We start from the raw sequence: 61,231 nt of genomic DNA, 5'->3' as shown, positions 1-61,231 counted from the left end.
CTAAGCAATGGAAAAACAAAATTAATACTATTTTTGCGGAAAATAATGTATGTGACATAGGAGTCACTAAGTCGCGTTTTTAGCAAGGTTTTTAGCGTGGAAGAAAATTAACCCTCGACGACACATTTCCCGTATTTTACTTCTTAATTTATATAAGACGTTTTATTCCACACAGGAGCAGGAAAAGGCTTTAAATGAATTCTAACAAGGCAAAAACAATGTCTAAATGGTTCCTTTTTAAGATCGTCCATTGGATTAGCCCACCCAACAGCGAAAAGCTGAGGTATTCTGTTTGACAATCCATATGGAGACAGTTATAAATAGGGCAGAGCGTTATGAAATCGAATAGTCTGCTAGGATGTTTGCACAACTACTGGACATTTGAAACGGAAAATTTAGCCCCGAGCGCAATATAGAATCAATTCGAACCTCCCTAGGTTCGCTATCAACTTGAAATCGCTGCTAGCAATGCGACAAAAAAACGATGGAAAATCATTACCACCTGCCGTACAGCCAAAGCAATGTGCAGCACGTGAAAGGAGACACTTCTAGCGATGCCGCTGGATCTGAACCGCACGGATTGTATGATGCTTACAGGCCTTCACATTAAGAATTATAATTTACGACTAAGGAAAATTATTTTACTCAAAAGTAGTTACCAAAGTCAATCTTAAAATGGATCATTTTAAATCTTTGTAAAAATAAGGAAAAGTTGATTCAGTTGTTGTCCGAACAGAAGGAAGTAACCGAATGAGAAAACATGCGAGTTGTCCCCGTATTTATAGGGTTTCTCAAACAAATTTCTCCATGGCAACTTGATGAAAATAAAAAATTTAGCCATTATGCAACACTGACCAAGTTATCGATAACGATAATCGATTATAGTCAAATACTCATACAAAAGAACGACTTTTTAATTTTAAATATTACTAAAAGAAATAAAAGAATTTTTTTTAGCATCAAAATGTATTTTGTATTAAATTAAATTACTTAAAAACATGAATTTAAGTATTTAAAATCTTGGCTTGTTCAATGTTACAAGTAAATAAAACTTATTGAAATAATTTAATTATTAAATTAGTTAAAAACATGGTATTTGGGTAATAGGCATTGATTGTAAACAAAACATTTTTTTTTAATTTTAAAATTATTGACATACATTATTAATTATGAAGAAGGAAGATTATTTACGTATTTTGGAATCCAATCTTCCTGATTTTGTAGATAAAAGTGCGTAATGTCGGAATGCGGAATGTCTCGAAAATCAAAATTTTCAGAAGATGCAGTGGCCGGCTCAAAGCCCCGATCTAAATCCGATCGAAAATCTATGGGCTCTGCTAAAGAAGCAACTGTCGCGCTACGATACTCCGCCAAGGACAATGGACGAGCTTTGGAGTCGAGTCCAAGCGGAATGGAGCACTCTATCGCACGGATTAATAGAAAACTTGGTGGAGAGTATGCCCAGGCGCATTAAAAGTGTCATTACAACCAAAGGCCTTTGGACTTAATATTAAAAAAATACCTTAATGTATAAGTTTTGTTATACGAACAAAAGTGGATACATGCTCATTTTTAAGTTTTTTATGGATAATTCAAGCTAAGGAGGGGATAATCAATACAGTTTTTTGGTTTTCGTTTTATATATGTAGGTATTATTAATGAATTTTTGTTAAAAATTTGTAATCGATTAATGCATTTTTGTGGGTTTTGCAGTCATTCAAAGTCACAATATCAAAACATGTATCCACATGTGCTCGCCACTGTAGTACAAATTTGACAATGTACAAATTTTCCTTGGCTACTTAACTTTTATGACTGTCAGCTATCGATAACTACAATCGATTATATTCGAGGGTCCATTGCTGTCATTCAGATTTACGATAAATATCATGCTAAATGCCTCACAGTAGCCCGGCAATTGGAATTTATTAGACTTTTTACTTTGATATCTGAACGACTGAAGCAAAAAAAAACTTGCAAGAGCGTACACACTTGGACACGGCCGTAAGATACAAAAACACTCTTCGAACTAATTTGATGTAAAAAAATATACAAATTTCAATTTCATCACCAAATTTACAGCCTCAGATATGTGCTTAAGTTTATAATATCCGCATGGTGTAAATCATAGGAACATTACTCTCAAGTGCACCAAACAAAATGTTGTCCACAAAGCAACGCAATGTCATGTTAAACCCTTACGATGTGCATAAAAAGTTATGACAACCTCCAAAAAAAAAAAAAAAAAAAAGGGAGACGATAATGTTAAAGATATACATATGTATGTATGTACATACATACATGTACATATGTATGTATGTATGCGGAAGAGAAAGACAAGTTCGCAGTTCATAAACCGACGAATGAACAACAACAAAAGCAAATTGGTGCCAACCCCAAAGCAACAGTGCCGGATGGAGCAGGCAAATGACCCTGCGTTCCTTATGCCATTCATTTTATGACCAGCGATAGGAGTCACCAGTAAAAACCACCAAACTTATTGCCGCTTATCGCAATGCTCGCTTTTTAAGGCCCTTTTACCAAGAAATTGGTTCCACCACTGTCATCTGTAGTTCGTTGCTTCATCATTTGCACATTACAAACAAAAATTTAGCCTAAAGTGTAACGTAAGAGAACGTGACCATAATTTAACCAGTGACATGTTTTGTCCTCGAACTTGGTTAACGCTTGTCAGATCTGATTCCCATTCAAAATATTATAAAACCGCCGCAACAATCGGATCTTCGCCTTGCCGTACAGCAAATACAAACTACAGTTCCGTTTGCAAAGTGAGTTCTATCTTTCCTTAAAAATAACTTCCACTCCATAGATAAATCAATGTCGAAACTAAGGCGCTCGAATCGGGATTGGAATCTCATAGCAACTTATTATCTTGCATTCCAACTGATTCGATTCCTTTTGTTTCGTTTGAATGTTGTGCGACTGAGTTCCTTACATTCTTTTTCTTTTTTTTTTTTTGACTTATTTATTACAGGCGTTTGGCTCGCAGTTCGGCCTTAATCCTGTATTTAAGCTTGGTCTGGAATTGATTAAGTGCACATACATATGTATGTACATAGGTCTAATTGAAAACAGCTAATTCACGGGGGATGGAGTATACGGTTCCAGTGTTCTCTTCGAATATGAATGGAGTCTTTTTTATGTTCTCCTTATTTTATCATTGTTGTTTGGGGCGTTGCAGTAACTTGTGATGGTGCCTCTCTACCATTTTGCTGGCGATCGAAGCAATGTAGGGAATGTCCAGATCGCTGTGTAATGTGCTTCCTTTTACGAACCAGGGTGCGTTTGACTTGGCAGGGTTTTTTTTTTGCTGTGCTGATGCTGTCCCCCAAATTTGTATGCAATAGCTTCATGTTGGTACAATTACTGCCTTATACAGGGCCGATTTGCATCTCAGTTAAGTTTGTTCATTCTGTAGTTGTGCTTCTTTACTAAGGTAGATATGTGGAGTTTCCAAGTTAGTCTTCTATCAAGGTTCATTCCCAGATACATATGTCGCTTGCCTAAATACATATTTAAATATATAGATTAAAATCTAATTAGAACTTCTAATGGTTTTCAGCAGCTTCACATCTTTCGAATCTTTTGTGGTTCTGGATAAAAATGATTTCACAATTTATTATATTTATAGGCTTGAAAACTAAACCATCGTGTGTATACCCTTTGTTTGCATGTTTTTTATTACTCTATCCATATAATAGATCAGATTTTGATCCAGTTTATGAGTATCAAAACTCATTGGAAATTTTGTGTAATTGTTTCTGAGATGAGTTGTGAAATTTCAGAATAGTAAATCTCTACGAGACGATTGTGTTGACAGATGGTCACATAATTGGTATAACTCTACTTTTTACCCTTTCGAATAGCATGGAATTCCTGCCTCAGCTCAATGCGGACTTTAGTCAACTGCATTTGTTTACAGTATTCAGAAATATTTGTAAACACTGAGTGTTTCTTGTTATTTATACCCTGTTATTTAAGAGTGAGAGTTGATCAATTCTTTTTATTTCCCAGATTTTTCTTTAATTGTCAACACTATTTACTGTGTACTTTCGACCCACCCAAGGCCTACACTCTAGAGTCTAGACAAAAAAAAAATTGTTGGACTCTAATACTGTCTATTCTAGGATATTTAAAGGGCGATTCTACAATTCAGTATATAGTATGTATGTAGATACATACATATATCAGATTCAAGCGCCAATCCGTTGCTGGAAGCCAAACAGTCTTAGCTGTGCTCTGGATGCAAGACGATTCCAAAACAAAAAATCGTGGAGTCAGTTTAATTTTTTTTGATTTTGTTAGTGTGGAAAAAATGATTAGTGGAAATAAACGTCAAAACGTTGGCTTTGATTTTGAGAAGCTTTGCAAGACATTCACTCAAATATGTCCTGATTTTTTGTGACATGGATTCACAGACGACCGTGAAATCGCAAAGTCTGGATTTTGCCAATAAAATCCTTTTCGAGGTTGGACCTCGAATGCGAAATGTGAGAAAGAACGGCTCGAATCAAATGTGGCGCTTGATATTCAACGGAGGACAGAGTATATATGTCTATACCTATACCTTTAGACGACCAATCAATCGAGAGCCCTGCATAAGGGATAACAAACTCTATCTGACTCTGAAACAAGCCGGATTATTGGCCGTACGTAAGTTGTGCTGCCTCCTACCTGATGTACACAATCCGCGTGATAAATTCCTCTTGACACCCCTGTCATTGGCTGTCTTTGCACCTGAAAGCATTCCAAAAATAGCCGTGGCATTGGGTAAACTGCTGGGAACATCAGTGAATAGCGGACTGGTCGCCAAGGCTGTGATCAGTAGCTGTCAGACCGATGGCTTCTACTTGCCTCATAGTCAGTGTCACATTGCTCTGGTGGCCATTGATACAACCGTCCAACTGGCCAAGGATCGTAAAAAGTTACGCTCATATACCATGCATCGATATACAAAATGTGGCAAGCCCTATGATGAGGCCCAATATCATGTCTATGCCCAATATTCCAAAATGCCTGCAAGAACTGATGACCTAATGCCCCCAACCAGGCAGTCCTTGCCGCCAAAGAAGCAGAGTGTAAGTGAAGTACTAAGGAGTATTGTGAAATCTACGGAGGATCCATTGAGTGGCGAAACCTTGGACGTGAAATTTGTTGCTCTTAAAAATGTTGATGACGGAGGCGATTGCGAACAGCAGAGTGATCCCATTGATCTACTCATTGAGGGTACCAATCTGTGTGCCATAACCACGAAATTGCTTGCTAAGAAGGCTTAGAAAATTACAAAAACTTTATGTATTTGGGCCACATTAAAATCAATGTTTTACAATGTTTAAGTATTTAATATTATGGATACTCTGATCTTCAATGTAAATATATTAAAATTGTGGCCAATTTTCACTTCAGCAAGTTTACACTTAAAAGTCATTTTTATTTCGCCAGAATATATGTACATAAGTAAGTACATATAGTGTTCCAGCTTTGTCACTTGCAGCTTATAAAATACTCACACATTGTACACATGGGTGGGTGTTGGTGTGCATATACATACATACATACATACATGATGATATAAAAAGGAAAAAAGATGAGGAAAAAAATCGAGACAGTAGCTAAAGAAAGGCTTCTTTTCACCTGCGAATTTAATGAGCTACCGCGGCACGTGATTATTAAGCGAACGAGCGTACGTGCAGAATTTATGTGGCAAACTTTTTACTTGGCCCTGGGTGTTGATGGTGCTGACAATTCCCCATGTACACACACACACCCTTGAACACACCCGCATACATCAGCACCAAGAAGCAAAGCACCTGGTCGCCATTACATACATACATAGTTCACCTGTATATCCTATGTATTTAAATTTTACCCATTATTCAGGTTAGAACAAAAATGCATTAAGATAATTTCCATTTTATGTACTTCAAATGTCATTAGTCATTATGAAGGAGCAAGGATATGTGAAACATTTCGTATTACAGATTACAGGATACTTTTAATTCGTATATTTCACACATTCATATCTGCATGTACCTATCCTATTTATTTATTTTTTTTTTTGTTTTTTGGGTGGGGGTAAAGGTGGGGTTGGTGGTTCTTTGGTTTTTCTTTTTGTCGCTACTGTTGTTGTTGTTGTTGTTCTTTTGTTTTCAGGCGAAACATAAACAATTTTCGCGCATCTGAAAGGTGCACATGAAAAGGAAAAACTCGTAAGTTGGTGGCAAACATCTTTTGGTTTTTACAACTTTGTCCTCTACGCTTTTCTTCTTTTTCACCCAAGAAAATACATATTCACACATCTACATACATATGTACATACATATACAAATGTATATTTTCTTTAAAATTTTAACAACTGCCACAAATCAAAATTTAATCGAATGAATGTATTTTTTTGTGTTTCTTGTAAATTCTTTTGAATTGCGCTTCAACACTTAATGAGTTTTCTATTAGCACCTAAATGCAGGATGTTAATTTGTTTTAGTTATTCTTTTTTCCATCTCTTTAAAGTGGTTAAAGTGTGCTGCCACTTTTAAGTAGAGTAATTAGCCAGTAATTTAGAATCTCAATGAATTTAGAAATGTCTTTTCACGAACCAATTGAACAAATATGTACTAAAAGCGAAAAGTTCCAATCCCAGGAGTCATTTAAGCCAGCAACAGAGCTTAAAAAGGGCCCCAAGTACAGTCGACTCTCGTTAATTCGAATGTCGAAGGACTCTTAAAAAACTTAAAGAATTAAATGGTTCGAAATTATTAAGAGAAAAAAGACTTTTTAAGGATATGCCTCGCATGCTTTGTTATCACTTGGAGAAAAGTCCATAAGACATCTAGTAGACTAGCTACATATCTTAAGTGATACCGCTGCCAAAGGTTCTAATGGATCGTCTTCATCTTTGTTTGTATTCCTAAGACAACAACATCTTCAGAAAAACAAAATCTGCTGATGTCAACTACTGGCACCATTAATGGTTCTTCATCTTGCATACATATTTCATACAATTTTTAATGTGTATGTGATTTTTAGGGGAATGCCGAACTTCAAAGCTCTTACTAACACAGTATTGCGTCGTAGCGATGATTTGTATACCCTTGAAAAAAGAGTATATTAATTTTGGTCAGAAGTGTGCAACGCTTAGAAGAAAGCATCTCCGATCATATAAAGTATATACATTCTTGATCGCAAAACAAGTTCATATAGCCATGTCCGTCTGTCCATCCGCCTGGATCAGGGCGAACTCCTCCTAGGCCGTTTAAGCCACAAAGCTGATATTTTGTGTGTAAGCCTGTATATACTGCGCAGGTCTTGGATTCAGCCGGATCGAACACCTATATCATATTTGTCAGTTTAATGAAGCTGTTAATAACTGTTTCACATTTCACCAAGAACGGAAAACTAGGATTATAAATGGTTTTCCACTTTCACGAAGAGTAAGAGAAAAAACTTACTAGGCTAGACATACTTTGGCTCTAACTAAGTGACTAACTTTGAATTAAGTTCTAATCGAATGCTTTTTGTGCAAGAATAGTTCAACTATTAAACAAATGAAACAACAGTCCGATTGGCCAAGTAGAGAGGTAGATCGAGTTATATGGAAGACAAGGTTCTCGTGGTTCCGTCAAGAGACCACCGAATGAAGAGTATACAACGAGGGTTCCAGCATTACGATTTGGCCGATCTTTTCCTATTAAGAAGTTGGTCTGATTCGTTATCAAGAAGATTAAAGATTTGGACTTAAGTTTTTTCTTAAAGGTATGCTTGAAACTATAAACTGTTGGAGAAGAATTTTGAATTCAGAATCAGTTTATAAATAACATTGAATATTTTGAATTTATGAGAGAAATCTTTACGCCCTCCTATTTTTCAATGTTAATGTACTTTGCATTTTAAATTTGCCTTTACATTTATCACAAAACATATGTACAGATATACATATATATGTATATAGTAAGATGATAAATACATACACACATACAAATGTATGTAAGTGTCGAATATGTAGCATTGAGAACAAATTTAATTAACTGGAAAACTGTTTGGTCCTTGCAATTGTTGTCATGTACCACCGAATTTCATCATCGTCAAGGAAAATAAATAAAAATTCGGTTTCATTTTATTGCGATGACACGGACGGAGAGTGAGAAAGAGAGAGAGATATATGTATTTCTACCAGAACTACTAGTATATCTCATTTGCATATGCGTGGGTGGATTTCCTTTTTTTTTTTTTTTTTGCGCTTCCTTTTCTCTTCTCTTGACTTGTGTGAGCAATTTACATACGAAATGTATCTCCATCCAGATATTGATATATCGAAAGCTGAAAATGCACAATATACAAGTGTAAGCAGAAATGGCAAGGACAACAAAAGGCATACGCAGCCACAACAACATCCACAAAAGAACCCAAAGAAAACTCACACACAATAGAAAGCTCAAAAAGATAGATGAACGTAGGGAGATAGAGCGAGAAAGACAGACAGACAAACAGACAGACAGACAGAATGGACAAGTATGACCAACTGACAAGTGACACTTTTTCAAATTGAATTTTCCCACATAGACCAAACGATATACGAGGGTCATTCGAGAAGCTGCCAGAGACCTTTTGATTAACAACTTTTCACTTACTCTATAGGAAAGACGAGCATCAACATATGGCGGCCTAAGGTAGCCTTCACCTTCTATAAGTCTGTCTGGGATCACATTAGCTTCTTTGATAATTTAGTTAGCTAGGGAAAGTGTTTTAACCTTGTTAACTGGCTTCAAAGTTTTCTGCTATCTACTGAACGGCCCTCGTTGACCAACAGGAAAGTATGTAGTACTAGTAGTACTTCAAATATTTTGTGATGATATGACACTGTCCATTTGACTGAGTTGGCCAAGTCAAGTCTCTGCTTATCAGTTGTCATTCATATATCCAATATATCGATTCGTAAGCAGAAATTAAACAGCATAAATAAAATTGAAATTTCTAATTCGTTTTTGTTAGTTTCTCGAAATTCTTCGATAATGAAACCTGACTACACTGACATCTTCAGCCCCCTTGTCATAGCCGTCATGTTGGCCTATAATAGACCAGTGACTCTAGAGGAAATTGTCGAGGGTGTTATGGACATAACTAACTATTTGCGCGATCCTGACATTTTGAGCTCTGTGAAGGCTACTGGCGACTCGAAACATATTCAAACATTGTCCAACCGGAAGAAGCGACAATTGCGCTAATTCAGTTAGTATAGTTAACAAAATTTGAAATTTTGAAAAAGTTTGCATCATAAAATAATTAAAAATTCTTGTAGAACTTGATCAAAACTTGAAAATTCCGCTTTGTTTTCCAGCCCTGTTTTTGCCTTTTTATTTGTTTACTTTAAGATAAACAAGTATTCGTACATAGACATATGTATATATATGTACATATATGTATAGGGAGAGTAGTTTGTGGAATTGTTTCAATTCCCTTTTTCAGTTCACCATCAGTCGTCGTCGGATCGTGTGGCCTCTGTGTAAGCATTATACATATATAAAAGTACTCTTAGTGCATTTTGTTGTGATCTTGGGATTAAAAATCGCCGAGTTCATAAATATCATATTTATGAATATATAATAAGATTTATACATACAAATGTACATATATCGAGAGTGCGAAACAAAAGTAAGCTGATTATCGAGCTAACTCAACAAAACAGAGAGTGCAATGATATAAATAGATATACATATGTACATATGTATGTACATACATATATACAAACACTTAATGTACAATGCTAATAATGCATTGCAATAACAATCAAAAATCAACGTCTATATACATACAAATATGACAAATATACGGGTTACACAGTCCGAACCAGAGACCTGAGTTCACTTTTCTTATACATACATACATACATATGTACATATATTCGATTAAATTAGATTAGTTTATTGTTTTCGAACTGCTGAAAGATATTCGGATTCAGCTCAGAATTTATTAGAAAAGTGTTCTCTCTGGTCTTTGGTCTCTGAGCCTGAGTTTGGTCGGCCTGTGTCATTATAAATTAATAATAATTCACATATTAATGACCATTTCGAAAATATAAATAAAGTGCGTGAAAATTTTTGTTATGAAACTAAATTGAGAAAACTTAATAGAAATAATATCATTGTAAGCAAATTTTAAGTGAAATTCTGTTGTCATAGCGGATAGAGGCTCGAATTCGAACCCTAATCACAGCAAGATAAACAATATTCTAAACAAGGGCGTAGCCAGGTGCTGGCAGGGAAGAAAAACAAAACAAAGAACAAATTATTCGTTAACCACAATCGTTTCCATTATCCCCGACGGAACTACTTTTCAGTATGGCTTCGTCGGAGAGGGGGGAAAAGCCACCTACGTCGGGCTTCGAACTCGAGAACAACAGAATTGTAGATTTAGTAGGTCTGATCCACCGACTAGGTAGGTACAGGCAGGGGAGGGCAGCTTAGTCCGAATGATGATTTCGAATACTATTGCAGCACTTTAATATACATACATACTCAATTCATTTCATTTTCATTTTTAATTTAATCGTTTTTTTCAGTTTTCAAAGTGTCCTTGTTTATGATTTAAGAAAGTGAATATGGCTAAGGCGTCTTCAGAGGAAAAATTTGATTTTGAAAAGCTATTGCTAACATTTGGCGAAGTGTGTCCAGACTTTGCCGCAGAGCCCAACTATATGAATGCCACAATTAGTCGTCGATTTGCCGAACAAGTGATCTTTGAATTTAGCAAGGATGCCAAAAAGGCAAAGAAGGAGAAAAGAGATGAGACCTGGACCTTGAAAATAAAGAGTATAAAGAATCCGGTTAAGATTACAGTAACCGCATTCAATACCACGTCACCACCAAAAGAACAGCCATCTCTTTTGAATAATTGCCTTGAATTGAACTTCAAGCAGGCCAGTCTCTTGGCGGTTCACAAATACTGTCAACTGGTGCCACATCAGGTGAAACGAGATCAGATTGTCCTTACGCCTCTGGCCGGAAAAGTTTTCAATAAAAACGATTTGCCACTGCTGGCAGAAGCTTTGAATGAGCCACTCGATAAACTGATCATGTCCATTATCAGTAGTAGCCAAACCGATGGCTATTATCTGGCCCATAGTCGCTGCCACATTGCCCTGGTGGTGCTGATGCAGACCATTTCCGACCTGAAGATGCGGTGTTCACTTCTTAAGAAAACCATTAAAATGTATAAGTTTCATGGCAAGGACTTGGATATATGTAAATTCAAGACACTCAGCGAGTTCCTCGCTAACTTAGCCGCAAAAGCCAAGCCAACTATCGATGAGGAAGTGGATCAGCTTCTATCACAAATTTTGTCCATGCAATTGCCCAATATAAACAAATGAGCCCAGACAAACGATGAAAATGAAATGCAGGAAATTAATATTGAAAATTGAAAAATCAACAAGAAATCAATTTCTACTTTAAAGTTATTGTTTACTTAAAAGTTTTTTTTTTTTGTTTTGAAGTGCAAAAAAAATGAATTCTCGATGTTGAATTGAGTTTTTGAGACTTCTTTTGAAACAATTTTTGAGCTTGCATTAAGCAGAATACTTAACAAAACAGAAAATTAAAAAAAAAAAAACAAAAATTGTAAGTTAACTTGCAATTCATGCTTGAAGCATACCAAAATTTTTATACGCCCCAAAAAAAAAAGGGATATCCATTCATTGTAAAGTAATTATTATAATATATAATAAAATACATCTATATTATCCTATCAGTGTTCAATTGGTCAAAATTAATTGCAAATTGTAAATGAAATATGTTAACATTCAAAACAAAAAAAAAGAAAAGAAAAAAATAATACAAATTTCATGCTGATGTAAATGGTCTGTCTGTATTAATCGGGTAGCTATCGGCCCACCTCCGATTATACTTGAATCTATATTAAATTACTTCAATTTTGAATTCAGTTTTGGCTTTCGTTTGTACATAATACTCTGTTCCAGCTTTAAACGCTTGTACTCCGTATGAGTGCAAAGACTGACAGATTGCATAAAATATTCCTTTGTTTGAAAGATTTTGTCATCAAGCTGATGTTCCTTAATGTCCTCCTGCTCAGTTTTTTTAGCACTCTTGACCTTTTGCTGCTGACAACGAGCTCTTTTAAGAGCCGCATGCAGGTTGAGGCGACTCTCCTTCATCACATTTGGGGCTAATGGTGCCGGCAGTGGAGCGGGCAATGGAGCCAGCGTCTTCTTTTGGCCGACCCAGGTGTAGCGGTCTTTACTGGTTGGGACTTGACCAACTGCGGAGCACCATTTAAAATTATAAACTTGTTAAGCAACTCCTTCTCGGTGGGACGTTCTGTGACATAATACGGTTTGATAGACAAATGGGGGGCCACCACCAGTGGCACAATGCATCCACTTATAAGTTCTTTTATTAAGGTCTCATTCGGCTGGAGACTTTGCTCGGTAAAGGCCGAACAGAAGCGATCAACGTCATTTCGTAGACGAAGAACCAAATACTGGCATTCGGCGTTTAAGTGATATAAATCGTCTTCCAACTCCAAAAGATAAGTATTCTTTATCGACTGTACCTGCGATTCGGGGAGAGAGAAGTGATTATAATTTATTTGAAGAACTAGAGAGTAGCATTGACTTACGGCATCGTTCTCCTGGTCAAAGACTCTCACAATGGTCTGCAAAGGAAGAGTAACCTTTTATTGAACTATGTACCTTATAATCATATGAATATCCATTAACCTACCTGATGGGCCATCAAAATGGTCCTCATGGAACGCTGGCAATATACAATGTCATTTACCAGCTTTATTGGTAACTTGTAGAATTTCCGTACATAATTGTCGAAAAAGCCTTGAGCACTTGACAACGAGTTAGCCTGACGCATTTTGACAAGAAATGCGGTGATAATTTCATCGCGTTCTTTTGGAGAAAAGTCATTGAAATCGATGGCCTCCATTTCGAGAGTGAGAGTGAAAGCAAATACACCAAGCAACAGTCAAAAAAAAAAAACAAATTTATGCCGGGCTTCTTGATTGCAAAAATTAAACAACAAACAAGCAAGAGATGGCAACGCTTTCAAAATATGGCAACATCACCAATTAGTGATCAAAGAAAGAACAAAAATACCAAAACACACACCACATAGAGAGGAGAAGCCAAAATTCGATCACATCATAACCGCCGTTCGGTTTAAATGCTATATTTAAAAATTTAATATCTGCGAACATGTCAATGGCAGTTCTCAATTTAAATGGGATAATTGTAAATATGATTGATGGACGATAAAATGTTAGCCCGAGCGTGTGAATAAAATAATTACCACACTGTTATTCGCATATGGTTCAATAAAATCCATTTTAATTATGTTTTCGAACCAAAAGGAAATTATATTGAACTCTTGCGGTGGGCATGTACCTTGTTAATGTTAAATAATTTGTTTGAACAATAATTACAATTCAGGTGAAAGCGAAACAGTAGGCAAAAGTTGATTATTTATAAAGCGCTCAGCTTGTTTCACTTTGTGCTTGCCATTAATTTTCAAAATTCATTAAATAAGTTAAAATTGTTACTTTCAAACCAGTGCAGTAAAACTCTTAGAAAATGTTACCTATAAACTTATATATGTACATATGTATGTGCTTCCTTCAACAGCCATAAAATGAAATTTATTGGAAAATACAAAAATTCCAAAGGTTTCCAAAATAGATGAGCAATTTGTTGGACCAAAATAAAAATAAAAAACAACGATGACTATGAAGGAGTGCATAAAAAATTCAAGCCCGCAGCTAAACAATTGAGCGGAAAGTTGCCGAACCGGCCGCAAAGTGATTTAATCAATGCAAATGATGGGGACTTTTCTCCTTTTTTTTCATTTTCTCTGTCGTTTTCTTGTTGTTGCTGTTGGTTTTTGGGCATCAACATTAAATGTTAATGGAAATTTTCTTTTTTCCGTTCTTCTTTTTTTTATTTTGGTTGGGCCCGTTGTGCCTTCTTGGCTTCAAATGTTCGCTTGTGTTCACGTGCGTTGGTGTGTAAATGATAAATGAAGGGACAGAGGGACAGCGACACTACCAGCACGTGGAACTACACCACTAACGGCCCATTAGGTGCTATTGTGCTTTTGCTTTCGCCTGTGCTTTGTTTCCCTTCCTTATTTGCTCTTTTTCTTTTTGCAGGACTAAAAAATGTGCGGCTAGTTATTCCCTATGCACTCAGAGAATTCTCTTTTCAAATCCAATGGTCATAACTAATAACTGACACTGAGTAAGGTGGCAACGCTGTGCCGTCCATTATCAGAGTGCAGAAACAGCTGTTTTCTGCCTATTTTTTTTTTTTTTTTTTTTTTTTTGTTTTTGCTGTCGGCTTTGATTTACTTTGTTTTTGGGTCCGATTATTTAACGAAATAATGATTTTATTAAATAGAAGCTCATCTATAAGACACTTACTGCGCCATTGCCATCGCCAGGGTGAGAATGGAGATAGGCCATAAAATCAAAAATTTATGATTTTCCCTTGACAGTAATTGCAGCCAGAAACAAGGATAATCTAACGGATTTTCATGGCAAATGGCCAGAGAAGGAACAGCAGAATTTCATTAAGGACATGCGCGTCATCACGGATTTTATAAGCGAGGCAGAGGAGCAACAGTTGCACGAGGAGATTGAACCATACATGAGTCGATTGCGCTATGAGTTTGATCATTGGGATGATGTTAGTACCACAGACCTGACCAGTCGATATGGCGTAACAAATCGAAATTGTTGAGCATCACCCATGACATCCGGTTTCGTCATTTCAGGCTATCCATGGTTTCCGTGAGACAGAGCGTAAGAAATGGTATCCACACAATCGCGATGTACTCGAACGTGTACGTGAAATAGCCTTCCAAGGCTCCATAATGCCCTACGTACATATCTTGGACTTAGCTCCCGATGGCGTCATCAAACCCCATGTGGATAGCACTCGTGTAAGTCATTGTCATCGGCTGGGTTCAATTCCGTGTCTCACTTGCTAGTTCCTTTTTGTACCATTTACTTTGCCTGCAGTATTGTGGCACTACCATTGCAGGAATTAGTTTATTAAGCGACAGTGTCATGCGTTTGGTGCGCACGGATGCCCAAAAGTATGAACAAGGTGAGAGCCTGAACAAAGCTGCCGAATCCAATGAAAATGCAGCAACAGCAGCCGCTGAGACTGAGGCTTATCGCCATCAACCGGCTGCCTTGAAAGATGACAACTTTTATGCGGATCTGCTGTTGCCACGTCGTTCGCTCTATATAATGAGTCACACGGCCCGCTACAATTTCACGCACGAAATATTGGCCAAGGAGGAATCCAAATTTCTAAATGCCCCCATAGAGAAGACACGTCGTATTTCCATTATATGCCGCAATGAGCCATAACCCATTTAGGTCAAAGTCATATTGCCAAAAACATATTAACTCTGCTTTCTGTTTATTTGCCAATTCGGCGCAATCTTTATCTAGTCCAATTCCATACGAAATAGCTATAAACTATTCGTAATCCTTACTTTTAAGCACATAGAATGTAGTTAGCTTCTGGCTCAAAGGATTCTTTGTTATGTAAATAAAATCTTTACTTGTTTTCGATTGAAAATAATCATATTCTAAACAAATTGCGTAACTTCCTAGTATCAAATACCCAATATTCAAATCACATTCAGCAGAAGGACTTTGGCATTGTAGTTGCTACTCAGGAATACTACTTAAATTGGATTTCTATGAAATTGAATTTATCAAAATTTATTTGTAACTTTTCCTTTAGACGATGCGAACAAAAGTATCTTATAGCAGCTGCTCAGTTCAGTAAATGCAGTTGTTGTAATTGGCTAGACAGCTCAAGTGGCAAATGAAACGCTTTAATTTAATTTGCTCTGATTTTTAACAATAGTTAAAGAAACTAGCCCCTAAGCTATGTACTTGCAAACCCACACACACACTCACACAGGGAGAGAGCAAAGGAAAGAAAGTGTAAGGAAAGAAAAACGAAAGCCAAAAGCATCTTTGATTAAAAGTTAAGAGCTTGGAAAACAACTTAACACCAACTAACGGTATTCGCATTCGCATTCGTTTCCTTCTACCAGCTTGTGTGGCACCTTTTGTCTGTCTGTCTATTGAATTGTTTGTTTATTAGAGAGTTCTCTTCTCGCTTTTTACATATATTTATTTGCACAATCCAAACACAATTGAGGCTTGTGTTTTTTTCTCTCTTTTCTTTTAAGCGCCCTATAATAAAGATTCTGACGATTTGCAAATAATGCCATAAATTTTATAATAGTCGTAATCAAAAAGTGTCAAATTTTGTGTTGAATTTTGAAGTCACAAAGGACCAAAAGGACATCATATATGTTGTTCCTAACATCTGGTCCACTGTTAAACCTCTCACCATTGCCACGGACCGTAAAAAAGCTCGCTCTCTTATCCTGTTAGAATGCATTCCACAAAATTTTAAGAGAGCATTGATGTTAAATTCTGTAACTAACATTGGTCCGACAATAAACCGACTAAGTTTAAGTTAAGATATTCAAATTGGCAAATAAATCGCCGAATTTGTTAATATTCCTTTGCCTTGCATGTAAATTTAACTTTGACCAAAGGAAAGAAAGAAAGAGAGAGACAGACAGAGATTGGAACTTTTTTGTGGGAATTATACGTCGAAATTATTGGAGAAAAAGTCTTAAATATTGTCTTGTTGTCTGGACAGACTTCTGGAATTATGCATTGATATAGTTTCTAGCATCTTATATATCATAATTGAAAAATAAGCTAGAAAAAGCCATTAAAGATTTATTTTTGAAACCTTCGAGAAATAGAATTCTTTAAACTTTAAAAAACAAAAAATCTTACTTGGAATATGACAAAGTTTGTATTCTCTTAAAGTCTGCAGTCTTCTGAACTAAATTTTACGCGTCTCTCTCTCTCCTCTCACATTATGGACCTAATAACTTTAATAGCCAAAAATATTTTTAAAAAATACTTAATTAGAGAAAGAAATACGAAAGTCACCCACATAAGTAGGTCTTAAAAGTATTTTTGATGTATTGGATACTCTAGAAAACATGTCAAATACAAAGTTTGGATGAAACAGACAGACGGATAATGATCCGTTATGGAATAACATAGTCAATCTCAAAGGGGAAACACACAAGAATTGATATAATGTGTGGGAATCAGAAAAAGGACTTTATATTTTCAACATGAATTCATAAATTTATAAAATTTCGACGTGGTGAAGTAGAAAAAACGGCCAAGGGATGCCAAGAAGATCACATTACATCCTTAAGTTACTTGGGAGCTCAAACGTCATAAATTCGTTTACCTTAACACAGGTAAAACGAAACTTCAAAATAGTAACTTAAATAGATATTCATACATACGTATATAGACATTGGAAAAAGTCTTTTAAAAACAATCATGGCCAACTCTCACTTAAAACGGAATTGAATTCAGAGAGCCTGCTACTGCAACATGATTAGTGTTTTAAGGATAATAAAGAAATCCAATTTTCTTCTAGTATTTCGAACTCAATATCTCTATCCCGCTCTCTCTCTCTCTCTATCACACTTGTAGACGGGCGGTGATGGGGTCAAAAAAGGAAAAAAACAAAAATGAAAAGAAATTTCTTAAGCTTTTGGCCAAAAGGGAAAACAGAGAAATAACTCTCTTTAAGTGCACAACAATTGCAGTTGTAAAGCGAAAAGAAAGGCAAGGATGATACAGAGGGGATCGGTGGGTGGGCGGGATAATGGGAACTAACACCAACTCAAACTAAAAGTCCTGCAGTAACTCGAAATGAGAGCAAGAAATGAAGAAATATGTATCCCCATCTAGCACCTGAGTGCTAGGTGCTCGTCTGTGCAGCAGGTGAGTCGATAAAATGGCCATCAACGTGTTCTTCAACTCCTCAGGAATAAAGTGAACACACACACACACATACAAACAGCCAAAAAAAAAAAAAAGTAGAACCCTCCAATGTAAAGAGAGGGAGGAAAGGACTCTACGAAATACGCAAGCAAAAGCGGAGTGCCAAAAGTGAAGTCCGCTAACAAAATGGCAGCTGGGAAACTTTGTACAAATTATCAACTAAGCAACAACAATAATCTCTCTTACACTCCATCCTCTTTCTCTCTCTCTCTTTCTCTCTGTCGAGCGCCAGCCATTGGGGCAACGACCATAGTACCCCCCTCATCCCCATCTGCCTCGACACCCAAAGGAACGACAAAATCCTGAGGAAAGTAACTTTTATTTGGTCCTGCTTTATTTTCAGTTATTGCTATTATTATTTTTATTATTATTATTTGCATGGAACCCTTCTCCTCTTTCTCTCTGTTCTGCAACCACTCATAACAATTTTAACCTTTTTTTCTGTTGTTGTTGTTGTGGGCGGAGTGAAATTTGAAAGTTTTGAGATTTTTGTGGGTTTTATTCAAAAAAACAAAACCCTTTAAAAAGGGTACCCTAATTTTGCCAGGAAGTATGCAACACAAAAGAGAAAACATGACGAGAAGACATCAGAAATCGGTTGACTATAACATGGCTTAAAATTGGTAGAAATTCTACTTTTTTGGCAAAAGTTTTTTTCCCCAAGGGTATTAAAATTTCGCCATGACCCTCAATTAGTTTTTTCCTTTTTTTTGTTTCAAGTATTTCAACAGTTTTTAGACTTAAACCACTTATTGTCACGTTGACCTCATTTTGGTATTGAATTCTTGTTTTTTTTTTTTTTTGCCGAATATAACAAAATATTTTTTTCAAAATAAAAAGCTGAGTTTTCGAAACAAACAAAGGATCTCAAAGTGTAGGAACTTCTAAAAATGGATAACAAAGAGAGAAAAAAAGTTACACAGGTTTACTTGCCGAAAGGGTTCGATTTCAATGGGCCCCAATAAGGTGAAGATGAAATTTAGAATCGTTTTGACTTTTAGGGGGTAAAAATGTTTATATGCATAACTCGACTATTTTTGTATGATTTTGATCAAATTTGGTATTTTGCTGGATATTAGTACTAAATTCAAGTGTGCCAAATTTAATTGCACGAGGTAGAAAATTACTGGAAATAATCTATTTTTTTGAAATTACGGAGCCGGAAAGAGGAGTAGCAAAATCATTACACATACAAAATGTGCGCATTTACTAAACAAATATTTATACCAATTATGAAGTCTCCAGCTAGAATAGTCTTTGAGATAAACGTTTTCTTTTAATTTCGGGGGCGGATGGGGGCGTATAGGTAATACAAGAGTCTACATACCAAATTTGGTGACTCTAGCTCTTATAGTCTCTGAGATCTACGTGTTTATACGGACAGACAGACGGACTCGGCTGTTGATCCTGATCAAGAATATACATACTTGATGGAGTCGAAAACGCTTTCTTCTGCCTGTTACATACATATATTTTGGCGACTTTAGTATACATACATACCATTTCACCCTATGGGTGTATGGTATAAAAATGATGTCAAAAAGTACATTTTACCTGTCCTAAGTCCAGCCCTGTTTCTGATGGCTTCCATTTAATTATATTATTCAGAAATATCAGAGAATTTTGAAATCTTTGAAACCCATAAACAAAAATATGCCATAAATAAGCTAGCTGCTTCTCCTTCTCAGATAGATTATAATTGTATCCTGGTAACCAGGAGGACCGAGGACTTTAAAACAGCTGCCGAGCTGTGAACTGTTGCGGTGGCTTACGGATGGGTGGGTTATATACCATTCTTCGTTTCCCCGTAAATCCAATTAAATGGAAGTTCGCTTTTTGTTATTATTCTTTTTATTTTTTTTCATTGGCGGCACTCTGTGAGATAAGAAAGGCAAAGAGTGAATGTGATGGTATCGGGGAGGGGGGGCGAGCAACAGCTACAGGAAAACAGCATAAATTGCATTAAATCCACACCCAATTTCTCTTTTATATATATTAAAACAGAAAAAGAAGAAAAAAACTGAATTCAGCGGGGCAATGTGAGAGAAAAGTAATAAGGACAATGGCATTAAAATCACTTATAGCAGTTCATATTTAAGCATTTTCATTTCAAATAAATGCCAGTCCGAATTTCGCTGAGTTCAAATGGAAAGTATGAAAAGTATTTGGATGGAAAACTTTTAAGCGACTTACAGAAGTTTCTCTGTTTGAAACTTAAACCTTGATGAAGCATTATAGACTACTGATCTCTCTATTTGCAGGGGTTAGAGATTTCTGGCCATTCGCTATGGGCCCACTGTTGCTGTTGTTCACTTCTTTTGCTGTTGTTGTCGTTCATTATCATTGGGCCAATTCACCGAGGACAGTTCGTCGATTTGTTTCCTTCCACTTGCTCAGATTAATTGAGCATAAATTTTTAATGCGCTTCACTTGAATTACAGCGTAAAATAACAGCAATAAGTAAGAGTAAGGGTATAAAATGGGTGGAGAGGGTGAGGGTGAGGGCGAGGATGAGGGAGGTGGAGGTGGAGAATTGGCAGCTATAGTGCTGGGCTCTTTCAAAATGTAACGCCCTTGAGAAATGTTTAATAGACTTTTAAGTCAATTTTGTTATTGTTGTTGTTGTTGCTGTTTTTACTTTGTTTCGATTTTGCCTTTGTCAAGGACCCGTGTCGCGACCAGCTGTCACCTGCCGATAATCATGCTCATTAATCATGATTATTTTAACTCCAGACTAAATTCAACAGTATTAAAAAGGTCTTAATCAGGACCGGAACAACGTTGGCCAACAACATTTCAAATGTTTATCTAATAATTTAAATTGAAATTCAATACAATTCGACATTCTGAACCCTAAACCTAGGTAAACTGTATCATATCTTATCTAATCCAGATACGATCTGTTCTAGTCCTTATAATCCATGAATCTGAAGTATTTGTCCCTTATAGTTTACCAGATATCGGAATCTGATGGCAGAGCTGTAACTTTCCTCTGAACTTTGTGTATTCTTAAGCAATTGTCATTAATGTATGTAATTTACTTTAACACTTTAACTTAATCTGATTATTATGGTCGAGAAACTTTAACTTTTCGACCGATCGTTTTTTAGGCACTACATGTTGTCGTATAAACACCCATCGAAAATCCCAAAAAACTTGATATATGATAGGAAGAAGCTTTAGTATTAAGGGGATTAACCCGTGTGCCGTGTGAGTTAGGTCATGGGAAAGGAAAAAAAGGTTCTCAGTTGGCGGATTCAGTGATCTGACATCAAAAAGGCAAACAACATTTTCAGTTTTTTTGATCCTGTTTTATGTCAGAAAAAAGAACCGTATCACCGTATATCCTTGTTCAGCCCTTATGTCTATTCGAGGTAAACTAATACTAATAAACTTCAGGACAATCGAGGATACGACGATTAGCGAACTGTCGAAAACGTTTCCTAACTATGCAAGACAATTTACCTGTCTATAAATTTGAAAATGATCTAAAAGAATCGAAAGTTTGACTCCGATTCACTTAAAATTAAACCCCCTTTAGCCCCCCGTTCACCCACTAGTTCATTTAGATGTCTGCTTTCGGAATTGAGATGTTATCAAATGGAACCATTACATCTCAATGCTAATGGAAAGTCAACTTGGGGACTCTCCTTCTGAGATTAAGAAGAAAGAGAAAGGGCTTTGCCTATGTATGGCGACACTTTTGAGTTGCGTATGACCTTAAGGAGACACCCACACAGCCGTGCGTAGGTAGGGGTCCTTTCTCTTATTCATCTCTCCCTGCCCCTCCCTTTTTTTAAATTTGTCCCCTATTGATTGACATCTCACTTGGACTTGGCGCCAGTTGGTTTTTTGTTCCAAGCTGAAAGTGAAAATAAAAACGTATTCACCACAAAGCAAAAACTTTTGTCTTTGGCCTATACATTGCTCTCTCTCTCTCTCTAGCTATCTCCCTCTCTCTCTCTTTCTCTTTCTGGCTTTTGTGAGGAAGATGAGGATAAAACTTTGTGTGGTCATTTGAATGTATTAGGGGTTAGACGGAGAGAGGTAAGAGGACCGGCGATGGCTAGCCTCAAAAAGTTTTAATCGTGTTGCAGTGATGTTTGTGTTGTGTCTCCTCCCCGCATCCAGATTAGAAGAGGGAACTCCAAAGGGCTGGAAACCGTTTTAGGATTTATCGCATATTGAATTGACTTTGAATTAAAGCAAAGAAAGTAAAACAAATTGATTCAACGACAAATTGGAGCTTAATTCCCCAAATTCAAATATGCTAGAGTAAGTTAATTTTAGAATTATTTTCATATATTAAATTAAAAATTCTTGCGCATTAAATTGCATAAGGATAATTTGCTTTAGTTTGGTTCACCAGCAGCTGCATTTGGTACATCTGTTGGCCTCTTTGTTCACGTAATGTGTAAACAATGAAAAGTAATATACGAAATCCTCTACAAAACGACACACACACACACAGAAAAAAGGGAACAAAAAAAGGAAGGAAAAACTAAAATCAAGAATGGTAGAAACAGCTCACGTATCCGCACTTTTGGTCAGCATTTTGCTACCATTTTTCTTTTTGCAACATGTCTTAGACCCCGACTCAGGTAAGAAAGGAAGACACAGGGGAATCAGGAATACAGGAATACAAGGGACCTGGGACAAATTGCATTTAAAGCGCCGCAGCATACATACAGTGGAGAAATGCAATCGGAATCACATGTAACTAGGTCAACGTACCGACAATGTGCCAAAGGCATCGCCGCATGCTGCGTTTGCCTTTCTTTGCGGACACAATGTCAAAGAGCCACAGCAAGAACCAGAGCCAGAGCCAAGAGGTCCTGCAGCGGTATGTATGTACATGCAACCAACAGATAAGATAAGCATCTGCATTGCCACGGGAAAAAAAATAAAAGAAAAAGGCGCCCAAAAACAAGAAAGTCAAATTCCTTTCAAATACTTAAGCTTACGCTGTGCCTTATACCCAAAGTCATTATCCTAAGACATGTGAGAACATTTCCATAAAATTTTCATGTAATATACATATGCGTTCATTTAAAAAGTAACACACATTTATTAACTAATTATGCTTTGAGAGATCAAACGTGTATTGTCAATTTTAAAATTAAAACATTTTTGAAACAAAGCTCGCTAAAAAAAAACCCGTTAAAGCCATGTTCACAAAATTTACAGTATATCATCTCAATATTGATCAGCTTAAAGCTACAAATTAATAAAAAAAAAAAATATATATATACAAATAGCATTAAATGAGAATTTAATCAAAAAAATATTATTTTTCTGAATCGTTTTTAACTTTCACATTGGAAACTATAAAAAATAAATATTTCAACTATCTGTCTTACTTGTTTCTTCTTTCCCTCTTACATTCGAATTAAAACGATATTGCCGCGCAGATTCTGTGGCGCTGCCACCTGGTCTAAAATACGCGGGTGATCGCAACTACTGTTTGTAAAAGGCTCAAAATGAGTCGTTGCTAAATATCGATATATTAGAAATATGTGTTATCGATTGGTCTGCCATCTCTAGTCTGAATGACCGGGAAAGAATCAAACGAAGGAAAAAGGAAAAGAAAATTTGTAAATCATTTCTAAAATTTATCTCGACAGGACAGGGTGTTCGGTGCTTACGGACAGTTTGTCGAATTCTACAAAATATTAACGAGAGATTAAAATGCCAAATATCTAAATCAAGATTCAAAAAATTGTGTGTGCGTCTGCGTTTTCGTTTTAATGTCATAAATGTAAATTTGCTTTATGTATTAATGCTGCTTTGCGCGTGTGTTGTGTATGTGTGTGTGTGTTAAAAGCGGAGCATAAAGCAGCGGAGGAAGCGCAGACCGACGCTCAGTAAGCCGCCAAGTAGAAGACGAAGGCGAAGAAGAGGAAGGAAAGAAATTGAAGAGAAACGCAAATATAAAGCCACCATTTTAATAGTGTTTGTGTGTGCGTGAGCAAAGAGAAAGAGAAATAAAAAATAAAAACGGACATTATTATCAAGCGAAATGGCCAGTTTTCAAATTCATCGCGATATTATTAACGAGAAGGAGAATTCAGCTGCTGTTGTGACTCTTAAAGAAAAATCAGTCATGTCTTCTAAGCAGCCTCTTGGCGTGATCAAAGAGAAGCAAGCGCTGGCTCCTCGTGAATATTTTGGGGTCCTCAATTCCAACAACAACAATCAGCAAGCCCGAGGAATACCAGCCCCAGGCGGAAAAGCGGTAAGTTTTGAAAATGAAATCTCCATCCCTCTCATAGTTAAACCTAGGTTAGCTAGCAGCAAGCCTATACATTTATGTTATGTTTTTATCTCCTTCATTGCGCACATTCTAATGCAGCTGCTGCTGTTATTTCGACGCGCCTGGATAAACGGTGGTTGATGTCACTTTCCCTGTCTTGCTTGTTCTCTCTCTTTCTCTCTCTGACCCGATCGCGCTCTCGCTCGCTGTGTTTGTCTGTGTATTTGATAGGGTTGCGCTTGCTTAGTAGATGAAATGATATTGCACATTTTCTATCCTTTCCTGTGACTTCTCACTGAACCTAACCTAGAAATTGCAAGTACCTAGATAATTGAAACTATTTTGGCGCGCTAAAAACAAAAAAGGAGTGCAATTACCCATACATAGCCGCCCAAACAAGAGAGTGTGGGTGAAAGGAAGACAGGGACAACAGATAGGAAGCCATTAAAAGGCGCGCAATACCAACAACAAAAACAAATGTGCATACGTGCAGACACACACACATAAGTGTTTGGGAATATGCAGTGGTATGTGTACGTAGGTGCCCCCGCTCACGTAACAGGATTTTTCCAAGGAACAGCTTAAATTAAAAAGGGATTGCAGCTGGAATAAAGGGTGCTTAAAGCGAACTTTGGATTTTGAACTTTAAATAAAGATAAAGATTATCATTCCTCCATTAATAGAATCAAGTATTTCCTTCATCATTTCTGTTTTACTATTTATTTATTTTAATTAAAAACACAAAAGTGTTTTTAGAAATACAAACTCCATGGGGTTACGTCATTCCTTGTCCAATTGTATATTGTAAAGTACATATTTTCTTTTTAGCTTTATTAATTATTGAAATCCAACCTCTCACTTTCGCTCTTCTTGCCCATACTAAAAGTAATAGGTTTATTTTTCGAGAATTGCCACATTTAAGGTTAAGAACTATGAATCCTTATTTTTACACCTTTCTTTTGATTTTTTTAGGTTTTGCGGGAAGTTGGACCCATCAAGTCATCGGATGAGAATGCCATTTATGCCGCCGTTGGCGGCTCTAAAAAATCGTCTGTGGTGGATCAATTTAAAAATTTCACTGTCTATGAGGATAATTACGATACTCAGGTGACAATAGCACCTCCGAAACAGACAGTTGCAGCAGCACCAGCGGTTTCATCCAAAATCGATAAAGAGAATCAAATAATAGACAATGTCAAGTAAGGAGAATCAAATTGATCCCATGCTTTTTCCAAATATTCCTTTACATCTTTTGCTCTCTTTCTCTCTATAGGGAATATGGCAATCAACAAGAGTACGATTTGGATGGTACGCCAATGTCGGTAACTGATGTCTTGTCACCAATGTCATTGGATCGTTCCATTGGCGGTGTTCAGTCCATCGAGGAGGATGCTCACAAGGATGTCAATGGGCAGCAGATGCTAATGGCCCGTGAAGTGCCACCACGGAATGATCGTCAGCGTTTCTTTGAAGTGACGCAATATCAAACGGATATTTTAAGATACTTCCAAGAGAGTGAGGTAAGTACAAAAACAAGATAGAATAATCAAAATGCAGTTAGCAAATAATATATGAATCAATACTTTTGTTTGGACCAATTGAGTCCTGCATGGTGTGTCATTTGTCAGGCAAACGACGACGGGGAATTAGGGTGGGGGGCCGACTTCTTATCCAGATGTTAAGTGCGCCTCCCCGTGAATAAATGTGTGTTCTGTCTTCACGCATCGCTGCTTAGGGTTTTCTCGAGCGTCTCCGATCTTCGTTGCCTCTCTTTTTATCTCCATTCGTCTTTTTCGTTTTCATGTATGTCTTTGCTTTTATTGTCGTCATGTGTTTGTCATCGGTCGGGGGAGAATGCACATTTTGTATGTGTGTGTGTGCATGTGCATCCTGTCCCGTGAGTTAACTCAAGTCAATAGCCATTTCTATAGCACAATCCCCGGTCAGAAATACCAATTATCGCGCCCTAACGACACACACACACACACAGCAGAGTATCTCATTAGGTGGTTTTTCTTCTTGAGCAGTTGAAAAACCCTTGAAGGAAAACAGTTTACCAAATAATAAACAACTTTATTCTAGCAATGAAAACTGTACTTATTTTCAATCTAAGAAAAGTCAATCATGGAATTTATTTAATATCCTTTTATTTCCACATTAATTTTCTTAACGTGACGTCTTGTTGAATTGATCATAGAACTCTTCAGTTACTGGATTTGTTGGTAGAATTAAAGATTCCTTGCGTTGATTAATCTGATGCAAAGCCAACTCGGCATTGGCACGCCGCAACTCCTCCAGCTGAGCCTCACGCCGACGACCCACTTCGATCTGCTTGCGGACTAGAGTGCGATCCAAATTGATGGCATAATTCTCCCATTGTTTATCCACGAGTTGGGCTTCAGTTTTACGTTGCTGCATATCAACCAATTGTTGCTCTTGATCCTTGCGAAAGGATTTCAACTCTTCGTCACTCATGCCACGATACATAAAGGGAATTTTTCGATTGGGATCAGTACAAGATTGGGCCACAGCAAGATTTTCAGTGAGAATATCACTTGATAGCATATTATAGATCTCGGCCATATCGTCCTCGTTAGTCTCACGTTTGACACGTTCACGATTCACTTCCTTTTGCTTGGCCAAATTGGCATTGTATTGACGTATTCTCTGGACTATTTGATTGCGCATCAAATGCTGCGATTTGGCCATCTCTTCGAGATGCATTTCCCTAGAATTAATTTTCTCCATCATGAGACTGTCGGCCCGACGACGAGCCTCCTCGGCCGCTTTGCTCTCTCTCACTTGCTGATCCAGCCAGGCGCGTTGCTGCAGTTTTTGACGCTGCTTGCGATCTTGATTAAATAGATCCTCACCGGAGAACACTTGGGCGCAGGAAATACCCAATCTTACATCATTATCAGCCACACGCGAAGGTAATGCCTTTCTCAAAGAATCAGGATCATTCAAGTCAAATTCCCGCCTCTGGTCCTTGCGTTGAAAACGTGAACGATAATAATTCAAATTGAATACGGCGAGACGTTTCTCCTCTTCCTGTTCCTTTTCTTTGGCGCCAATTAATGTCCTTTGCAACTGTTCCAGTTCATCGTGGCTTTTATTCCATTTCACTTGGGCATTTCGCTCTTGTTTTTTCTCCAAAATCTGATGTTCCAAGGTGTCCACATCCAACTAAATTTGACACGATATTAGATTAGTAGATGATGATAGATTTCTAAGACTGCTTACTCCAAATATACGCTGTTTGGTATTAAAGATGCGCTTCTTGCGCTCCTCCTCAAATTGTTGACGTTTCCGTAGCTTAAGGACCTCATTGAGATCCTCCTGAGTGCAAATGGGCAATTGCAGCGTCATTATTGGAGGGCAGAGATTGGAGATGTAACTGGCAAACGTAGAAAATTGATTTACTTTGCTTTCTTTAATTATGTTTGGTTGCCGTGGCTAATAATATTGTTTCGTTTATTTAAGTTGCCTTGTTTATTTCCAACTCCTGGCAACCATTTGACCAAAAAGTGCCATAAACAAACATAAAACTAGATAGGGAAGGGAGGGATATGTAAAGCAATCTCTGAGTCATTATTTCCTAATATTCAATCAACTATTATGGGAAATCTTTTTCTTTCTCATATTTTTAATAGCATTTAAAATCTTTTTTCGGTCCCACCAGCAGCAACAGCACAAATTGTATTCATGTCCCTCTCAATTGGCGGCGCTTGACGTGTCCAATAAACGTTAAACTGGCCCATTAAATAAACACCTAATGTACATATATGTACATATACACATACACATGCACATACATATAGTATGTGAACGCTTTTGTGTGCAAAAAGAGATTTTTATGCGCCCGCCGATGCCGCCGTTTCGTTGGAATCTTTGCATGCCTCTCACGTACCTACCGAAATAACCAATAAACAAATAAAAATTGGTAAATTCGATTGCCGCCGCCGCCGCCAAGTCGATGCTAGCCCCGGGGGAAAAGTAATGTACGAGAAGTTTGGCTAGCTCCGGAATAAGCAAATTGTGTACACACATACAAATATATTGTATATGTATATGTAGATGTATGTAAATCTAGCAGAGGAGGTATAACAAGAACTTTGACCACAACAAAAAACAAAAAAAAGAAACATAAAATATAAATTTATTGGGTTTTAACTTTCTCTACTTATTCCCTGAATTGGGTACTTTAATTGCAATTTCAAATTTATGACTAATTCAAGCTTAATTTATTACACTGTGCGACAAAATTTGAGTTCCCTGACATCAAGCCATACCGAGAATAGCAAAAACCCTTAGTAAAGTTATTTTGTGTTCCTGTTTGAATCCATTTTTCACTTCTTTGTATCATAATGTTGATTCATCACATCCTAGTTCATTCTGGAAATATCATTGATGTTGAGTGAGTCCTCTGAGAGTAGAGAAAGATAAGCAAATGGAATAAGAAAGACGTTTGAGTTATTATTTTGGTCATTTCATTCCGAGCTTTGAAAAATGTCCAAAATCTAAGCTAGAATACTCCTTTTCTAATAGTTTTTAAGACTTTATATTAACTAGCAACTAATAGTTAATCAATCGCCAAGCTTGTGTTTATTTATATGTTTACCTTTTGCTCTTATGATGTGTTAATGTTTGCAGAAAAAGCATCGCCCAAAGGCACAATATATGCGCCGTCAAAGGGACATCAATCATAATATGCGTTCGATTTTGATCGATTGGCTGGTTGAGGTATCCGAGGAATATAAACTGGACACAGAGACATTGTATCTATCTGTCTCCTATCTTGATCGCTTCCTCAGCCAAATGGCGGTGGTGCGCTCCAAATTGCAATTGGTTGGCACTGCAGCCATGTACATTGCCGCGTAAGTAAAGTAAACTATCGAAACTAGTTTAAAAGCCAATGTTAATCAAATTGTTTTCGTTTTTGTATATAGCAAATACGAGGAAATCTATCCACCAGCGGTGGGTGAGTTTGTCTTTCTCACCGATGATAGCTATACCAAGGTTCAAGTGCTACGCATGGAGCAGGTCATATTGAAGGTTCTATCCTTTGATTTGTGCACTCCGACGGCCTACGTTTTTGTCAATACGTATGCAGTGCTTAGTGATATGCCCGAGAGGCTTAAATATTTGACTCTGGTAAGGGAATATGTGATATATTTCGAATTCAGTACTTAACACAAAGTGTTTCCTTCAATTAGTTCCTGTGCGAGCTATCTCTTATGGAGGGGGATCCATATTTGCAATATTTGCCATCACTTATATCATCGGCATCTCTGGCATTGGCACGTCACATGTTGGGCATGGATATCTGGTCACAGAAATTGGAAGAGATCACCACATATAAGTTGGCTGATCTCAAGACGGTTATGCTGCAGTTGTGGCAAACACACAAAAACTCTAAGGAGCTCAACACACAGGCCATACGGGAAAAGTACAATAGAGAGAAGTAAACGAGAAATATTTCATGAAATTATTGTTATACGAGTTATTAAAATGAAATATTCTCCACCACACAGATATAAGAAAGTAACTGGCATTGAGTCTATTGAATTAACCAAGGAACAATTGGATAAACTTTGTGTGGCTTATCAAATGGAACAGCAACAACTGCAGGAATCATCGGTTACATCATCATCGTCAGCAACTACCACCACATCACTGCCGCCGCCCAATAATCCTCAAACTAAAGCAAATTTGTTTTATAAGTTTTAAGTGTTTTTCTTTTATTATAATTTTTTTTTTTTATTTGGGTAATTTTTTTTTATTATTGCTCATTGAAATTTTTTATTTTTCTATATTTAATATTTTATTTAAAAGTACTAGCACCTTTGCTGCCATGATGAAATGTATTTTAGCCTAGTATTTAGCTACATTTGCGCCAGCCTCCCAAATTATGTATAATGTTGTAGTCTTAGGATAATTGGAGATAGGCTGATAAAGGGAAGGGTAGGATGATGATGATTGATGATTCCCCCCATTGTCAGGATGTTGAACAGGACAATTTTATATGAATGCATATATAATATATATTGCCATATAAAAGAATTCGATGAAAGAAAAACAAGATAGAGAAGTGACAGCTAAAATATTTTCCAAACAAACATCCTTGTGGAGGGGAAACTAATAAAAGCGGCGGTGGCAGCATTCGAATCTAAAAACAAAAAAAAAAGAAGAAAACAAAAAAATAACAACAAAAAAAAAAACAAAACAAAACCTAACCACAGTGGTACGGGCTACTATATATAGAGCTAATATTAACATTAATAATTTTAACTATCTAAAATGTTATAAAGAAATTTTCAACTCTGTTCCACTTATATATGTATCTTAATATTACGTATTTATAGAACAAAACCAATGTAACCTATGCCCACTATATTATACCATCCACTATAAACCCCCCCGCCCTACACCCCACATTTCCGTTACTGTCTAGGCCATAAATGTTCTGTGAACCACGCAACAACAAAATAAATGAAATCATTTAAAAATACATATACATATATAGCTACATAAATGTCAATTTTAAAACAAAATATCCATCTAATGTTTAAACCATACACATATATGTATATGCATATGCAATAGGTTTTGCGCTGATTTGTCACTGTCACTTAATTAACTTAATGACGCTTATTACGGATTATTAAACTAAGTTTAACTTTTGGTTAACGCATTAGCTCAGCCACTTTTAAATGGATTAGTCTAGGTTTTTTTTTGTGTATTTACTACTAACCCCACACACTCTCTATACTCTTTGAAAATGTAATCTCGACAAGAATTGCTGCTGATAAATAATTTCGGTGATCTTTCGAGACAAAAACCACTTGATAAAGAGCCGATTATTCCATATTTTGTACTCAATAAAATTGTGAAACTGAATGAAAGAAAGAAACTATTGAAATTGGCTTCATTTTCTTTCCGTTTTTGTATTTTAATGGAATTTTCACATTTGTAGAATGTTGGGTGAAAGTAGAAAGCAGCTTCTCGATATGGGGGGCCATCCAGATTGTTTTTATACCATACACCCATAGGGTGAAATGGTATATTAAAGTCGCCAAAATGTATGTAACAGGCAGAAGGAAGCTTCTCCGACCCTATAAAGTATATATATTCTTAATCAGGATGAATAGCCGAGTCGATCTAGCCATGTCCGTCTGTCCGTCCGTCCGTCCGTCCGTCCGTCCGTATGAACACGCAGATCTCGGAGACTATAAGAGCTAGAGCCACCAAATTTGGTATGTATACTCGTGTAGTATGCACATGTTCAGAGTTAATTGGAATTTCGGCCACGCCCCCTTACGCCCCCAGGAATCACATAAAACTGTTTTTCTTAAAAAGTATAACAGCTAGAGACATCAAATTTGGTTTATATACTCGTTTAGTTGGCGCGCAGAAACTAATTGTGTAAACTTTTTGCCACGCCCCCTTCCGCCCCCGGAATTTACATAAAACTGATTTTCTTAAAAACTATGACAGCTACCGACATCAAATTTGGTGTGCAGACTAGTTTAATAGACGCGCAGAAACTGGCTATTTAAAAATTTTGCCACGCCCACTTCCGCCCCCGCAAATCAAACAAAACTGATTTTATCAAAAACAAACAAAGCTAAAGTCACCAAATTTAGTATGTATACTGGCTTAGTATTCGCGCAGAGTATATATATTTTCATATTTTGCCACGCCCACTTCCGCCTCCATAATTAAGAAAAAACCGATTTCCTCCTGTAGTTTTTTGACTATCGCATTCAAATTCGGCAGACTAATTATTCTTATCTATTTCTACAAAACTACCAAATTTTATTGAAATCGGACTAGAAACATGCAAAATATGCGTATGAACGTATTTTACTACGCGGTCCACAAGGCCAGAATTGGCCGTTGGCTAGTAGCGGCGCTAGAGTGCTCGTGTGTTCGTAGAGTGAGCGAGATAGCACATACTATGAAACATGTAAAAACAATTTAATAGACATACATATGTACATTTGGTTTTCGAAATTTAAAAAAATTTGTTTCACCTGGTGTATGGTATACCCGAGTCGACGAGTCGACTTACTTGCTTCATTTTTTTAGGCTCTTGCTGTGGAGTCAACATTTTTATACCATACACCCATAGGGTGAAATGGTATATTAAAGTCGCTAAAATGTATGTAAAAGGCAGCTTTTCCGACCCTATAAAGTATATGTCGGAGAATGAATCAAAGCCTACTATGGTGCTTTGAGAATTGTCAGGTGTCAGCGCATTGTGTAGTTTACAACAGCAGCGTTTGCAGACTGACACCTGACTAATAAGTCAAAGCCTACTAGTTAGTGCGTTAGTTGGTTGAGCATCTAAACAACCTTAGCAACTAATGTTGAGAGCTGTCTTCAGGTCAGGTCCTATATAAAGGGGGGCCTCGAGCTAGAGAGCTAAGTGTACAACCTCCCCGGGAACTAGCCGTACAGTTCAAAATACAAGTAAAAAAGTGAAAGTAGTGCAAAGTACAAAAAAACAATAAAAAGACAATGAGTGATTTAAATAAAACAGGCTACGCCCCGACATGTACATATATATATCTATATTTACCAGCTATAGAGTAAAAAGTCATGTAACAAAAGTTTTTATTCTCCTTTTTTCAAAGTTTAATTTCATCTGATAACTGCAATGGACCGCCGTAATAGGCCTACTTGGACCCTCAAAACGTCTTCGAAATTCTGATCTATCTCTAAAAATTTAAATATTAAGGTGGCTTCAAAAATGCTTAAAATTGGCCAATTATTTCTTGGTCTTTGTACGACCTAAAAACTAAATGTTTTATTCATTTTACCCGGGAAATTGCTTATAGGAAAGGGAAACTTTAAAATTTGTAAAGTTTTTGTTGGTTTTGCCATAAATATAATATTTTTAGCTAGTTTTTTTAAATGGCTCACATGGAAGCCACTTTTTATTTTAACAAAAGTGTTTTAAATACAAATATTGCTAAGTTATTCCAATGAAATATTTCGTTTCATACTTCTTGACCTGGCCCATAATTTGGCTCGTTTCAAATACTCATGACACTTATTTTGGTTATGAAAATGTGTCATTGTGTCATTTTTAACAATTTGGTCATGGAAATCCTTCTTCGTTTTGAATTACATCTTGGCTTTGGCTTTTGGCTTGGGCCAGATAAATGTTAAATAAAATAGATCGTCGCCCCTAGCGTAAACCTTTTGATTGCTTATAGAAAAAGGAAACTTTAATGATTGTATAGTTTTTGTTGGTTTTGCCATATTATTATTGTCTCATTTTTAACAATCATGGAAATCCTTCTTGGTTTTGAATTACATCTTGCGAAGCTATCTCTTATGATTGAATTTTGGCTTGGGCTAGAGAAATGTTAAATAAAATAGATCCTCGCCCCTAACGTAAACCTTTGATGTAAAATTTGCCTAAATTAGAATGAATTGTCAATTCGAAATCGATGTGATGTGGGGTCAGCTTAAAGTTCAACGACAACAAATTGGAAATGAATTAAAATTAAATACATGTAAATTGATATTTCTCTTTTAGAGACTTTTTATTTTATTTGTCTATATAATTTGTAGAAAATGAAAGCAAACAAAGAACAATAATGGCCTGCAAAATAATGTTGGCATTATTCTTCACATCGAAAGCCCAACACACAACCGCACACACAAACACACACACACACACAGGCAGACACCCATACCTCTCTGGTTCCACATTTTATTGATCAGAATGAGTATTCTTGGATACTTTATCAGTGGATCGAGCGTTTTTCTTTTACGTATAATAATGAAAATGATATATTATAAAACAGAAATGCAAATTCTTTCTCCAAAAAAATTAACAACATTGAAAAACAAATCGCTGTGGCTGGGATTAACTTCAATCTTCTCTCTGTTAAGTTTAGTATGCGAATCGTGTGTCCGGATGATAGCCAAGTTTATCCAGAGCCGGATTGCAGGCAAAGTTGATCATGGGTGGTGGTCCGCAAAGCAGGACGATCGTATCATCGCTGGCCGGAAGTAAATGGGCGCCAATCATTTCGTCATTGATAAAACCAACGCTATATGCCCAGCCTGTATATAGAGAAAAGAGAGTATACACAATCGGGAGTTAGTATAAAATGGTTCACGTTTGAGGTATGTATATAATATTGGGGTCCAAAAAGCTGTAAGACCTGTACGCGTGCGTGTTATCACTCCCAATGTTTTGCAGTTGCTTAGTTAGTAGTATGGCTTAAACTAGAATGACTAGCTATGCTGTCTGGCTGATGAATTTTGAGTGGAGGGGGTGGGACGAGAAGAATCACATTAATAGCTAAACCGCTGATCCGACCGATGGCCCAATCGTTCCAGACCCGGTATACATGTGTAGTTGACCATGGGCGGCGGACCACATAGCAGACATAATGTATCCGCATCGGGCGGATAGAGATGCTCGCGCATCATCTCATCATTAACATGGCCAGTGTTGTAGGACCAGGCTAAGAAGCGCGCATGCGCCGGACGCGGCATCCGTTTGAGGGCAGCAGCAGCATGTGGCGAAGGGAGGCAGACACAAACAAATTCTTAACATAATAGATGGCTTTTTTTGTTTTGGTTTTAAACATATTGTGTAACATCATGCTTTGTGATTCGCAACTACAAATGAGACGACGGAATGACAAATGTGAAAGACGAAAAGTAATGCTTGGTCTGGGAAATCGGCGTGAGTGTTTTTTTTTTTTTTTTTTTGAATTGTTTATCGTACTCGTGGAATTAAGTGACCCACAAAGATAGTGAAAATAAATTAAGCAATATTTGATAATGAATTTTTGAACGTTAAGTTCTCAATTGTGTTGGAGCGTACATTTAAATATTTAAACGTGTTTGGGCCCAGATATTCAATCTTTTCTTGATTCTTTTATCTTTTTTCCCTTGTATTGGTATTTTAAGCGATTTTTCAATTGGTTATCCCAAATGTGGCCTAAACACAAACTATTAGTGTACACAACGAAATGCAATGATAGATGAGTCCGCTGATTTGAGTGATTTGCGCATATAATTTCCAGGAGCTCACCTTCGGCTGCCTTATCAACGGTGTACCAAACCTTAAACTGATCAGGATGCTTCTGTGCCAATTCATCCAATTCGGCACGCAGTAGAATATCTTTTTCGCTCTGCAAACAAAAAAAAAACCATATACAATTAGTATGGATATTGCTTTAAGCTAAAATTGTGAATTGAATCCTCACCTGATTGGCAAAAAGCAATGCCAATTCGGTCTTATCCTTGTCACTGCGCTTAAGAACCTCACGAGCCAACTGCAACATGGGAGTGATACCCGTACCACCGGCAATCATATTAACACGTTTGGCTGTCACATGCTTGGGCGGATCCTTGCGCAACTTCTTGATGGAGAACGTGCCGTTGCCCAGATACTGCAGACGTCCGGATGGACCACGGAACGAGATTTTATGTCCGATCTCCATTTGCTCCAAGAACTGTGTCATCTTGCCGCCTGCCGGGAATTTGGGATGCGAATCCTTAAAATAGACCTTAACCACCAAGTCCACATAGCCGACATCCTCATCGGAAGATATTGGAGTATATGGACGAATAACTAGCTCATTATCAATGGTGGCTATCAAATGGATATGCTGGCCAACAGGCAATCCCAGGACATGCTGCTTGGAAGGCAGTCCAAAACGAAAACGTCGTGTGTCGTGGCTGAGTATCTCCTTTTCAATCAATGGCAACTGATATTTATCATTGGGATCGACTAGAGTACGTAGGCGGGCAGTACGATTGGGTTCCCGTCTGGGTTTCGTTGATTTTTTGTTAAGGAAATAATGCACAATCAGGGCACCGGCTACCACGGCCACCACGCCCACAGCAATTGGTACAAACTAAGAAATGAGAATGTAAAGAAGATTATTAGCCAGAATTAAGGACTTTATGAAAACATACATAAGTTAAGCTAGTTGATGCAACTGTACATCACACATACATACATACAATCACAATTAGTTGTAAACTTTTGTTACACAATCAAAATATATACATATGTACATAGTATTAGGCGAAATAGTCTAACGTGATTCAAAAATTGCGTTTGCTGATTAGAGGTCGCAGGGTTGAATGGAAACAACCATTTGAGAATGGAAAAAATAAAACACACATGAAATCGCACGTTATCTCAGTCCTCCCCTCCCCCCTAACGAACTAACTTTTTAAACTCATTTGGTTTAGTTGGCTAGCTTGCTGAAGCCCCACAAAATATTAGGGTTAAGCGATACGCATTGGCCCCATTGACCCTCAAACTGCAGTCCAACTTTGGAGTAGTATCAAAAAAATAATAACAACAAATGTATGTATAAATATATACAATATGTATGCACATTGCGAAAGTCTATTTAAAAAAAAAAAATTAGTGACGTCAGAAATATAAACATATTGTCAGCTGGCCTGCAGCGCAATAGAGAGAAAGAGAGAAAAAAAGAGTGGTAGCATTCCCTTGTTAACTTACATCGATTTCCGTCATTTTATGTTTTGCACTTGCTTTTTAGTTATTTAATTTACAAATTTTGTTACTAATTTCTAATTTGAATTGCAGCCGCTCTCACTTGATGAACTTGACCGACTCCCCCAAAAAAACGAAAAAAAAACAAAACCGAACCGTGTGCCAAGTCGCACAATTTCCAATTGAAATGAAGTAGACGCGTGGAGTCTCCGCGAGAGCTCGGTAGGTAGTAGCTAGCCCCACTGCCGGTTAACTCAACATTGAGTGGGGGGGAACAAAGAGAGAGAGAGAGAGAGAGAGAGCTAAAGAGATGCCGAGTCAGGCCGAGTAAGCGAGTTACACTGAGATCGGCAAGTATTTTAACAAGTGTGCGTGTTATTAAACGAATATTAATCGAACATTGAATATGTATTATTGATCAACATACATGTAGATAATGAAGGGAGTAATTACTCGCAGTTTATTAAATTGTGTATGTAATATTTGAACAGCCACTGTAGTACCCGGTTTATTACAAATGGTTTTTTTTTTTTTTTTTTGTCTTTTATTATTTTTACTAACGATGACAAGCGAAAAAAGCCAGTTGTCTGCTTAGTGGCATACCCAAGCAGAAGAGATAAAGACGGAATGAGAAAGAGAGGGCGAGAAAGCAAGCCACAGCAGTTATTGTGTAAGAGAAACTTCACGGACTGGAAACAGCTGATTGGTGCACCAAATTTCACTCATTTTTTGTGAATCCAAAGTGCTTGTTTACACATTTGTGTGCGGCATGCACAAATTGCATTTTAAACTAACAATAAGACCTTCAAATTAGGTAGATAAAAACCACTTGTCCGTGACACTGACCCATCCCAATGTGGAGACTGGGCCCAGCTAACCGGCTCCAACAACCACTGAGATGTCATGTAATCTTTATTTTTATGTATATTATTGTCTTTGTCAGGCTGCTGGCATAAAATAGACAAATGACGTCATTTAAAAAGAATCTCTGGTGTATCATTGTGCCAACACTCAAAATTTTATGATTATGAAATTGGCAAGAAGCAAAAAAGAAATTACATAAAAAATTATGAGAATGTGCAATTTTGAAATTTCGTAACTTACATTGCTCTCAACGAGACGTGCCATCTTCCAGGGACTAGAAGTTGGAGATTCTTGGAATTTTCCTTTCTCTGACACCTGCCGGCTGAAGATCGAAAAACAATTATGAATTCTTGTTAATTATATAATTCCACGAAATTCACTTAAGCTGGTAGAGTTCTGTTAATCAGAAATGCAAAAGATTATAGAAAAAAAAATAAACGCACCTAGACACGGCGAACAAAATGTTTGTTTGACTCCCCCATGAGCCCCACGCAAACGCAATAGTGCCCTCTCTTTCTCACTTGTTTGGAATTCGGGTTCTGTTATTCAATTTGGCCAAGCGAAGTTTTTTGCCGCATCTGGCAACATCTCTTTTCTAATAAATTGCCAGATCAAATTTTAAACATGCTAAAATTAAGAATACCTGTTGAATTAAATTTAATAAAATAAATAATAAGCTCGAAGAGGTAAGGAGCTTTGTATGTGTAGATTTCTGGGATTCATAAAATATTCTTGACTAATAAATTTTAACAATGAGTATGGCATCATTGTGCATTACGTTATAGCAACGGTTATAAGCGAAGAATTGGAACAGTGTACTCTGAAACAAAAGTTTGAAAGACTTTTCCCGTAATGTACAAACCATTAGCAATTTCTAACTAAGATCTTTTTAAAGCGCTTGGAGCTTCATTATAACCTTTGTCTGCACTGAATTGACTTTAATCAATCCACATTTCCAATTTGTTTATTTGATATACACATGTACAAATGTACATACATCGTGAAAAATATTTTTGTTATAAAACAATTAGGTTTTTGCTACAAAGAAACCAAATGTAATACAAGTAATCCCAAGGGTGACAGTTTTTTTTTTTTGTAATTGTATTTCGTAAGCCTTGGCATTTATGTATGTATGTACATATGTATTTATTTCGAAAAGCAAATGTGGTATAGTCGTGTTTCATTTTCCGCTGTTCCGTTTCTATGAAACGGAATACTTGACGATACCTTAACGAACGTGAACACACCGAGTACTTCCGACCTCAGCGTTTCGCTCCTACTCGTTCTTTCGTGAAACGGCATTCGGAAGGTGTAGACATGACGTGAGTTGATAAAACTTAAAGAAATATAAATCTTTAAATATTATAGTAATCCTAGAAGTTTTTCAACAAATTTTAATGCCAATCTCCGGCTATAAAGTTAATTAATTTGATAAATTGAATATTTCAAGGATTTGGCAATCTAAAACCAGCTTTTTGTGACCGACAACCATGTCCATATCAGTTTGGAAATGATTGCTAGAGTAAAACTAATTTTTGTGTTTAAATGTGCAACTACTATAAAAGCTGCAATTGTTTGCACAATTTTTAAACAATTCGTCTACATATTTTCTCCGAGACATAGTAAATAATTCGGAATTTCATTGTCCAATTTCAGGTCAAAGGTTTCTCGTGATACGCTCCTTGAGGGCGTCAGCGGCCTCTTGGAGGCTTCGGCTAAGAAGAAGCGTGGCTTTTTGGAGACAGTGGAACTCCAAATTGGTCTGAAGAACTACGATCCCCAAAAGGACAAGCGTTTCTCTGGCACCGTCAAGTATGTTGGATAGAATTAAAAACCTAAACTTGAGACAAGTGGGTCAGATAGTTTTAGGAAGTCGAGAACCGCCAGCTCTCGGCGGACCTGCACTCAGGGTCTTAAAAACAAAATGAGTAGGTTTCCCCACCCTTACCTCACGGTTTGCTGGTGGTGGTTGACCGCCCAATAGTTTATAATTTAAACCCAGTTTGTGGCTCCTCCGAGGGCTCCGTAAGTTTTACCAGCTCAATCTCCTTAGTTCTTTTTTTTTTTTCACTTGCACCCACTTTATTATTACGATTCGTCTTTGCAATTGAGATCTAATTATTGCATTTCCTCTGCTGTGATTTTCGCTAGGTTGAAGCACATTCCCCGCCCAAAGATGAAGGTGTGCATCCTTGGTGATCAGCAGCATTGCGATGAAGCTAAGGCCAACAACGTCGAGTACATGGATGCCGAGGCTCTCAAGAAGCTGAACAAGAACAAGAAGTTGGTTAAGAAATTGGCCAAATCCTATGATGCTTTCTTGGCTTCCGAATCGCTTATCAAGCAGATTCCCCGTCTCTTGGGTCCTGGTCTTAACAAGGCCGGCAAGTTCCCTGGTCTGCTGTCGCATCAGGAATCCATGATGGGCAAAATTGAGGAGGTTAAATCCACCATCAAATTCCAAATGAAGAAGGTTCTGTGTCTGTCCGTGGCCGTCGGTCATGTGGGCATGAAACAAGATGAACTTGCCCAGAATGTCAACTTGTCGATCAATTTCTTGGTTTCTCTGTTGAAGAAGAACTGGCAGAACGTGCGTTCCCTGCACATCAAATCCTCCATGGGACCACCCCAGCGTCTGTACTAAGTAATCTATAAATGGATATGCCACCGTGATTGGAGGACTCGTATTTTATGTTCATTTGATGGAAAAAAATAAACAATGCTACATTTTTCTAATGTATTTGACATTTGTCTTCGTTTTAAAAAATATTTATTATCGAGTAGTTTGCTTAGAATTTAATTTAACGAATAGACTAATTCTAAATTTCTGTAGAACTTATGGTTCTTGCAAGAAAGTCACGTACATCCATTGCTCGTTCCACAAGTTCCGAGTCATCTTCATAACCCTCTGAAGGCGGCGTCTGCATTGGATGTGTTGCTCGAAATTGCGACACTTTGACCTTGTTGCCCCACTCTGGCAAATGAGGTTCGCTCAGTTCTTCGAGGAGATTGTGTAAAACAGCTGCCGCCTGAATAATGCAGGATGCCGTCTGGAAACTAATATCCAGCGGCTGGCTGAGGAAATGCCAACGTGACATGAAGCGATGTAAGGCAGAATCGCTTAGCTCGTAAAGATGGTCGGCCACTTCGTTGAAGTCATGTTCATGTGGTGCTTCCGGTTCAGCGTAGCGCTGCAGCAGCCATGGACGCATTGGATAGTTCTGATCGCCGGGGGCTAGGACAAAGGCCGGAATACGTCGTTCATTTATCTGACGCTTGGGCAGGGATGTCAACGTATTTGGGATGACTGCAAAGCTTGGCACTAACGGAGAACAAGTTGCCGCTCTATTGCCATTGCCAAGTTGTAATTCACGAAAGAGCATGCGATCATCGAGGAGAAACTCCATTAGCAGATAACCAGAGGCTCTAATAGGAATAGAACAAACACCCAGTACACCCATTAATGCTGCGGGCATATTGCTTTCCCGTTGAAATCCAGCCGCCACATTTTCACAATCCACTTTCATCTGAGGTAAACGGCGCAATGCCTTGCCCAGGCCGGACATGACAGCATTGCAGAAGATCTTTAGGCATTTAATGGCTCTGGCCCGCGGCAGAGCAAATTTTTCGGCTATCAGGGATATACGTTCGCCGCTGGCCAGAAAATAGAGAGCCAGGGCCACACATTTGTTGGCTGTGACAATTGGCGGAGGCTGCAAATCTTCGGCCGATCGTAAGGTCGATGACAATTGCCGGCAAAGGGTCTGGAAAGTGCTCCGCGTGACATGCAACTTGGAAAGAAACTCTTTGTCACTGAAGCTTGGCATCAGATGTTCAAAGAACTGACGTTGCCGGGGTACGTTTACTGCAGTTTGATCCACTGCTTCCGATGTTGAATATTCTTTGGTGGCCTGCTGCACTTCTTCCGTGCTCTTCTCATCCGTGCACTGGCTTGTCGAATTTAGCTGGAATTGTCTCAAGCGCAACATGGCATACATTTGCAAATATTTGGATTGCATCTCTATCAGTTGCCGCAGAAAGAAGGAGCGCAGCATCCTGAAGCGCCTCCGGGTACGCTGCTGCCCTCTCGGTCGGCTCATAGTGACGGTCCGCTTCATGTGCTGAATGTGTAGTTTTATCAAATGGGCCACTTTTTCATTGCGACTCTTCAAGTCTCCTGTTGATTTACTCATTTGTAGCTTCTCTAAGACATCGCTTAAATGGGCGGTGGTCAAGTTGATTTCCTCTTCCATTCTATAATCTCTTTTTTAAGAACAGACTTGGTAAAGAAGGCAAAATAGAATAAAAACAACAACACCAAGAATAAACGAAATGCTTATTCGCTTCAACAAGCAGTGCCAATTCGCTTAAGTACAGGGAATTCGCTCGGTTTTTCGAAAAAAAGTAAAACAATCGATACTATCGATAGTACCGTCGATAGTTTGCTAGCTTTGTGAAGAAGAAGAGACAAGGAAAAATTTGCAATTTTAATTAAATTAATTTGTACATAATTAAACAATAGAACTTGACCGCCCCATAAATGCTGTGTAAATTGAAGGGATAAATTTACGCATCCTTTGCGTTGAACACAATCCGTATCTGAGCTAGGCTTTTCAAACCAGTAGTGGCGTCTTCCCGGTGCAGATACATCTCTGGGTTGACCAGATACTCCCCAATTGAGGGTATCCAAAACAAGAAGAAAAAAGTAAACTTAATTAAATTAGGACAGCATTGATGTTGGTGCACGTCTGTATATCTTAAGCTTGTGGCTGAGCTGGCTGCGGTGTGATTCCATTGAAAGAGCATGCAATAGCAAAGTGCAGAAGAGAAAGATAAAGCGACACACAATGAAAACAACTTGGAGTTGGATCCTGCTGAGCGGTAAGTGCATCAGGTTAGTCATGACTTTGTTCAGACAAACTGCTAAGGTGCCTCCCCCTATCTGTTTCCAATTAGCATTGCTCTTGATATTGGGATCGCCAGTGATATCGTCTAGAGTGTTGGAACTGAGCGATCGTTTCATTGATGTTCGACATGAGGGTCAGTGGCTGGTCATGTTCTATGCTCCTTGGTGTGGCTATTGCAAGAAAACAGAGCCAATATTTGCCCTGGTGGCCCAAGCTCTTCATGCCACTAACGTACGTGTAGGACGCTTAGACTGCACCAAATATCCGGCAGCGGCCAGGGAATTCAAAGTACGAGTGTATCCCACCATAATGTTTATAAAGGGCAATATGGAATACAGCTACAGTGGAGATCGTAGCAAGGACGAACTGGTTGACTATGCCCTGCGCATGTCCGGTCCACCGGTGCAATTAGTCACCCGAACTGAAAGCGTGGACATGCTTAAGGGTTCGCATACGATTTTCTTTATGTTTGTGGGCCAGCAAGAGGGCGTTGTATGGGATACTTACTATGCCGCTGCCGAAGGATATCAGGAGCATGGATTTTTCTATGCCACAAGTGAAGATGTGGCCGCTCAGCATTTCGATTTCGAGAAGCTGCCAGCGGTGATTGTCTACAAGGAGGAACAGCATCATTTTTATCCCCATGGTCATATTGCTCATGAGATGGATCCTCTTGAGGTCAATGAGACCATCTTCCAGTGGGTGAATGTGGAGAGATTTGTACTATTCCCAAAAATCACACGCTTTAATATCCATCAGTTGCTAAAGACCAAAAAATATTTGGTTTTAGCTGTGGTGCAAGAGGACAAACTGCAACAAATTGCAAGCCATGAGCTTGAATTCCGTGATATGGTTGAGGGTGTGATAAGGAAGCATCGACCACGCTATCATGACCAATTCCAATTCGGTTGGGTAGGTCTATTGCCAAAAAGAAATCCTGCAATGGTGTCTAATCGCATGTTTTGTTTTGTTTTACAGATCGGTGAACCTTCGATAGCTCATTCCATTATACTCGACCAACTGCCCACTCCACATTTAATAGCTATAAATTCCACAACTCAACATCATTACATTCCGGACGATGATCCAATGCAAATGACCCCGCAGGCCTTGCATTTGTTCTTGGAATCGATTAGCAATGAGAGCGCGACTGCATATGGCGGTGATACCTATTTTGTGCGTCTCAATCGTGCCCTGTTCGAGGTGCGGCGCTCCCTAAAGGACATGTGGCAGGGTAATCCCGTACTGACCACTGTCATCTTTGGACTGCCCCTCGGTTTCCTTTCACTCATCATGTATTCCATTTTCTGCGGCGATTGTCTGGTCACCGAGGAGGAGTCCGAAGAGGAAGGCCACGAGAAGAAAGAGTAAAGCGTATGGAGTGGTAGTCGATAAATTAGAGCAATTTTTCCCATTAAGCCAAGGAACAATCTAGTCTTATGTTAACCCCTATCAAAAAAATAAGTCTCCCAACCAATACAAAAAAAAAATTGTAATAGCTGACGAACAAAATAAATAAATATTTCTTTCATAAAGTATTTGTGTAGCTTTACCACTACAACTATTCCCCTCATTTGAACGAGGTATCCAAATAAATTGGTAAACAAGTCCTCATACTAATTTGATATAAAACCCTGTCTGCTATCTCTGTCTTTCTTATGCAGATTCACTGAGGCTTTGGCCATAGATAGATTCATATAACTGTCAGCAGTCACAAGCTCTGTATTCCATTGTAGACTTTTTATAGACATTTTATATATGTATGTATGTAAATTACGGTGTGCCTTTCTCCAGATTGGTTTGAGGCTTGACAAGGCTTCCGAGTTATGTGTGTATACATTTGTGAGTGTGCATTGTTTTTGTGATTTTGTTTAATTTAATAAAAATAATAAATGGGTATATCATCAGTGAGAAACCTTAGGTATAACCTCTTGGAAGGTAATAGCAGGGCAGGCAGGACATCAACCAAAATCAGCAACCATAATCCTCATCATCATCACTATCGATGGCAGCACGACGTCTATCGTACTTGACGGTGGATTTACTCTGTGGCATTTGGGCATTGACACTCTCCAAAATGCTAACGAACTGTGCATCATCCAGTTTGCCGCGCACCTGACCCATTTGGGCCATACGAATTACCATGTTCTCAAACATTTGAGCCTTTTCCGGTTTGCTGACTTTCAAAGTGTTAACTGATAATGACAAATATAATTATTAATTATGTTGTCTATTTTCCCCCCTCGTCTAGTTCAGGACTTACGGCGGGCACGTGCCTGTTGGTCGAGAACTTGGGACAGTATTGAATGCTTCATCTCCTCCTGAGCGCGCATCTGCTCCTGTTGGGCCTGTTGTTTGTCGCCATCGCTGCCACCGGCGCCGCCCTAAAAATTACAAGAGTTTACTGGTTAATCGATGATGACCATTTCTCTACCAGGTGCCAACCGGCGGAACAACAACAAAGTGCTCAAGAATGAGTCACACAAGGGTTAACATTGTGTGAATCCAACCAATCCTTGTCAGATGGCCAAGTGACATCCTTTTACTTACATATTGCGATTGCATTTGTGACATTCGCTGGGCACGTAGGGCATCCAAATCTGCATCAGACATTTCTAGAAATAAATTTTTTAATTTATTTTTAAGGAACTCTTGCTCTTTGCTTAGTTTGGTCACTTTAATCGGTCACAATGCCAATCGTAGAATGTAGAAACAAATGTAGATATGTACTCACATGTAAAGAAGTACTTCCGACTTAACCGACGGTAAAACGTAATATTTTTTTGTATTTTTGAAAAAATTTCGTAAAATAGCCCAAAAAAATGTTTTAATTTGTTTTTTTTTCTTTTCTTTTTTTAGTTGTGTCTCAATTTATGTATGTATAAATGAAAAATTTGAAATGATTTGACTAATTTCTCCAAGCATTCCACTCGTATTTAAAAAATAGTGTTGCCAAGTTCATTTTGATTCCATTTTGGTGAAAGAGAAGAGAAAAGCCGTAAAATCCGCAAATGACAACACTGGCGGGAGATGTCTAATATATGTAAGTGTTATTTTCCTTAATGCTCTTTCTCTCTCTCCATGCATATAGGTCTCTCTTTTTAACCATCGGTCTCTTGGGATATCTGAGTTGTTGCCGGCTATGTTGTTTATGTTTACAAAAGACAATAAAAAGCTCTTTTAAAGCTCCAGGTCTCTCTCTCTCTCTCTCTCTCTTCCATCTCTCTGAGTGCATTTTATTGACTCTTTTGTTGGAGCAAAGGAGTCGGCTTTTTTGTTAGTTGTTTCACTCTCTTATTAGTTGTTCGACTGTTTTGTTAAAATCCAACCCGAGTTGGATACAGTGAATACTCGCTACCTCAGATACCTACATATGTATATATTTATTTATATTTAAATATACATATATAGTAATATAATTTATTCGTAATCTCTTTTTCGCCTTTAAAATTTTAACGGATGAATCGATCGGTAGTCCCAAATTAAGTATCCGCCTTTAAAGTTTCATCTCTTTGGTCACTTTAGCCAAAATACTTTAAAGGTCCTGCCAGAGAACAGTGCTTTGTGTTAGGTAAAAGTTTAAATCAAAAAGTTTATACACTAATTGTTGGTTATAACGACAGAACATTGCCTTGCCTTTCTTATCGTTATAACCGGCATCTACTGTATTTGCGATGACAATGTAGCAGTATTTGTACTGGGGGGCTCTCTCTTAGTTAGTGCTGAACAAAACTAACAACTCTTAGTTAGTCTTCGTGGCGCTGTCTTGCTGTGCGCAACGCGCAGCGTTAAAACCAACTCTGAACCGAAGCATTGTGTTGGCTACGAGATATTTAAGGGCGTTTGTCGTCTCGCTCTGGCACACAATAATCTGTGGAAAATCTCTTTTGTATTTGGAACTTACCCTAACAATTTTTTTTGTGTCATTTGAAATTATTGTGTTTTTTTTTTTTTTTTTGGGTATAAACTCCATTGTCAACAGGCATTGAGTTTTCATTCGAAAACCATTTTCCCCAGTTAGTCCATCACATTAACTAACTTAAACATAACGATATCAGATGTAACACCAAAAATACGGGTACTTTCCGTAGCTCAGAAAGTGAATAGAAAAATCGATCACAAAAAACAAAAACCAAAAAAAAAAAAATATATATATATGTATATAAAAGTACTAAGGAAAACACTGTCTAAATTTTTAGTTTAATAACAATTTCTCAATTTTCGTTCAACAATACACACAGAAACCAGCAGAAGGAGTCAACAACAAAAAGTACGCAATGTTTAACAACGTAAAAACGTAAAAAACCAAACATAATAATAATAATAAGAGAAAAGAAAAATAAGTAGAAACACGTTTAATGTAAGCGCAACAGTGTTCAACTCTATATAAAAGTAAAATTACGTTAATAGTGAGAAACGAAAAGCAAACAACAACAAAAAAAAAACCAACTTATATTCAAAGCGCAACAACCGCAGCTTAGTCATCCAAAACCAATAAGAGGAGACGAAGCTTTTGGGCTATCCCCCCAGCACCGCCGCCAACACCACCACCATCATCACCAGCAACATCAACAACAACAACAACAACAATAACATCATTCACATTTACACTCTTTATCTGGCGAATGCACCTCCTTGTGCTCCCCTTTTAGCTCCTACAAAACATCACCTAGAGCTGGAAGCTGAGACAGATAATTATAAAATTGCAAATATAGAAACGCCTACAACGCGCGCGCGATACTTAAAGCGGTTACAACAACAACAGCAATAACAATAATAACAACAACAACAACAACCACATCTCGTTGAACATAACCTGTTGTGTTTTAGTGCTTTTTCTTTTATTTTATTTTTCTTTTTTGTTTTGTTGTTTTAAATTGTTTACTTTTGTTTGGCCAAAAGCCACACACACTCAAACAGCTGTTCGGTTAATACGTACAATAGTCACCGGGTCAAATTCATTCACAAAATGACACGCCTAACGGAGGAAATGGTCATTGCTCGGGCCAAGCAATCAGATTTAAGCCTAATTACAAAACTCAATTGCTGGTAAGTAACAGAATCATCCCCGAAATAACAATCCCATTTAGACTAGCCTTAGACTAGCCCACTACTACAACAATAAGCTGCCTCAATTAGCTTCACTTTCTATCTAGCCCAAAATCAGTCTGTAATAAATCTGATGTAAAATTAGCTATTCATACCATGTAATAATAGATGAATGAAATGCGCAAGAAGAAGCATTTCAGACTCCTTAAAATAATCATAAGCCGTCTACTGTCTGTCCATCCGTCTAAATGGAAACTTAAGATTGGTTTAGTATTACGTACAAGTTTGATATTGCAAATGTGCTATATATTCAGAACATATTGGAATTTATTCAGCATTAGGGGTTATGGACTTGAAATATTTGTTTAATCTGGTTCAGAGGGATATATTTTTGTTCATCTTAAGTCTGTTTCTGCTGCTCTTCCTTATTTTGGCCAATACTAGTTTTATAATATCAGTAAAGTATTTAAATTCATGAGTGATTGAAGAGATTGGATAAAATCTACTACATTAGACATGCCCCAATAATAGATATCGATTGAAAGTTATGTTGAAAGATTTCAATTGTTTAAGGTGCTGCTTGTTTTCGTCCTTTAAAAACGTTTGACAAAATCGACTCAAGTGCATCCTGCGGCTTTCTCCTCTAGATCCGGCAACATTCTTTGGCTTTATTTTAAAATTTGGTCTCATTTAGTTTCATTATCCAGACTCTTTATAATCTTAGCTGATTGCTAGAATTTCAAGCTAATACAAACGGTAGCATTAGTTTGATCTTTTTCAAATGGTGTAGATCTATCTGTATTTTCTTTTTTGTGGGTTTTGGTTCAGTTTCAGTTTCAGTTGGGGCACTCTATGTTGCAGGTGCAGCAATGGCAATGGTAATGGCAACGGCAACGCAGTAACAGTAGCAATAGCTATCTGGCATGGAGTGAAAGCCTAACATTTGAGCTTTGATCTAGACGGGAGATCTGCCCACTTTTTGTTGTTGTATTTGTTGTATTTGTTCGTTGGATGGTTGGTTGGCTTTCACTTTGCCTTCACCTCCTCCCCCTTCTCGTCGTCGTCAGCGTCATCGTTATCGTTGTCTGGCACTTCTTTCTCCTTTAGTTTGACCCACAATGTGGAGGCAAATCTTCTAACCAGTTTAGAAGTGTCCACACTTTGGACACATTTGTATCGTAAGCGTACATTCACGTTTGTATCCCAAGTCTCTATCGTATGTATGTATGTATCTTCTATCTATGCCAAGTCATGACTCCTAAAGTGGTTAAATGTTGCCTGCTGGTGCTGGTGCTTCTAGCACTTAAGAGCTTAGAGTGCCATGAAAATGTTAGAAGAATAAGCCAAGAAGAAAATCGTTCAACTTGCTTTTGACTTGAAACTCATCAAAGTTACATGGCTTGGCAGGAGAGAAGCGATTCTCTGTAGATTTTCATTAAAAATGTGCATATTAACACGCAGAGAGATAGATGGAGGGTGAAAATTCATGCTAATTGAGTTTTTATATAAACCTTAGCTAAGTAGCTACTCAGATCGATTCCATTTAGTTTAAATTGCTGAGCTTGGGTAAGGCTAAAAGGTGGAAAGTATTCTAATTACATAAATCATATCAAAATCAATTAAAATCCAAAAGAACTGTTGGCACTTTAGTAGAGTATTTGGTCAACATCACGTATACGCACAGTATGACAGCTAAAGTAATAATATTTTAAGTAATAATCAGACAATTGTTTTAGTATAGACTATTGGTTTAGTATGGCATAGTTCTGGAACCATCATTACCATTTTGCCTGAAGACTTTGCAAATTATATCTAAAATTGCTATAGTCAATTCATGCTGAAACTAGTTAAGAATTACAACCAAAAAACGAGTGTCAACAATTGCGAGCTCAACTCAATGGGCTGGAATCAATCGTTAATTGATTTACCAAATTCGTATTCTCTAATCCCCAAAGACAGTTTAAGATCTCAAGATCAAGTAATCGACTTTAATACCACACCGGCTCGGCCGTCTTAGGGCCCCAGTCTCCGGCTTTAGGGTAAATTCAATTTTTATTCAATCGATTTTCAGTAGATATTTTTAAGTAAACAAAATTCCATATTTGTTGGAGAATTTATTAAATCAAATTTATTTTTAACTTTTTTCAGGGGCAGTGATCTCAGCGATGTCTCCATAATCAGGCGTATGCGCGGTGTTGAAGTTTTGGCGCTTAGGTAAGTCGGTTAATTATAGTATAAAAAAAAAAGAATTTATGCTTGAATTGGTCTTTAATTTCGTGAGTCTGTGTGTGTGTGTGTGTGTGTGTGGATCATCTTCATATCGCAAATGTTGTCTCATTTCCTCTCGCTCTCTCTCTGTGCTTGTGTCATTTTGGTTTGTTGCTGTCTTTTTGATTGATTTCAATTTCACAGCAAAGTCGGAGGAGATATAATGACTATGAGCACATATAAACAGCTGAGATATATTACAGTCTCAAATGATGTCATCGCAATGTTATTAGGCAAGCGAACAAAAACAAAAAAAAAAACACTAACGAAAACTTTGGCACGCTCAAGCGCGTAATTAATGCAAAAAAGCAAAAAGGCAGCGACGGCAGCGAAATGGAAAACTAAAAGTCGTGGGAGACGAGAAACCCCAAAATTGGCAAAAACTACTTGGCCATAGTTTTTTTTTTACTTTTTAGTTGGTCCGCTGACTAGATGACTGGCTGACTGCCTGACTGGCTAACTGGTTGACTGGTGGGCAAATGTGCGTAGGAAGGGCTACAACATACAATTTGCTCTTGAATGTTGTGTATGTATGTATCTTCTACATATATGGATACTTGATGTAGGAACTTGAGATACTTTTTTGCTCTTGGAGTGCTGTCTACGTAGGTGATGATAATGCCGAGAGTATATTTTGCTTGCTTGCCAATGCATTCAGTTTTTGCTGGCCTTTTAAGGCGAGAATCATATCTTTTTTTTTTTTTGTTCAGTTTGTTTTGATTGTCAAGGTTGTTTAAAAATCAATTTGTAAGCAAATATTTCAGCTCATATACAGCTGTTATTTATACTTACAAATACCACAAGACTGAAATGTTTACTTTAGTAACCAGAAAGAACCCATTTTAAAAAGCGATGGCTCTTGGGTGAATGGTCAATCAATGGTGTCAGTCATCTCATTTGTCATGTCTGCAACTTAATTTGAACCCAAGCTGCATTGTCTTCAACTTGTTAGTTTGATAATGCAATTAATAATTATATTATTTAGTTTTTCCTGGCCCTCACATAACAAGGTGGATAAAGAAATCGATCTTTCTTTCTTTATTATCAGCAAATTTTATATACGTATTGAGCTTTAACCAAATGACCAGATGTTGTTTAATATTATAGAGTTCATGTTGTGTCGATTGCCTTTTAAGGAGTAAGGATTATTAAATTTAAAATGCGAAAAGTTTCACGAAAGGCGAAACAGTTTAAAAATTGACGCTTGGGGCGTTTTTAAAGAGAGAAGTTAGCGAATTCACAATCGTGTAAGATCGACTACTAATTCTAAGTTAAGCGATGGCCAGTTGTTACCCTTTTGTAGTTCTACTGCTACTATCCGGCTTAGATTTGATTCCATTTACAGATGGCGGCATCGTAAACATTACAATATGTAGGCTCTATGACAGTTGTGCTTTTGATTGATTTGATACTTTTTCTTCGATCGCGAAGAATTCTTATTAGTTCCGAAGCAGATGATAACTGGTGATAGAATATTAAATCAGTTAAGCAACATATTCCTAATTGAATGTCAATCAGTCGGTACAAACGAGGATTGTCTTCCTAGAATGCTTCGTTATGTATTTACTCAATCCATCAGGCCAAAGCTCCTAGCGTTTGGATTTTGATGTACTATATAAACAGGACTCCCGATCAAATTCTAATTATCATTCCTGTCCATGGCCATTTTGTTAATGATATGGAACAAAATTGTTGCTATATTTATTTTTGTCATTAATATTTCTTTCACCCATTCATTCATTTTCACTAGATAGTAATATAGTTAAAAGTTTATCATTTTAAACAGGTTAAATATAGTTTAGTTTCTGACAATAACTTGGTTTTTAAGTAGAGACGAAAACTACCTTCAGTATGAAATGACAAATATTTGATCAGATCTCATTCTATATCCATAAATGTATAGGTACCTTCTTAGAAAATCTAATGGATCTATTTGCTGAATCATTCTAACTTGGAATTGTAAGGTTAAAGAAAATTTAGATACTTTTTCTTTCGAATCTTTGGAATTATTTTACCTCTTCAGCCAATTGGCACTTCCTTTGACTTTCAATACCCTTTTTCTTTGCTCAGTCAAGTGGCTGTTGTTGTTGGCAATCAAACTTTTATCGGCTAAGCATATATGTAGATAAAGGCAACATATAGAGGAGGTACATAGTTGCTTTGTTGTTGTTGTTGTTGACTGGTTGGTGGTGTGTGAGCTCCATTCACTTCTGAAGACCCTCGATATCAAGGTATATTTATGTATATAGTATGTATTTTGCATTAAACAACAAAAACCTTTTTGTTTCAGGCCGTTGGGCAAGAGATTTTCTGTTTTGGCCTCCTTCGCATTGAGTTGTTTGCCATTTATGGTCCCGAAAGTTATGTGTGTGTGTGTGTGTGTGTGTGTGTGTAGGGCTTGAAAAGGAGAGGTTTGTTTTTGTTGTTCTTGGGGGGCTTGAAAGTGGGAGAAGTCGTTATTTGTTGTGCTAGGCAATGGCGGCCTAGCAGGGGCAGGTAAAAGCAAAATACTCAACTCCTCCAATCTATGGAACCATAAATCGAGTTTTCGTTGGCGTTGAAGGTAGTTTATGTCTATGTATGGGATAAATGTTAATCATATTGATTTACATTGCGTGCGAGTGGGGACTTGAGACTGAAGTATACATTCACTTAACCTTGACAAGAAGTACCTACGAGTTTTCTTCCTTCAATTATGTATATTTCGAATTCCCACTCTCCTGTCTCTTTATCTCTATTTATAGAAACATTTCTCTCTTCTCTATCTCTCTCTCTCTCTCTCGGGTTTCTCCAAACTTCTCAAGCCATTGCACCCGTGTGCCATTTGCTGTCTAAGTTTAGCAATTTATTTATAACATTTCATTTCCATGGATATTGTATTACTATGTTTCTGTCATCTTATCTTATCTCTGGAAAGAAGAAAAGAAAAACAAACGGAAACGTATTGATTGACAAGCGAGTAAAATAATCAAAGCACGCGCCTTTCACAGTCAATTGGCCATTGCAAAGTAATTAGCAAGTTAAAGGGGAGAGGAAAAGAGAAATACAGAAAAATATCTGGTTGAAAAAGGTGTTAACCAACAATAAGCACTCTCGCACTGACCTAGACAAAAGACGAAGACAACAAAGACGACTAAATGATAAATGATGACAATGAACATTTGCTTGTTGTTCTTACCCACATGTTGTGTACTCCCCTACCCCCGACTAGTTGGCCCCTCCCCCCCCATTCTTAACGGCATTTAGAATTCTTCTTACGAAGAAGACACAACGACTTTCTTTAAAAGATTCTTAAAAAGAGAGTTAATGACCTCATGTAGAAGCAGCAGCCAGAGAAACTGAATAAAAATGTATCTTTTGTCATGAAGAAGGTGGGTGTAGTGGTGAAGGGGGGGAGGGTTATACATACATACATAACTCTTAAATGATTCATGGCACTTTGTTGGAAGCGCCTTCTTATTTCTTTGTCATTTGATATTTCTTAAGGAGCAGTCATAATTTAATCGAGTTAATTGACAAATAAAAATTAAATTGCAAATTCGTAAATCAAGGTTTGAAATTTCTCATCAATTTTGGGTCGTAACTCTTGCTTTTCGGCTATTAACGCCTATTAAATGGCCAATTAAAAATAAATAGATAAAAACGAGAAAATAAAACCTGATTCTTTTCAATATTAACTATGACATCAGACGAAACTTTCACAATTTAAATGCCAATAAGTTTATTCGTAATTTATTGATATTTAATTAAATTCTAATATCAGGACTGGATTCAGGTCACATTTTTGCACCCTTTTCTTGGTTTCAAATATTAAGATAACTACGAAATAATATTCTAGATGGAATCAATGTATACATAAGTGATAGAAGGCTCATTCATTAAACAATTAAAACAAAAAAGCAAGAAAATCGGGCTATATTATAGTAGTCCGATCTTGATGAATCTCTGCAAAACTATTACTAAGTATATTGAATTAACAAGTTTAAGCAGGTTTGAGGTCAAGATAGCTTAAAAAGATGAACAGATTATGTGTCTACAAAAAAAGTTATTCATGTAAAACTCAAAATTTTGGAGAAATCGTTCCAAAGCACTAAATCTGTTTATCTGAAATGGCTGCAGTAAATAGAAGACTCAATAATAAATTTTAGCAGATCCAGAAGGATGGAAGAGCAGTCTAAAATATGAATTTCTAAATGAATGATTTTACATACTTTTATAGCAAGAAATTGTTGCTTCTATGCAGGACCGGATCTAGACAAAGGGGCTTGAGAAGTCCAATTGAAATTTGAAATCAAGTTAGGAAGCTTTGTGTTAGGGGATAGTAAAATATCGAAATGAGTTTACCGTGTTCTGTACGGACTCTGACCAATATGAATACCTATTCCCTTTGTTTGCAAGGATAAACAAATTTGAATACTAGGCTTAATATAATTGTTTATGAAATGTCTGAATGAATGACTGATCAACAGAGTTGAGGTGAAAATATGTTGGAAAAAAATACTTATATGGCTTCATTTTGTTTGATTTTCTTTCAGCGTTAATAACATTGCCACCTTGGCACCATTCGAAGACTGCACTAAGTTACAGGAATTATATTTACGCAAAAACAATATCAATAGTATCAATGAGGTTTCCTTTTTACAAAACTTGCCAAATCTCAAATATCTATGGCTGGAAGAGAATCCGCTCTGTGATGAGGCGGGACCAAAGTGAGTATCGATTTGGTTTTGATTTGATTTGACTTAATCTTAATTTAAATATCATTAGCTATCGTGCAATTATATTGCGTATTCTGCCCAATCTGAAGAAACTGGATAATGTTGAGGTCACACAGGAGGAACTGGATGATGCGTTGCGTGGACGAGATGAGGAGGAGATGTACGCATATGATTCTAGAGAGTCACAGCAGCCACATAGTACCTCACCACAGCATGTGCAGCAGCAACAACAACAACAGCAGCAACAACAACAGCAGCAACAACAACAACAGCAACAACAACAACAGCACAGTTATCCACAGCACTCGCCCCCACAGATGCAACAGCAGCAATATCATCCGCAGCAGCAGCAACAACAACAACAACAGCAACAGCAACAACAACGTTGCAGTTCAAGCCCCATAAGAGAGGTAAATGTTAACCATTGTTATTAACCAAATCCCATGACTTGACTAAGGCTTTCACTTACCTAACGTTAACCATTTCTACAAATATTGTAATTCTCTCTCTGTGGTTGCTGCTGTCGTCGGTCCTTGTTCCCATTTAAATTCTATTTCGCTCATTAACAAGCCGCCACAATTAGCAAGTCCAATTGCTATTAGCAGCGATGGATCATCATCTAATTTAGCAAATAATATCGATTTTTACAATAATCAAATGCTTAACTCAGAACCTCCGACACCGACAAAGGTATACCTACATACATAGTAAAGATTGAAATACAGACAGACATACTGATGATAGATACATACATATATGATACTAACCCAATTATGTTTTTGGCTTTTCCCATCATTTTCTTTCCAATTCCCTCCCCTTTAGGAACCCGTGCATCCGCCATCGCCCAAACATAATACCATAACAAAAGAGCATCGAACTTCCTATCATCAAAACGATGTAAGAAACCTATTTCCTAACCATAATTATCATAAAAATAACTATGACTATATGCTATAACTCTGCTGATGAGCTTGTGGACGAGCCCTAGAGAGACTTACCTTCCGTCACACTTCAGTTGCCATCCCCCATCCCCCACGAACTCTTTTCTCTCTTTTTGTCACTCTGCTGCCAGTGTTACGCGTGAACGAGTCACGCGATGGGCAAACGACATTTGACTTTGAAAACAAAGAGAAACTAACTAATCGGATATGTATATAGATGTGTATGTATATATAGATATGTTAAAAAGCGAAATGGGGCCATATGGAGGGCAATTGATATAGAGAAAATTGACGAAAGGCGGTGGGGAGGAGAGGTGGTTGGTCCCTCTTGGGTTCGAAAATGAGCTCTCTATAATCTTAATATAATATTTTATTTTGTGATATATTAACCAAGTTTTTTGCACAACAATCACAACCACTACAATCACCACCACCACCACCACCCACTACAACAACAACAACAACAACAAAAACTACTACTACTACTACAACTACTAATATTAAACGTAGCGCTCACCGGGCTCTGATCAGGAGAGTCCACATGCTGGCTACAGAGAAGTTCGACCAACTCCTCTGCCGCCCAGCATATCGACACATTCCATGAAGGTAAGAGAAGAAAACACAATTACATATATACATATGTATGTATGTATGTATGTATATGTAAATGCAATGTAAAAACCACCTAACTAAACTCCTCATAATTACTCTCTAAAATCAAGTAAAGATCTTCTTATTGATTGATGGTATTCCATTCGAATTATTATTTTCCTTTCAGGAATACTATCAGTCGGATAGACCTGCCTATCCTGCGCATTATCGTCATAGTCAGACAGATCTAACCGAATGGGAGGAGCATCAGCAGCATTCGCATAATCCATATGGCAGTCAAATGCATCTAAATCATCATCAGAGTCAGCGGCGTATTGCCGGAAGTGCTGGTCCCAGTGGAGGCGGTGGCGGTGATGGAGGAGATCGTGGTTATGGCTATAGAAATGGCAGTGCTCGCGAGAATGGTGGTGAATGGGAACCAGAGGAGAGACAGCGGGCAAGGTTCGACACAAACTCTGACAATCCCTTGGTCAAACGAATTCATTTAATTTTTGATTCCATTCCATATACAGACGCCCAGAGGTGCGGTGCAGCGATTCGGTTAGCAATGTCTCCACCAATGTGATGAATCATTATGCAGGCTATCATCGTCGGCCTGTCAACCGGGTGAGTGTGTGTGTGTGTTCGCTCGATCGATTGACCAACATCTAAACTGAATATTTCTCCTTTGTAGAATTCCAATCTATTGTCGGCATGTCTTTGTCTGGTCAAGGAATTGGACTATGCTAGTCTCGAGGTACTCGAGCACGCTGTGCGCTGTCGCATTGATGAATTTCCCAACGAATGATGAAGACTACTAGCTAATCGCATGTCGGTTAGTTAGGGACTTTACTAAAACACGAAAATAATTATAGCAAAAATCAAAAAACAACAACAACAACAACAAAAGACACTCGAATTATTGTACTAATACTAACTCTAAACCATAAGCTAACCGACTAAGCGCAACACAACAAACACTTACCCACAAACAAAGAAGGAATGAAACAAACTTACTTGCCAATTGAGAAACTGTAATAACTCCCAAAACAAGAAATGAGGTTTTGATATAAACCTTTTACTAATTCTAAGTAACTACTACATATGTACATACATACATAACATTAATTGACCCAAACCAATATTTAATCGATTGTGTAAAAATCAATTGCAATTTTTTGTACACTCACTCGACTGGTACGATCTGTTAAAACTTAATTAAATTTAATTTGTGTATAGTTTTGGTTAAACGCAGTAACTAAGTAGCCTTCTATTCTATGTATGTGTCTCCCTGTGTGTATGTGTGTGTAAGTACTTAAACTATGGGGCCCAAGGCGCTAAGCACAATCCACATATATGTACATACATATGTATATGTATGTATGTATGTATATACATACATATATAAAACTACAAACCTAACTCTAGTAACTACTTAAATCTTCCCTCTTGTTTACTTAATTTAAAATTTTATTAATTAGTTTTCTAATAATTAGTTGAAAATGTTTTTTATTCATATAACTCTCGGAGATTTGTTAAAGACATATTGATAACATTAAATTTTTACATAATTATATGAAGAAAAAGAAAAAAAACACACGTCCAGTTTATGTTAGCATTTGTTTTTTTATATGGATTGCTCTATGAAAAATAATGATGTAATAAATAAATTATATATATATACATATATTAACAAATTACAAGATGTAACGAAAATTTGTTTTGAAATTGCGCGGCCAAATTTGTAAAGGCAAGAGCCAAATGGTACGGCAAGCCCATAGCCAAGCTACCGGACTTTTTGTAATCAAAAAAGCTTTCATCTTGAATTTTGGTAACGGTAAATATTTACTGATACCAAATTTATGTACTTCATGCGCGCTTTAGGCCCGAGAAGCTTAAGTATTTACCAAATATTGGTTGAGTTTACAATATTCCTAGATTTTCTAATTCAAAAAATTTTTGGCTGCGAGAGTAGTCAAACAACGCGCCAAATAAAACAACAGGCTGGTAACGCCATAATGAATCACTCCCAACATTCCAATCGTTTCCCGTTGGTTTCTATGTGTTAGTTATCGATAGAAATGTCAGTGTTGCACAGTACTGAGTTGTCCCATTACACAGCACTGTTTTTATTTTCATCAAGTAGGCATCGAGAAATTTCTATCGAAAACTGTATAAATACGGGGACGACTCACAGGTTTTCTCATTCAGTTACTTTCCTCTGCTTGGACAACAACTGAATCAGTTTTTCCTTATTCTTAAAAAGGTTTAAAAAATGCTTTTTTAAAATTAACTTTTTAAATAAGGAAAACTTATCGTATAACATTTTGTTTTTTTTACAACTCAATTTCGTAAAACGGAAGTTCCAACAGGTACTACCTTTGAATAACATCATTTTCCTTATTCATAAATTATAATTACAACGTCGCGTCTTTTAAAGCGATTGCGTTTTATTTTCCTTAATCTAAAATATCCAACCCACCTACAACTGCAATAGTAACTAACTAGCTATAATAAGTGTGGAGATTACATGTGGCTGTTACAACGATGCCACAAAAGGAACCTTCCATTAGTGGAAGTTTATAAGTTTCTCCATATGGATTGTCAAAAATAATACCCAGACACTATTTCCATTTTTTTCTTATGTTGGCTTGGGCTGTATCAGTCATTCCAAGGAAAAGCTTTGCCAAATTCTACACCGCGTTTCGTTCTTCTTCTTTTTTGGTCAACGTTTCAAACAGAGATGTGTTAGTGCAATTCAATTGACGAGACGAGACAAGGTGATCAATTAACTGAATAAGACTCAGTTCTTGCATAATATATCTACGTAGCGTCTATTCATTGTGTGAACAAAGCTTTTCCCCGACTAAAATTAATATAATGAGAGCTTTTTAATGTCCTTCAATTAGCACAGGTATAAGACCTCGTTGTGTAGCCGCAACCATCGGACATGCACGACCATCGATATTACATATGCGATAACTCACAAGGTTTTTTGATTGACTTCTTTCTGCTGGGGTGACAACTGAATCAGTTTTCCTTATATTTCTATAAAATTCCCAATCCACGTTGTTAAATATTTATTTTCCTTTATTTAAAAACTCGTAAAACATTACACAGGCCGACATTTTTGAGGTCATGAAAAAGTGTTTGAAGTTCAATAGGTCTCCTATAGTAATTGGGGGCTGCTAATCACGGCCCTGTACTTAGTTTTTCTCCATCACGTCAGGATTTCGAAAAAAATGCGTTCAAATTATTCAAAATGACCAAATTCGCAATATATTTTTCCATGATATAAGCATAATATTGTACTAGAAACATTATTATTTTATCCTATTAATATATTAGGCTTGATTGAAAATGAATTTACAAAATATCAAAGAGTTATTTCTTTGTTATAATGGATAATATCTTACACTCCGGATATAGTTCTATAATGAGTAAAATTTCAACCAAAAAGTATGCTATAGAGATTTCAAGAATTGTCTGCTTTTAAATTTTAAAGAATTGTGGGAATTTGCTGCGTCTTACAAATTGTATATTAGTTATATGTGCAAACAAGAACTAATTTTCTTACACAAAATATTCTAAAATCCGTAAAAAAAGTTGAAATTTTTTGTTTAAACTTTCAATAGTATACTTTTGGGTGCCTATTTTCCAACCAAAGATCTCCAGATTTCACAAAATCTAGACGTGATGGACAAAAACCAAGTATGCATTTAGAATCAGCGTACCCGAATTAGTAAGGAACACCTCTCAAGTTAACGTCAGCAAAAATCATGTCGGCCTGTGTTATTTTTCAAAAATAAAAGTTCCAATGTAACTTTGAGCATTGAATCTTAACTGTGGCCATTACATGATGCGGTGACAGAGATATTACAAACGAAATTTCTTGAAAGCCTTCTGAATTGTCAGTAATTTTCTAACTAAATTGAAATGAAAAAGTATATCACTCTGAATGGGAGCAAATAAAACGAACAACCGACTTAATTCTCAGGGACGGTTAACACGATCATCCTACTGTGTCCAATCTATCCAGTCCAGTCTATTAATTTGTAATTTTGCTATTTCTCCGCAATTGTTGCTCTCTTTTGCCACACTTTGTTGCATTTATTTTATTTAAATGGGGTCGGAAAGTTAGGCTCTTGCATCAAGCCCTAATAACCCCTTATTTAATATGGCCATCATTTCATTTGGGTCAACAATACATACGTATTCTACGCGGAGTTTTATTTATTGTTAGTCAAAAGAATTATTGTTTCACCTTGGCGATTTATTGCTTTGTTTTATATATGTTTTAGCAAATATTGTTAAAGGTAATCATCAGTCCGTATCTGGTCTAAATGGCAGCACAAGTGGGTGACTTCTTTGCAGACGTCTAATCTGCATGCTGTTGTTCGGCAGTTTCAGTGCCAGTGCCTTATCATGGGTTTCTTGCCACCGGATCTCACACTTAATTGACGGTTTGTTAAGGTCTCTGTGGATGACTGTGGCGTAAGGTGTAGGAGCTTGTTTTAAAGTCGCTGCAGAATTTCAATGTTTGAGTTAAAACCTGTGCCCCAGAGAATGTTTTAATTTTTATTGGGAAGGCCGTGGCAACTGTCCTGCTCAGACTTTTGTTTGTCAAAGCCACAGTAAAGACTTCTTCTCGGACGACATGTCGAAAGGGTCAGCATGTGGTAGGATTAAAATCTTTTTAAGCATTATTAGTATCCGCACTTGTCCCATATACATATGTACTCATCTTAGGAACTTAGCGACTAAGCGAATGTGAAAAACAATTTTGTGAGAGAAAGATGACGAATTGTTCAAACATGGAACATGGAATGTCTGTCTCTTTTCAATCTACTCATACTACAAACGCTAATAGTTCCGAAAGTCTTGTAAATATATGTATGTTTTCAAAGCTTTCGCTTAAAACACCCGAGAAAACATTGCAAACAAAAGAGGAAAATGCCATTTAACTTTCTCAACCGCTCCCATAAAACGGGGAGCTAAAAGAGTGATCACTGCAGTCGGATTTTTCGAAAAGTCCGCCACATATGGACAGTGACTAAAAAAACTCAATTAGACAAAGTTGAGTATGTAATTTTAAGAAGGGCATAATTTATCCCGGCTGTCGGACAAGTAATGTGCAATTTCAGTTTCGAATTTCACGTTAATACACTTATTAAAAT

At 37.3% G+C, this 61,231-nt stretch overlaps 11 protein-coding genes across 23 annotated transcripts; 6 read left to right on the top strand and 5 right to left on the bottom strand.

Moving 5' to 3' along the window:
* The first annotated feature begins 9,488 nt into the window (after positions 1 to 9,488).
* On the top strand, positions 9,489 to 11,894 carry LOC137579883 (uncharacterized). 2 transcript variants are annotated; one of them, XM_068293749.1, is made up of 2 exons: positions 9,489 to 9,520; positions 10,577 to 11,894. In XM_068293749.1, exon 2 carries the CDS (start codon positions 10,616 to 10,618, stop codon positions 11,384 to 11,386), a length of 771 nt encoding a protein of 256 aa, XP_068149850.1. In that variant the 5' UTR covers positions 9,489 to 9,520; positions 10,577 to 10,615; the 3' UTR covers positions 11,387 to 11,894. The 2 variants fall into 2 exon arrangements, with proteins under 2 accessions (XP_068149850.1, XP_068149852.1); XM_068293751.1 differs by lacking the exon at positions 9,489 to 9,520 and adding an exon at positions 9,601 to 9,669.
* LOC137579884 (uncharacterized) lies at positions 11,703 to 13,064 on the bottom strand. The gene is made up of 3 exons (XM_068293752.1): positions 12,756 to 13,064; positions 12,652 to 12,687; positions 11,703 to 12,585 (listed from the first exon to the last, which is right to left on the bottom strand). The coding sequence occupies exons 1-3, from the start codon at positions 12,966 to 12,968 to the stop codon at positions 12,199 to 12,201; spliced, it is 636 nt and encodes a 211-aa protein (XP_068149853.1). The 5' UTR covers positions 12,969 to 13,064; the 3' UTR covers positions 11,703 to 12,198.
* Positions 13,065 to 14,321: 1,257 nt separating this feature from the next.
* Positions 14,322 to 15,634, top strand: LOC137579961 (alpha-ketoglutarate-dependent dioxygenase alkB homolog 7, mitochondrial). The gene is made up of 4 exons (XM_068293873.1): positions 14,322 to 14,478; positions 14,532 to 14,722; positions 14,811 to 14,978; positions 15,058 to 15,634. The coding sequence occupies exons 1-4, from the start codon at positions 14,418 to 14,420 to the stop codon at positions 15,412 to 15,414; spliced, it is 777 nt and encodes a 258-aa protein (XP_068149974.1). The 5' UTR covers positions 14,322 to 14,417; the 3' UTR covers positions 15,415 to 15,634.
* A 7,887-nt stretch (positions 15,635 to 23,521) lies between these two features.
* CycA (cyclin A) lies at positions 23,522 to 30,721 on the top strand. The gene is made up of 7 exons (XM_068293754.1): positions 23,522 to 24,190; positions 25,181 to 25,407; positions 25,482 to 25,728; positions 28,862 to 29,085; positions 29,158 to 29,362; positions 29,425 to 29,672; positions 29,743 to 30,721. Exons 1-7 carry the CDS (start codon positions 23,975 to 23,977, stop codon positions 29,936 to 29,938), a joined length of 1,563 nt encoding a protein of 520 aa, XP_068149855.1. The 5' UTR covers positions 23,522 to 23,974; the 3' UTR covers positions 29,939 to 30,721.
* Positions 26,375 to 27,577, bottom strand: LOC137580080 (RIB43A-like with coiled-coils protein 2). Its single transcript, XM_068293994.1, has 2 exons — positions 27,452 to 27,577; positions 26,375 to 27,394 (listed from the first exon to the last, which is right to left on the bottom strand). Exons 1-2 carry the CDS (start codon positions 27,575 to 27,577, stop codon positions 26,375 to 26,377), a joined length of 1,146 nt encoding a protein of 381 aa, XP_068150095.1.
* Positions 30,722 to 33,736: 3,015 nt separating the features above from the next.
* Positions 33,737 to 38,096, bottom strand: LOC137579984 (NADH-cytochrome b5 reductase 3). 4 transcript variants are annotated; one of them, XR_011032911.1, is made up of 6 exons: positions 38,024 to 38,096; positions 37,821 to 37,902; positions 35,449 to 36,102; positions 35,274 to 35,373; positions 34,393 to 34,698; positions 34,256 to 34,291 (listed from the first exon to the last, which is right to left on the bottom strand). XR_011032911.1 is itself a non-coding variant. In XM_068293895.1 (5 exons), exons 2-5 carry the CDS (start codon positions 37,842 to 37,844, stop codon positions 34,119 to 34,121), a joined length of 951 nt encoding a protein of 316 aa, XP_068149996.1. In that variant the 5' UTR covers positions 37,845 to 37,902; positions 38,024 to 38,091; the 3' UTR covers positions 33,737 to 34,118. The 4 variants fall into 4 exon arrangements, 2 of the variants coding, with proteins under 2 accessions (XP_068149996.1, XP_068149997.1); XM_068293895.1 differs by lacking the exon at positions 34,393 to 34,698 and having other exon boundaries at positions 33,737 to 34,291; positions 38,024 to 38,091; XR_011032912.1 differs by lacking the exons at positions 37,821 to 37,902; positions 38,024 to 38,096 and adding an exon at positions 36,723 to 36,899.
* A 722-nt stretch (positions 38,097 to 38,818) lies between these two features.
* RpL10Ab (ribosomal protein L10Ab) lies at positions 38,819 to 40,320 on the top strand. 2 transcript variants are annotated; one of them, XM_068293674.1, is made up of 3 exons: positions 38,819 to 38,902; positions 39,237 to 39,392; positions 39,732 to 40,320. In XM_068293674.1, the coding sequence occupies exons 1-3, from the start codon at positions 38,898 to 38,900 to the stop codon at positions 40,222 to 40,224; spliced, it is 654 nt and encodes a 217-aa protein (XP_068149775.1). In that variant the 5' UTR covers positions 38,819 to 38,897; the 3' UTR covers positions 40,225 to 40,320. The 2 variants fall into 2 exon arrangements, with proteins under 2 accessions (XP_068149775.1, XP_068149776.1); XM_068293675.1 differs by lacking the exons at positions 38,819 to 38,902; positions 39,237 to 39,392 and adding an exon at positions 39,472 to 39,605.
* On the bottom strand, positions 40,072 to 41,899 carry LOC137579841 (uncharacterized). Its single transcript, XM_068293671.1, has one exon. The coding sequence runs from the start codon at positions 41,831 to 41,833 to the stop codon at positions 40,400 to 40,402; it is 1,434 nt and encodes a 477-aa protein (XP_068149772.1). The 5' UTR covers positions 41,834 to 41,899; the 3' UTR covers positions 40,072 to 40,399.
* A 118-nt stretch (positions 41,900 to 42,017) lies between these two features.
* Tmx3 (Thioredoxin-related transmembrane protein 3) lies at positions 42,018 to 44,025 on the top strand. The gene is made up of 3 exons (XM_068293672.1): positions 42,018 to 42,461; positions 42,537 to 43,399; positions 43,466 to 44,025. The coding sequence occupies exons 1-3, from the start codon at positions 42,428 to 42,430 to the stop codon at positions 43,856 to 43,858; spliced, it is 1,290 nt and encodes a 429-aa protein (XP_068149773.1). The 5' UTR covers positions 42,018 to 42,427; the 3' UTR covers positions 43,859 to 44,025.
* Positions 44,026 to 44,212: 187 nt separating this feature from the next.
* PDCD-5 (programmed cell death 5) lies at positions 44,213 to 45,350 on the bottom strand. 2 transcript variants are annotated; one of them, XM_068293862.1, is made up of 4 exons: positions 45,222 to 45,350; positions 45,038 to 45,102; positions 44,751 to 44,871; positions 44,213 to 44,682 (listed from the first exon to the last, which is right to left on the bottom strand). In XM_068293862.1, exons 2-4 carry the CDS (start codon positions 45,098 to 45,100, stop codon positions 44,459 to 44,461), a joined length of 408 nt encoding a protein of 135 aa, XP_068149963.1. In that variant the 5' UTR covers positions 45,101 to 45,102; positions 45,222 to 45,350; the 3' UTR covers positions 44,213 to 44,458. The 2 variants fall into 2 exon arrangements, with proteins under 2 accessions (XP_068149963.1, XP_068149962.1); XM_068293861.1 differs by lacking the exon at positions 45,222 to 45,350 and having other exon boundaries at positions 45,038 to 45,186.
* Positions 45,351 to 46,270: 920 nt separating this feature from the next.
* Positions 46,271 to 57,308, top strand: LOC137579951 (probable basic-leucine zipper transcription factor Q). Of its 7 annotated transcripts, none has more exons than XM_068293854.1 (11): positions 46,271 to 46,376; positions 46,729 to 47,536; positions 49,685 to 49,750; positions 54,340 to 54,513; positions 54,572 to 54,932; positions 55,093 to 55,212; positions 55,345 to 55,419; positions 55,974 to 56,069; positions 56,242 to 56,516; positions 56,588 to 56,681; positions 56,749 to 57,308. In XM_068293854.1, the coding sequence occupies exons 2-11, from the start codon at positions 47,457 to 47,459 to the stop codon at positions 56,860 to 56,862; spliced, it is 1,455 nt and encodes a 484-aa protein (XP_068149955.1). In that variant the 5' UTR covers positions 46,271 to 46,376; positions 46,729 to 47,456; the 3' UTR covers positions 56,863 to 57,308. The 7 variants fall into 7 exon arrangements, with proteins under 7 accessions (XP_068149955.1, XP_068149956.1, XP_068149954.1 ...); XM_068293855.1 differs by lacking the exon at positions 46,271 to 46,376 and having other exon boundaries at positions 46,412 to 46,847; positions 47,390 to 47,536; XM_068293853.1 differs by lacking the exon at positions 46,271 to 46,376 and having other exon boundaries at positions 46,413 to 46,757; positions 47,390 to 47,536.
* The last annotated feature ends 3,923 nt before the right edge of the window (positions 57,309 to 61,231 follow it).

Source organism: Drosophila tropicalis, unplaced genomic scaffold (genome assembly GCF_018151085.1).
Source record: "Drosophila tropicalis isolate 14030-0801.00 unplaced genomic scaffold, ASM1815108v1 contig_805, whole genome shotgun sequence".
NCBI classification, from domain to species: domain Eukaryota; kingdom Metazoa; phylum Arthropoda; class Insecta; order Diptera; family Drosophilidae; genus Drosophila; species Drosophila tropicalis.
This window is presented reverse-complemented; position numbering and strand designations above follow the sequence as displayed.

Coding starts and splice junctions, on each gene's coding strand:
- LOC137579961 (XM_068293873.1), top strand. CDS start 14,418: ATGATTTTATTAAATAGAAGCTCATCTATAAGACACTTACTGCGCCAT. Junction 14,479..14,531: donor GCGCCATTGCCATCGCCAGG/GTGAGAATGGAG, acceptor TTCCCTTGACAG/TAATTGCAGCCAGAAACAAG. Junction 14,979..15,057: donor CCCATGTGGATAGCACTCGT/GTAAGTCATTGT, acceptor CTTTGCCTGCAG/TATTGTGGCACTACCATTGC.
- LOC137579984 (XM_068293895.1), bottom strand. CDS start 37,844: ATGGCACGTCTCGTTGAGAGCAAT. Junction 36,103..37,820: donor CACGTCTCGTTGAGAGCAAT/GTAAGTTACGAA, acceptor CTCATTTCTTAG/TTTGTACCAATTGCTGTGGG. Junction 35,374..35,448: donor CATTGCTTTTTGCCAATCAG/GTGAGGATTCAA, acceptor TTTTGTTTGCAG/AGCGAAAAAGATATTCTACT.
- LOC137579951 (XM_068293854.1), top strand. CDS start 47,457: ATGACACGCCTAACGGAGGAAATGGTCATTGCTCGGGCCAAGCAATCA. Junction 54,933..55,092: donor GTTCAAGCCCCATAAGAGAG/GTAAATGTTAAC, acceptor CTCATTAACAAG/CCGCCACAATTAGCAAGTCC. Junction 56,070..56,241: donor TATCGACACATTCCATGAAG/GTAAGAGAAGAA, acceptor TTTTCCTTTCAG/GAATACTATCAGTCGGATAG.
- CycA (XM_068293754.1), top strand. CDS start 23,975: ATGGCCAGTTTTCAAATTCATCGCGATATTATTAACGAGAAGGAGAAT. Junction 25,408..25,481: donor CAAATAATAGACAATGTCAA/GTAAGGAGAATC, acceptor TTCTCTCTATAG/GGAATATGGCAATCAACAAG. Junction 25,729..28,861: donor GATACTTCCAAGAGAGTGAG/GTAAGTACAAAA, acceptor TAATGTTTGCAG/AAAAAGCATCGCCCAAAGGC.
- LOC137579884 (XM_068293752.1), bottom strand. CDS start 12,968: ATGGAGGCCATCGATTTCAATGACTTTTCTCCAAAAGAACGCGATGAA. Junction 12,688..12,755: donor CCATTTTGATGGCCCATCAG/GTAGGTTAATGG, acceptor CTTCCTTTGCAG/ACCATTGTGAGAGTCTTTGA. Junction 12,586..12,651: donor TTGACCAGGAGAACGATGCC/GTAAGTCAATGC, acceptor CCCGAATCGCAG/GTACAGTCGATAAAGAATAC.
- LOC137579883 (XM_068293749.1), top strand. CDS start 10,616: ATGGCTAAGGCGTCTTCAGAGGAAAAATTTGATTTTGAAAAGCTATTG.
- Tmx3 (XM_068293672.1), top strand. CDS start 42,428: ATGAAAACAACTTGGAGTTGGATCCTGCTGAGCG. Junction 42,462..42,536: donor GAGTTGGATCCTGCTGAGCG/GTAAGTGCATCA, acceptor GTTTCCAATTAG/CATTGCTCTTGATATTGGGA. Junction 43,400..43,465: donor ACCAATTCCAATTCGGTTGG/GTAGGTCTATTG, acceptor TTTGTTTTACAG/ATCGGTGAACCTTCGATAGC.
- LOC137579841 (XM_068293671.1), bottom strand. CDS start 41,833: ATGGAAGAGGAAATCAACTTGACCACCGCCCATTTAAGCGATGTCTTA.
- RpL10Ab (XM_068293674.1), top strand. Junction 39,393..39,731: donor CGTTTCTCTGGCACCGTCAA/GTATGTTGGATA, acceptor GATTTTCGCTAG/GTTGAAGCACATTCCCCGCC.
- LOC137580080 (XM_068293994.1), bottom strand. CDS start 27,577: ATGACGCTGCAATTGCCCATTTGCACTCAGGAGGATCTCAATGAGGTC. Junction 27,395..27,451: donor CCAAACAGCGTATATTTGGA/GTAAGCAGTCTT, acceptor TGTCAAATTTAG/TTGGATGTGGACACCTTGGA.
- PDCD-5 (XM_068293862.1), bottom strand. CDS start 45,100: ATGTCTGATGCAGATTTGGATGCCCTACGTGCCCAGCGAATGTCACAA. Junction 44,872..45,037: donor CACAAATGCAATCGCAATAT/GTAAGTAAAAGG, acceptor TGTAATTTTTAG/GGCGGCGCCGGTGGCAGCGA. Junction 44,683..44,750: donor CCAACAGGCACGTGCCCGCC/GTAAGTCCTGAA, acceptor TGTCATTATCAG/TTAACACTTTGAAAGTCAGC.